The sequence below is a fragment of the Mytilus californianus genome, unplaced genomic scaffold (assembly GCF_021869535.1).
Source record: "Mytilus californianus isolate M0D057914Y unplaced genomic scaffold, xbMytCali1.0.p SCAF_11, whole genome shotgun sequence".
Taxonomy (NCBI): Eukaryota; Metazoa; Mollusca; class Bivalvia; order Mytilida; family Mytilidae; genus Mytilus; species Mytilus californianus.
In genome coordinates this window covers 16,382,813-16,452,963 of record NW_026262593.1, presented here as the reverse complement: position 1 = coordinate 16,452,963, position 70,151 = coordinate 16,382,813, and the positions used below count along the sequence as shown (strand labels likewise).

The 70,151-nt window shown below is 31.6% G+C and overlaps 1 protein-coding gene across 1 annotated transcript; it reads left to right on the top strand.

Annotated features, from left to right (window-relative positions):
- The first annotated feature begins 9,889 nt into the window (after window positions 1-9,889).
- LOC127719667 (neuroglobin-1-like) lies at window positions 9,890-58,497 on the top strand. Its single transcript, XM_052225899.1, has 3 exons — window positions 9,890-10,288; window positions 49,277-49,502; window positions 55,125-58,497. Exons 1-3 carry the CDS (start codon window positions 10,110-10,112, stop codon window positions 55,272-55,274), a joined length of 555 nt encoding a protein of 184 aa, XP_052081859.1. The 5' UTR covers window positions 9,890-10,109; the 3' UTR covers window positions 55,275-58,497.
- Window positions 58,498-70,151: the final 11,654 nt, after the last annotated feature.

Sequence of the window (70,151 nt, the reverse complement as noted above, 5' to 3'; positions counted from 1 at the left end):
TAGCAGACGTTGAAGAACAGAAGACTAAAAATATATCTAATAGGGAATACAAGAAGAACAAATAACTACTCTCAGACGATAAAAGCAATTATACATGTATGCTAACATATTTTAAGCAATGTTTAATTTCTATGAATGATTTTTAAGGAGATGTGAAGTATACATAATTAATTTAGCCAGCAACCCAATTAAGCAACAAACAAAACGTGACAATTTACTTCTAAAGTTCAATCTACGGTCTTCTTCAATGGACATGTCATTACAACATTTTAAAGTTTTTCATCCTCCCAAGTCTAACAATGATATATAGAATAGTTGTGATTATGTGAGCCAAAATTTGTTCCTGTGAAAAAAGTTCCAGTGGAACAAATATCACAGGAAATATATCCTGGGAGAACTTTTTTCACAGATAATTTCTATATGATTTGTTCCATCTCTATAAAATAAGTTCCACAATTTACCTGGTGAAATAAGTTCTGGGTTTGTGAAATTTGTTCCTTACCTAGTGAAATAAGTTCCGGGTTTGTGAAATATGTTCCACTAGTTATACAAGTTATCTTTAATACTGAGCATTGTTATCAGTGAGTTTAAAGTTATAATTCAAGTACATTATAAAAACATGTATTAAATTGATAATGTAATAAATAAAAGGTGTAAACATCCAATATGGATTCTGTGGAATATAGCAAAATGTTTAATTACATTATCCATAAAAAAAATACCCAAATGACAATAATTTAATGAGTCAGAAAAGCGAAGAATAAGAAAAATCCATCAGAAAATTTTTATAGATCAATCATTTATTAATGAATATTGCAATTCAACATATGTTACTTCATTTCAGAATTTGTAGAAAAATGAAATAGTGTGTTTTAAATATTTATCACAGTTGTTAATCATAGTTGTGCATTTGTTTTTTAATCATATATTTTTATCTACGTACAATATACATGATATATATGCTGACGTAATTTGAATTTCTAAAAGATTTACCTTATTTTGAATGTTTTTGTGTTGTTTAAAGACTTCAATGTTGAGTATTAAATTTGTCAGGTACAACTATAAATTGTTTTGCTTGATATAAAGTTAATGCATCATGTTAATCTATAACACCCGGAACTTATTTAACATTTAGTTAACAAATTAGATCCGGAACAAATTTTACAGTGCTGGAACATATTTCCTTATAATATATATTCCGGGTATAAATTTTCTGTGATATAAATTGCGGTGGAACATATTTCCTATGAATTAAGTTCCGGCGGAACAAATGTCACGCCGGAACAATTTGTTTGTTACAAAAAATAATTCAGATATTACTTGAAGCTATGAGCAGGGTCAGGAACAAACTTCTAATGTTTGTTTTGGGGTTTATTGACTATTTATACTAAACATGCTATATGAGAAAAAGAGAAATAAAAGAAAATTATAAATTTAAAAGACGAAAATACTGTTGGCATTTTAAAAGATTATTCTTAATTGTATGTTTTCTACAAGAATTGTAAAACAAGTATAAACATACATATACTATGATCATAAAATAAAAAGACATTTATATGTCAACATACGAACGGTCTCCATACAAAAGATAATGTCAATCCAGTATGCCAAGCTTTTAAGGGTAAGTATGATAAGGGCCTTATTCGTCATCCAATATAAAATGGTATAGTAAATAACTATGAAGATATTTACAAGTAAAACAATAACAAAAGATACATTATCAAGCTGTATGCTTAATAAAGTGTTTGGTCAAATTTGTTGATTCTCTTATGTTGATGGCCTCATAGTGAACTTGAAATAGCTTTGCAGAACTTATCACCTTCTTTATAACCAACGACGTCCATTATAATTTGAAAAAGAATGGCGGCGAAACTACTATGTTTTGAATTTCAGGCGCTTACAATAGGTCTTATATAACAAATTACCCGTCTCACATTTCATCAAAAAATATAATCAAGAAGTCCAATAAAACCAAATAATCTGAAAAAAGAAACATTTAATTGTAAGAATACTCATTATTCAAATATAGAAAAAGAGGCGTGGGGCATTCCACATTGCAGTCCAACTACAAATGTACAATGAATAGACAAAATCTTCATCGACAACAAAAATAACTATACATATATGTGAAGCTTTACATTTTAAGGACCATTTTTGAAAAGATGTGAGATACCATAGGAAATATATTAATTGTGTTCTTATATGTTTAAATTTTACTATGTTTCACTCTACACTTTTCGATGCCTATTATGAACGAAAAACTTTCAGGTGGAAGCGGCCATACTTTTCTAACACAAATAAATAAGCAAACAACCAACGAAAAAGTCAACGAAGAACTCCAATATCTGTTTGAAAAAAAATAATCGATAAAAAGACATTACCCCTCCATTTCCAGTGTTAATACTTTCCCAAAAAGAAATTGGTAAATCTAAAAAATTGTATAAGCCTTTTATAATTTTTGTAATCCACTACAATTTACATACAGTTCTGAACGAATTAAACTACAGAGAGATAACATTATCCACTTTTATCAGCTATGAGACGGCTAGCTTTTTAGAAAAGCTATTACTTGTTACTAATAAGCCTTCAAATAGATAAAGTGAATGGAAAGCTCTCCATTCACTTTATCTATTTGAAGGCTTATTAGTAACAAGTACCTTGTAATCTAGCATCGTGTTTCAAACATTTTAACTTTCTTCAATAGGTTATCATACGATAAAAACTATCATAATATATCCCAAAGTTGTCTGGTTTTAAAAAAGATATTCAATTTTTTCAATTCCTGAAATACAATCGCTATTGGTAATCGTTTTATTGCTGCTCCTTCTGAAATTCAACATTAGCAAAAGCTTCATTCTCTAAATGTTGTATATAGCTTTTTTCAACTGAATCCATGATTATGAAATAGATTTGTTTATGATACAAGTGGGATCATTTTTTGGTTTGATCATTTTGTATGAAATACACGGGATAAAAAAAATAGTAATTATAATTCAAATTGGATGACTAATTGATTGTTGTTTGCTTAAATAAAAATAAGAAGATGTGGTATGAATGCCAATGGGACAACTTTCCATCCAAGTCACAATGTGTAAAAAGTAAACAATTATAGGTCAAAGTACGGCCTTCAACACGGTGCCTTTGCTCACACCGAAGTCCAATTGCAATTTGTTATGAATATTCAGGAGAGAAACTATAAACAATACAGTAGGCACGTATTGCATGGTATGTCGACTGGAATGAATGGTTTGGAATTTGGACTGCCATAACAAAAAATAAAAAAGGAGCATTAATACATGTTTTCCCTTCATAACATATTTCCGGGATAAGAGCACAGACATATGATAAAAAATTACAGGCTAAATTTTTGAGACTGATATGGAAAACGGTCAAATTAAAAAAAGAATAGCACTGTTTAGTCGCTATTTCTGTTTACTGTGTATTGCAAACACAGCTTGGGGTAAATGATTATATATTCTGTCTGCTCGAATGTCCGTTTAGAACGTACAAATATTCAAAAATGTATGATGTAAGCACTTTGCAAAGAATGTGATTAAAAGAAAAGGGGACACAACTTAGGCATCGCAGCTACTACCCTGATTTTCTGCTATAATAGAAAGTAACGGATATATGGGATATCTATCAAAGACATAAATCAGCATGTGCACAGCCAAAAAAAATGCAAAGGAATAGGATTTTTTTTTTCATCATCTCAAAGTCACAGTGAGGCCTTGAACACAGAGCAAAAAAAAAAGGAGCATATACATATTTTATCTTTTTACATATTTCCGGGATAGGGGTACCGAAATATTAAGTAAAATTGTAAGCGAAATTTTTCAGATACATTTTGATAAAGGTACAATCTAAAAAAAAAACATAAAACATTGTTAATCTTTATTTAGATAAAGGTATACACATCGTCGCATTATATATGACTTGAAAGTGAAATGTTTTGTTTATTGGAATCATATTGGCCACACGACTTTAAAACGGAAAAGCATTTAAAATAAAAAATGTGAGCAGTTTGCACAGAATATACGAAATAGATATATATGAATACATATATACAAACATGTTATTTTGAAGAGAAAGGGAAGACTTCTGAAAGCATCGCAGTTACTGACCGCTTTTCCCTGCATCACATGTTTTCCCTTCATAACATATTTCCGGGATAAGAGTACCGACATATGATATAAAAATTTCAGGCTAAATTTTTTAGACTGATTAGGAAAACGGTCAAATTAAAAAAGAAATAGCATTGTTTAGTCGCTATTTCTGTTTACTGTGTATTGCAAAACAGTTTGGGATAAATAATAATATATTCAGTCCGTTTAGAACGTTCAAATATACACAATTTATGATGTGAGCACTTTGCACAGAATATGATGATGAAAAGAAAAGGGGACACAACTGATTTCCTGCTATAAAAGAAAAGAAAAGTTATGGAGTATCCATATCCATCCATGACACAACACCAGAAAGTGCACAGGAATAGCGCTTTTATTGTTTTTCTTCATTTCAAAGTCAGTGAGGTTTCAACAGGTAGCAAAAAAAAAAAAAAAAAATGATTCCTCTACCTTGAACAGGTGTCGCTGCTAATAAATAATATTTGAAATCAAACAAAGGAAAAATGAGGTCCTGTTGGCAAATATTGATGCCGATACCAATGTGACAGAGTGGTGAAATATAAGTCGTCATAATCATTTACTTTTGAACTCATTCATATGAGTAGCGAGTTCAAAATCATCTTGGAAACTTCAATGGGTTTATGTTTTAAATTTGTAACACTAGAAATAGTGTAGGTGCAAACGGACACAATTCGTCACAAAATATGTACATACCTAAGCGCAAAAATTCCTAAACATTAAAAATTTGAGTCCCTCAATCCCTAGGCACATAAATTTTCAAAAAGCTTAATGCGTATAGATATAAGTGTTAAGATGATTTTGACGTTTCAGAAAGTGGGACAAGAATGTGCTTAGGATTGTGTTTAGGATATAAACGCTATTTGTGTAGTGTAGATAGAGGTATAATAAAAAAGATTATAGTATTGTTTAATTGATATTTCTATTTACTATATTATGTTTTTTTAGTGTTGGAAACAAAGTTATGGGTATTTAGGAGTCAGTCTGTCCTCTCGACTTCCCTTTTAGAACGTTAAAGAATATTACAAAAAAGTATTGTGTTATTTTATCAAAAAGCGGAGACAACCGAAATCATTGTAACTAATACTTACATAACTCCATTGCATATTTACGGGATAAGAGTACAGACATAAAAAGTACAATTGCAGGTAAATTTTTGCAAACTTATTCGCATGCAAATCTAATATAGAAATATTCATTGTTTTATCGTTATTTCTATTAATTGTGACGTTTTTGTTTTACGTCTTGCAAGCAATTTTTAGGGTATATAGGAATCATTCTTTCCACACGACTGTCCGTTTATAAGTTTAAGTATTTAAAAAGGTATGATATGAGTAGTTGTACAGAATATAAGAAACAATATTGTGTCATATTTGGGCAGAAAGGGGAGAAAACGGAAAGCATCGCAGCTTTCCCTGCAACACAAACTTTCTCTTTACATCATATTTCCGGGATAAGAGTACCAACATAAAAAGTCAAATTGCAGACTTCTTCGGAAGGAGGTATGATATGAACAATAATAACATGGTCTTATCGTTTCTTTTTCCGTTAACAGTGTCATAATTTTACATGTCTTACAAACAAGTTTGGAGGTATATATGCATTATTCTGTCCACACTGCTCAAGGCGCAGTTCAAAGCGCAATTACTTTATTAATATGATGCCAATAGTTTCGCAAGTTTACAAGAAACTTGGTTTCATTCCGGAAAGAAAGGAGAAAAAACCAACAGCATCAAAGCAACTATCCACTTTCACTGAATCATACATGTACTTTTCTTTAATAAAATATTGACGGGTTAAGAGTACTGACATTAAAAATAAAATTGAAGACTAAAACCAGACTAATTCAGATGAAAGTATCATCTAAATATTTATAAGATAGTCTTATCTATATAATACATAATATTGTTTTCTATTTCGTACGTGTTTTAAACGAAGTTTAGGGTCAACAGAAATTATCATTTCCATATAATTGTGAGTTGAATACGTAAAATGATTTGTGAGAAGTGTTAACAGAAAAATTAGAATTTTTTTTTTTTATATCAGCCTTAATTTTTCAGACTTATTTATATACATGTAGCTGTAATATGATAAAGTGTTATTATAAATACGTTTTATCTTATCTCTGTATATATATAATGAGCCGTTTCTTAGGGAACCGAGGGTTTGGCAGTAGCGGAGTTATCTTATTTTTTGTAGTTTTTTTGCAAAACAGCTGTTGGTCGTATGTTTTTCCGTCAAATGAGAACTCACTTTTTATTTCCGAGATAAGAGTATTGACATACAGTAAAATAGTAGATTATATTCAGAAGCTTCTATATACATTGTAGTCTGTCTCATATATTCGAGAGAAAATATGTTGCTGCATTTATCGGATAAGAGTTTATTCATTAAACTTAAATTACAAGATACCTAATAGCCTGAATCGCTCACCTGTCAAAAATATATCTTGCATTGATTATTTTATAGTTCCAACCTATCATAGTTTTCGAGATAAAAGGCAAACCTCGCGAATAAGTCAAAAGTCGTCATTTTAGGGGGGGTACTCTTGAAAGGAGTCATTCAAAGAAGCCATCTGATTATTTTGGTGGAAATGGGAAATAAGTAAAAATTGATATTCTGAGCATTTTTTGCGCGAATGATTTATTATTTCTCTATCTATTATGGTTTTCTAGATATTAGACAATTAATTCATGTAATTCCTATGTTCAGGTAACATGGTTTTTAGACATGGTAGCCATGGTGGTTGAATTTTAAGAAGATAAAAAACACGAACAAAAAAATATAATACTATCGCGCTCATCCATATATATTAAAGATATCCTGAAATTTAAATACTGAAGGACCTTTAGAAATAAATCAATTTTTACCGATTATTTGTAAAGGTCATGAAATATTTAAGGATATTCTGAATTCGAATTATGAAGGTCCTGAAATACTTTAGGATAAAAAACAAGAGATGTGGTATGATTGCCAATGAGACAACCATCCTCCAAAGTTCAAATTAAGTGGTTGTATTTGCGGATTGGCTATTCATTTCCATCTATCATAACGTTATGCACGCTTACATTTGTTGCGCGAAAATTTTTTATTCACTTTTGTGCACAACTGTTTCCTGCACTTTGTGTTTATTTACAGAATATTCATTTAAATCCTTTCTTATGCAAGGTTATTTATTTTCGGCTCTTACCAGGCTAGGATGTTATTTTTCAAAATCTTCCTGCAAACCCCAACCCGGAAAATCAAATGATTGTCTCCTTAATGATACAAAAATAAAATTACCTTCGACTTTAAAGCTACAAGTCTATTGAGGAAATAAGATTGCATTTGGATTTGTGTTCATTTATATCCATTTATTTTTAGTTGATTAAATATTGGATATGCCTTTCTGTGTTAAGACAATTAGTCAATAATAAAACATTACATTTTCTGGATAAGAGTAAACGCGTTTCCGTTTAAGAGTAATAAGTTGCAGTTGTCTCCCTTACCATGAAATTCAACTTTTTAATGTATTCTCCCTTTACAAATAAGAATAATTTCAATATTTGTGCATTATTCAAAAATTATCGAAATACTTTATACCGATAAATGCTTATTAGTTTACTGTAAATCTATTTAAAAAAAAAAACTTTACAAATTTTGCTTTGTTGAAAAAATATTACAGAATATGTTTGTTCCCTGGTTAAGGGTAATGGGATAAATGTAAATTTCCTGGTTAAGGGTAATTCCCGGATAAGTGTATGACATATGTTTGACCCTAGTATCTTTAAATCTTACTATAAAAGAGGGTCACGTGTTTCTTTTTCTTTTCTCTTTTCTCTTTCTTTCCTTTTTTGCTGATAAGAAATTGGGATTTGTTTGCAGGTTTATGGTATTCTGTTGAAATATTTGTGTACGACGGTATGATGTATGGTATTTAAAAAAATTGTATGCTGACTTCATAATATATTTTCTAATGTGGTTTGGTTGTTATATCTCACGGACGTATATTCACCACCCACATCTAGTCATTCAATCAGTAAATCGCCCGCTGTTACTTCATTTGTTATATCGTTACTATTCCACGGTTGTGAAATGTGACGTTTGTATTTTGGTATGTTTCCTTCCTGTTTTCGGGTTTTATAAAAGAGTCTGATGCATTAGAATTAATTTAATCAATATTAAATTTATCTATTATTTCATTTTATATTCATATAGTCGTTACGACTTTAATTTATTCATTTGGTTTGAATATTTAAGCTTTATTTTAGACTGATTTTGCATAAAGTGTGCATTGTGCGCTGCGTATGCCTAGCTGTACTTTTAAAAGGACTTTAACGTCATATCTTTGTCATACCAAAACTGTTGGAAATAAAAATGCTCAATAATAATATTGTTTCTGTTGAAAATTGAAACGAATTCATATCTGGTTAACATTACAAACTTAGTGCAAATTAGATATATTATTCAACACAACAGTTACAATACACCGTATATCTCACATGATCCTCAACGTTTGGCAACAAATATTGCATGCAAGCAATAAATGACTATGACATGTCTTCGATGATTATTTTCTTTTATTTGATGTAAGCACAACTTTATGATAACGACCTTAAACTTTAACATGTTAAAGTACTCATTTCAAACTATCACAGTAAAAATATCGTAATTTTGTTTATAACAAGAAATGATTGTAATGATGCTGTTACGAAGTCTCCCAGACAAAGTCCCCATAAGTATAAAGCCATAAGGACTCTAAGGATATTATTCATCCAATTCAATAGAATTTCCATTTTTTTCTTAAATTGTATCAATTGAAAAAAATCTGTTCAAGGTCAAATATCAAGGTTTATAATTGACCATTGACCTTTGACCTTAAGTAGGCCATATTTTCGCATGGTCATTACCGATTACTGAAGATCCCATGTGTATATCACTAATTTTTCTCAAGTAATAATCATTTAGAAATGAAAAAAATAGAATCCCATAGGGTTCTATAGTAAACCCCTCCCTACTTGTGGTCCCTCAAAGTACCCCTTTATAGACCCCCAATGCACAAACAAAACCCTGATGGACCCACTAGACATGTTAGTCTAACATATTGTGGAACCCTATGTAAATTTGACAAGCGGTTTTGGACAACTGCTGCGGACAAGTTCAAATCTGAAAAAAACGACAGAAGAAGAAGAGGGAAGAAGAAGAAGAAGAAAAATAAAAATAATAATAATAATAACTGAGCAAGTTTCACAACAAAATGAACACGTGTGTTTAGTGTTAAATTGATGTTACAGCAACGTGATGGTTAACTACCTTGACCAAAATCTTTAACCACACACACGACGATTTATCTAATGCACGTACAGACGTAAGGGCGGACAGACGGACGGACGCAAAGACAAGAAAGCATATGGTTCATATGCTACATATACAGATTGAATCATACTAACTATATACTTTGACAAAGTTGTGTACTCAGATTTTCAAGAGTGAGCCGTTCTGCTCCACAGTTTCATCCGGTGACACCCAGGATGTCTATTCGATATGTGTACATAACTTCCTGAACGGATCATTAGAATTTTTATTATATTTCTTCCGTTTTGTATAACTGGAGCTTTTCAAGGTATTGATAAAACTATAATAAAATCAAACATTGATTCCATATCAAATGAAATTATGGCGTAGGTTGACGGTAAATATTTTCTTTATCCAATGCGTCTGTAACAGATTTACATCGTGACACCATGGATAATCTGGCAATGACCTATTGAGTGTAAATCAATATCCAAATTAACCTTTGCTTTAACTTGTTTACAGATCGGTATTGTGTTTGCGCATGCTCGAACAATGACGACGTGAATCAAAAGTATTTGAAAAACATTACCACGTGAATTGTTTATAAAAATCATCAATAAGTCTAGATAATACAGATAATATAGAAATGTAAAAAAAAAAATTCTTCGAAAAAAGGAATATTGATAAATCATGGGATGTTTTGAATCCAAAGGACACAAAATTTTTGACTTTAAGAAAAAGTCTTTCAAAAATGGAAATAATGGAAATTTACCACCTAGTTTAACAGAAAAAGATAGAGTTATTTTAGCGACATCGTGGCAACGATTAAAAACGGATGTGGAGAAAGTGGGAGTAGTTACATTCATGAAGTAAGTTTCCTTTCTTTGCATCTTATTAATTATTATGATAAGTAATAACACTTATTTTTATTTTTATTATCATTATTATTTTTATTATCATTGCTATTATTTCTATCATTATTATTAAGTATAGCTGAGACTATTATAACACATGTGTTATAGTAGTCTCAGAGTATAGCAATCATTAAATTGCCACAATAAAGTTCCCTCCCGATTGTAACAAGAGTTGAAAATACATGTAAAAGATCAAATGATAGTATTATTATATGATTATTATTATTATTATTATTATTATTATGAGTCATAAAAATCATTAAATTGCCACAATAAGTTTCCATGTACATATTTTATGATGGTATGATACTAAACCCCTAACGGGAGGGATTGTACTTGATTCTCATATGATGAAGACATAATCTTTCAATCAGTTTAATTGAGGTCTGGAGCTGGCATGTCAGTAACTGCTAGTAGTCCTTTGTTCATTTATGTATCATTGTCATTTTGCTTAGTATCTTTTGTTACCTATTCTGACATCGGATTCGGACTTCTTTTAAACTGAGTTTTACTGTGCGTATTGCTATGTGTTTCTTTATTCTACATTGGCTAAAGAGGTATAGGGGGAGGGTTTAGATCTCACAAAACATGTTTAACCCCGCCGCATTTTAGCGCCTGTCCCAAGTCAGGAGCCTCTGGCTTTTGTTAGTCTAGTTTGTTTTTTAATTTTAGTTCATTTATATGTTTTGGAGTTTAGTGTGACGTCCATTTTCACTGAACTAGCACAAAATTTTAGTTAGGGGCCAGCTGAGGACCACCTCCGGGTGCGGGATTTTCTCGCTGCATTGAAGACCCTTCGGCTGTTGTCTGCTCTTTGGTCGGGTTGTTGTCTCTTTGACATATTCCCCATTTTCATTCTCAATTTTATTACAAGAGCTGAACATAGTTGTAAAATATCAAAGTACTCATTATTATTCTTTAATTATAAGATATAGTTATTTTTAGATTGCTTCACTTAGATACCATGGACATATGCAAGAACGGGAATTAGTTGCCAAAAATATAATGAATTCCCAATGAAACAAACAAAAAATCTTGTTTTTGGTTAAGGTGTAAACTTTGGAGTATGTTCACGAAGGGTTGATATTGGCGTTACAATTTTGCTATTTGTTTTTTATAAGAACGAAATACTACACATTTCACATAGAAATAGTTGTGATATAACTATTAATACAAAATAACTTCTTTTTGGTACGTCACATTAAAAATGACGAAGTAATGACCCCCCGAAGTATGCATTATTTGTGTTGAAAAGTCAGTTTTTGTATCATTTTCAATGATTCTGAACCGTTTTTACCATAATGTACTATGGCCGCTAACCCTGATCAAGAAAGTTCTTGTGCCTGTGTATTGGATTTCATCATTGGCAACTATTTACTACAGAACATTTTGGATCCTAGGTTGCGGCCGAAGGTTTCCTCAAGCTTTTCTGTCCGAAAAATGCTTAAAATCATCGTATTGTGACAATATACCCAAAATGTTGTCTTTTGAAATGTTTTACATTTATCATTTCGGGGCCTTTTATAGCTGACTATGCGGTATAGGTTTTGCTCATTGTTGAAGGCCGTACGGTGACTTATAGTTGTTAATTTCTGTGTCATTTTGTCTCTTGTGGAGACTGAGCTGTCTCATTGGCAATCATACCACATTGTTATTTTTATATCTAATGAAGAGATTTGTTTAATCTAGTAGTGTAAGTTTTGTAAAATAGATCCATTTAAGAACGAAATTATGGCTATTTTGAAATTTTATAATGAGCTAAAAATTCAAGGCAATATTTGGCATAAAGTGAACCTTGTACTTTGATATGGGAAAAAAGAAATTTTGTGGCATACTTTTCCTGTTTCCTTTTATTTTTACTCGGAAAATTAGATTACAAACATGCTTACTTGACAATGGAAATATACAGAAATTCGAGAAAGTTAAACAAGTTATCATTTCGTGTAATGTACCTTTTTCACGTTTTGATATTCAAAAAGACATTAAAATCATTTTACAAATGATTTACAAGCATGAATTTGATATTTGTCTCACCAGAGACGGTTAAAAGCATCCTAATAATGGCTTATCAAATAGTCTTAAATGCATTTTATGTTAGAATCAGTAGGTGAAAATTGATTAGTATCAAAATTACGAACACGAGAGCGCTTTTATGTATTCATAGTTTTTCACATCAAGCTGTGATGAACCGTCTAGGAGCACTTAAACAATAAATTGAATGTTGTCACTCTACAAGAAAAAGAAATCTACAAGAAAATAAATGCATGACACTGTAGGCAATGAGCACGAAGTTATATTTTCATTTGTTTTTCATTAATAGTAATCTTTTTAATAAAAATGAAAACAGCACTTTATAAATTTCATGCGTCCGAAGCGCTTTTCTGGATTGACCTATCAGAAACTTCAATACCGAATATCTGAAAGTCACGGATGCATGAGAAACAGTTTTTGAAAAGAACTATATGACCAAACAGAACTTAACAAAAATAGACAAATTCATCTAAGGTCAACTTTGCTTGAGGGAGTGGAAACCTTAGTTTCTAAGGTAATAAGGTATACGCTCGATAATAAAGGCTAAGAAACAACAATATATCCAAAGCATTTTAGAGCAACATAAACATAAAGTGACTTAATATTTATATTAATTATGATTCTTTAATGTATCAATATGGTTATTTACTCACCGTCGTTATTCTTCAGGTGCGATAAATTAGTAAAAATAAGTACATGATATCAAACATTTTGAAAAAATGAGTTATCATAATAATAATATTGAACAGCTGACTGGAGACAGTTTAATTTAATGTAAGGCCTCTAAATCAATATTGGAGTTTATTACTTACAATATTAATAAATTTTTTTCTGAGTTAACTATTTGAAGCATTCTTAGAATATTTATATTTTTTATTTGAGTTAACTTTTTGAAGCATCCTTCAAGTCAGCTATGAGGTAGTTTTGAAAAATAATTCTGTGTTGTCATTATGTTTGTGTATGTGTTGCTTTGTTCGAATGTAATATAATTGTACCTTGTTTTATGGAGAGGGCTTACATAGGCTTTGCCTGTTGCCCAATCCAATTCAATTTATTTGAATAAAATCCTGTTTAAATCGGAAAGTGACTTAAAACAATACCGGTATAATGGTACATTATGAGACAAACAGTCGCATCGATTGATTGATTTATGTGTATAGATGTTGCAAGTTATTACTTTGTTGTGCTTACTCATTGACATGTACCTGTCCTTATATTCATGTCTAAAATGATAAAAGAAACCGTATATCTCAACAGTTTTTGTTTCTATGGAATTTGATTAATAAATCGTAACAAACTCCGATTCAAAATGAAAATGATACGGCACAAATGGAAATAGGTTATTAGCCTCATTTAACCTGACAAATTAAACCTTAACATAGGAACACAAAAATGAGGGAATCGGTTCATAAGGAATCTCAAAATAGTTTAAACTGAAAATTAGTTCTAAGGTTGATAAGTAAAGGTACATTTTTGTACATGCGCAGCTCTTGGTTGTAAGAGGTTGGACTTGAGCGATTTTACATAGATGTACATAATTTTTGCATTTGCCGATACAGATTCCAAAAACAAAAATCTTATATCCTTTCGGTAATAAAAATTATCTTATTTCGCAGTAAAGAAGGTGTCAAATCAAAGAAAAAGAGCCCTATCAAAAAAACATGAGCAAGTCTAAGGTACAAATTTCAGATCCGAGAAAAATTGATACATCTACAACGACTTAATAAAAAAAAAAACAACAACAAAAACACAAAACAAGACAAAACCAATTCAATTGCACGATTTTCAATCGCTTAATAGCTGATATCTTCTATAATAAGCCAATTATCTATCACATTGGAAAAATTATTTGTTCATTAGATCCTATTTATTTCTTGCGTGAATCGTGGAAGTAATATAGGCATACTGTGCTAGCTAGCAGCCAGATGTTATGTTAATAAACAAGAACTTTATTCAATTATCCGGTAGCTTTTATTTGCCCTTTGTAATAATCACCATTTAACCACCGGCTAACAAACAGAAAACTGGTAGAGATTGATCAACGTCCAGACTTATCACATTACTTGATGCTGGATAATCACCTGCCATCATCTGGGCTATTTGTTTTACTACTTTTTACTAGGATATTTCACCAAAGATGTACCTAATTATCTGCTGCCACCAGTTTAGAATGTAGCATTTAAGGGTTAAATCAAGTCGATATTATAGCTGTAGATGTTATATTACAGATATGTTGCTTTTTAATTATCTAAATGGCATTGTAGCGTATGTTTAATGTAACGAGATTTGATTTTTTGACTATACTTGCTGCCTTAATATAAAAATAAAGAGATATGGATATAAGAAGATGTGGTATGAGTGCCAATGAGACAACTCTCCATCCAAGTCAAAATTTATAAAAGTAAACCATTATAGGTCACATGATAGCCAATTAGACAACTATCCAGCAAATTTCAAATGAAGTGGATGTAAACAATTATGGGCAACCGGACAGCCTTAAACAATGAGAAAAAACATAAGTTTTCAAAGATGTAATATACATGCTGATTACAGGAATATTCTGAAAAGTATAGAAAATGACTACCGTCTCAAACCATTATAAATGACGAATTGCTTTCTTAAAGGTTTACCCCAGAGTTCCTATCTAAGCATACATATAAGCCACCAATTTGTAAACCCTAAAATTATAACAACACTGTATTAAGAACACTTGACCATCCCTCCTTAGAATGAAATGAAAGAAAGAGCGTGACCCGAACCCCCTCCTTTAAGGATGATAGTTACGAGCGACGTACATTATACAATTATGGCCCGTTGAAAAGGTGAATATCCAAAATTGTCAACACGAGAAGGTTATTTCACTGGGGGCGCAGCCCGAAGTGAAATAACTTTTTAGGGTTGACAATTTTAGATATTCACCTTTTCAACGGGCCATAATTGTATATTATTATACCTTACATATATTTCAAACAATTCTATTGGGTAAAACGTTATCACGTGACATGGAATAATTCAGTTAATTTTCATACAATTGCAAGGAAGAACGAATAACCCTAAAAATTTACACCAGCGTTGAATAACCCTATTATTCACCGGCGAATAACCTTTTTAGTTTGTTGATTTGCTCCTTTAAGGATGATAGTTACGAGCGACGTACATTATACAATTATGGCCCGTTGAAAAGGTGAATATCCAAAATTGTCAACACAACAACTAAGCATGTACCTACATATAAAAATACAAATATGAAACAAATATGAAAAATACAAATACAAATTCTGTAACTAAGCATGTACCTACATATAAAAATACAAATATGAAAACATCGGCTATTGAACTATTTCATATTATGTTGAGCAGTCTACTATTTTGAATTTGTGTGAAATTGTCTTGAGACCCGCCTCACGATTTGAGATGGGTCAACGTTGAATGATGAAAAAATATCTATATTGTTTAAGTATTTCCCTTTCATGATGTCAGGTTTGGAAGGTCTGAACTTCCTTTAATGGGGTACAAGCTATGTTTGAGACTACTTCAAACTCCTCTGCCGGCTTAGAAAATTGTATTTACAACGGTTGGTTGCGAACAAAACTTTACGACAAAAGAAATGATTTCATCTTCCCATTTGTCAATTTTCCATTTTATGCAGCATAATTCCATTCCTATTGTGATTTCTTTGATATAAGATTAATGCTTAAAAGGAAGATTTGGAACCAAGGGTTTGCCAAGTGGTAAAGTTGAAGCCATACACTGAAAGTTTTACGGACGCGACTACGAGTTGGTTGACCGTTATTGACTGTCCGTGTTTCAGATGACCACAGAATTGTTCCAATTGTCGTAACAACAACCCTGTCTCTTTTTCTCGATTGTGGCATCAACGATTGAGACTTCTCATCGAATTTGAAGTAACCATGAGCAACATGGCGGGTGCCAAATCTGTATGGCTTAATACTTTCGGAGAACTTAAAATCACACCCTGTTTTAGTGGGGTTCGTGTTGCTCTTTCGTTAATTGTGTCTGTATTGTTTTGTTGATTTGTTCGTATTTGTACACAGATAACATTATCATTACAGTTTGGGACTTTTGTAAATTTCCCTGTAATTCATAAGAAATATTGTTATCATAAAGACCTGTGGAATTTATAGATTGGCATTATACTAGATTGTCATATAAATGAACGATAATTACAGAGGATTGAAAACATATATCACCAACATGTGTGTAGTTATGTTATAAATGATTATGTAATCCGGTTACCAGCTGTCATTGCATGGATATCTAGGTTCATAGTATGCAGTAAAATCTCAAATAACTCTCGCAAGAATACTAGTTAAATCAAAATTACTGCACAGTATTGTCAATTACACATACTGACAAACAATTCTACTAAGCATAAAAGCTTTTTAAAAAAAAACGATCCCAGAAGAATCGCGTATCCAGGGTGTCATTGTGTTGCAATTGAAAAAAAAATATCAGCGTCCTATTGCTCTCTCAGAAATTGTCAAATCAAAACAACGGTACAGAATGGTCAGTTAAACATAATGACAAACAATTTTGCCCAATATGAAAGCTTTCTGTCTTTCGATCCAAGGAGTTACGTCCACATGTGTAACTCTGTTAAAATAGTAAAATAAAAATGTCTAAAGTCCCTTAAACACCCGTATGAATTTTCAAATAAAACTTAAGATACAAATGCTATGAGAATATGGTGAGAAATAATGTAGCCAGTATGATTGCATTTTAGAGACGGATGGATTGTTGCTTGCTTAACGTCCAGTGGCCAATATTTCATGCATGTTCAGGACGAAGAAATAGACGGATAGAAGGACAGAGGAGAACAATTGCTTTGTTCATCGTGGCACTCTCGGCGCTCGCGGCGGAGATAATTATAATAAAACAAACTATATTATAGCAAATATTGATAAAGGTCACCGTAGATACTTTTTTAATAGAACAAATGCTTGGATAAATTCCCACGACAAGCTTCCAGTGTAAGCAGGAAATAAAATGTGGGCAGTTTGAACTCAGACAATATGTAATTGTAAAACTCCATTGACATAATTGAAATACTTATCAACATTGAAAGAACTTTTGTGGGAAACTGCAAATTGATATTTTTCGATGAATAATACGTGTTATGCGTTAAAGTTGTATATGTGTGAAAATTTTTTTTTATATGTGAAGCGATTAATATACATGTGCGAAAGCTTTATAAGTGTGAAAAATTTAATATGTGTGAACAGATTTATATACATGCGTAGAAGTTTTATATGTGTGAAACGGATTTTAGTTGATGTGTTATCTTTAATAATCGTAAAGATCGTGCGACGATTTCAAATAGCGATATTGTTTCTCAAATTCTCTAGCATATGTGATAATAGACTCTTTATATGAATCATGGTATTCAAATTAATAAACATCAGGGGCGGATCCAGCCATTTATAAAAGGGGGGGGGGGGGTTTCCTAACCCAGGATAAAAGGGGGTTCCAACTATATGTCCCCATTCAAATGCATTGATCGTCAAAAAAAGGGGGGTCAAACCCCCGGAACCCCCCTCTGGATCCGCCACTGAACATAGAATATATGAATTAAGTTTTAAATCAAGAACATTTGGTATAAAAATAAAAACAGTGCGTGTAGTCTTGATATCAAACTTTAGGACCCTTACACAATTGTCTTTAACAACGAGAACATTAGACAGATTTCTTTAAGTTTAAAACTGAGTAAGAATCAATGCTCCAGTTTTAGTGATTGTTTTGTTTAGACTTCTTCGACGACATACTCTTTGGCCGTACAAGACAATGTTTAAAAAAAAATTAATTGTATTTCATAATATCTGTAAAGCCGATAGTACGACAATATTAATGGTGCATGCTTTTTAATCATATTAGCAAATCGATATTTTGACATTTCTAAACGTCTGATAAGTTTTTCGTGTTGTTTAGTCGCCAAATAACTTACCTGATTACTATTCCTATAGCCTTATCATGTTCATCGGCATTAGGTCTTAAAAGGATTCAATGTTCTAAAACACAATTTTCTCAAATATGAATATAAATCATACAATAATTTTAAAAGTATGCCGAATCATAGCAAAGTCAAGTGGATGTTATACTATAGCTAAATTGGATGTGTCAATATCACCAGGCAGACAAAACGCGGTGTCATATGATAAGTACTTTTATCAGTTATAGAAAATATAGATTTACATTTGAAGGACGCCTTTTCTTGGTTTATATAACAGGAAAATATAAATCAGCATGAAAGAAAAATTTCCCCGAATGTTCTGGGATATTTGTTCAGTGAAAAATAAGTAACCCGATTAACTGTTTACAAGTAGCATTCATTGGAAAATGCAGCTCTAAGAAAGGTGACTTAGAGGCGATGAAAAATTATCTATTTCTGTGACTTAATAGAATAAAAAAAAAATAATTATCATCTCAATAAATTGTAAGATTTCATCAAACTTTTTATCTGGATTTATTTCAATTTCAATGTCTATAATGGAAAATACTTAATATGAATAAATGACATGAGATATGTCTATGAGGCGGCAACGTAACAACAAGAACAGCTTGATCTACAAACAGAAACCTTCAAGGTAACAAAGTCTTCAGCAATAGACAAGGATGATAAGGTATCAATCGGTCGGTAATAAAAGAAAAGCGAAAGATACCGAAGGGACATTTAAACTCATAAGTCGAAAATAAACTGACAACCCCATGGGTAAAAAAGAAAAAGACAAACAGAAAAACAACAGTACACAAAACAACATAGAAAACCAAAGACTGAGCAACACGAACACCACCAAAAACTGGGGGTGATCTCAGGTTTCCCTGAAGGGTAAGCAGATCCTGCTCCATATGTGGCACCCATTGTGTTGTCCATGTAAAGTACAAACCCGATGTTAAGTTACATGTCAGTTGTAATTAAATTGAGAAGAAAATACTAATTAACAGATCTCACATTTAAATCAAATTGAAAAAAAAAAAAAACAACCCAAAAATAAAAAGAAAACATAAATTTATCTTTTAAACAACGAAAATATAATTAAAGACAGCAATAGACGAGGTAAAAGGACTTCGACAAAGAAGCAGATTTTATTGTTCCTGTTCGATATGTTGAAAGGAGTCATCTACATTTTGGCGGTTTTTGTCCTATAGGGAATATAGTGTGTCTTTCTATGTAGTGATGTTACACTATTGTTTCAGACAAGGGTGAAGGTTTGGTACCATTAAAACGTTTAAACCCGCTGCAATTGTTTGCACCTATCCTAAGTCAGGAATCTGATGTTCAGTAGTTGTCGTTTGTTGATGTGGTTCATAAGTGTTTCTCGTTTCTAGTTTTTTATATAGATTAGACCGTTGGTTTTCCCGTTTGAATGGTTTTACACTAGTAATTTTTGGGGCCCTTTATAGCTTGCTGTTCGGTGTGAGCCAAGGCTCCGTGTTGAAGGCCGTACTTTGACCTTTAATGGTTTACTTTTATAAATTTTGACTTGGATGGAGAGTTGTCTCATTGGCACTCATACCACATCTTCTTATATCTATATAAGGTATTGATGGCAAACCTTGTTAAAGACCCTATTCTTTGGAAAAGTGGTATACAAATAAATGTGGCATGCTTGCCAATGATCGAGCCAACTATTCACTAGTGACAAATAAAATGTGGCATGCTTGCCAATGATCGAGCCAACTATTCACTAGTGACAAATAAAATGTGGCATGCTTGCCAATGATCGAGCCAACTATTCACTAGTTACAAATAAAATGTGGCATGCTTGCCAATGATCGAGCCAACTATTCACTAGTTACAAATAAAATGTGGCATGCTTGCCAATGATCGAGCCAACTATTCACTAGTTACAAATAAAATGTGGCATGCTTGCCAATGATCGAGCCAACTATTCACTAGTTACAAATAAAATGTGGCATGCTTGCCAATGATCGAGCCAACTATTCATTAGTTACAAGAGGATGTAAACAACAATAGGTCACTATACAGTCTTCGACAATAATCAAAACTCATACCTTACAGCAAGCTCTACGCCCGTACGTTACAAAATATGAAACAATTAAAGAAATAACATTAACGAGACACAAATATGTCAGACAGCAACATTTGGATGACAGAAGAAAAGTAGACAAGACCTATAGTACTTGCAACTTTAAATTGAATACCATTATATATAATTTATGCAGATACTTGTAATATTAAATAACACCAGTACCAAAGCGCTAATTACTTAGAATGGAATCCTTCGGGACTATTGTTTAATAGGAGCGGTGCTGAATTTTTAGTAGAAAAACACTTGTACAGTATAATGGTCGTTGCTCTTTCAATAAACTTCATGATCGTTTATTTATTGCTATAATTTGAAAATGTGCATGACTTCTCAATTATGCTTAAATGTTTGCAGATTTCAAACAGTTGTATCTTGAATCAAGCAAATCCAATTAACTTGTATATATCAGCTGTCTATTCTGACATCTTAATTCTGATATAACTTGCTACAGCGCTAACATCATCAATAATAATCAAACCTCTATGATCGTGTCACTCAGATGATTTATTATTGATCTGTTTGTATGACAGTTAATATATCTATTTGGCAGAATAAGGAACTTATCTTTATGCGATAATAAACCCAGAATATCATATTAGGCTAAATTCAGATGTTCTCACCCTGATGAATCTATATAATTAAAAGCTATTATACACGAGGAAATGACTTTGAATATCATCAGAACAATGTTTAACTGGTAGAGATGCTACCAACCATATATAATTATAAGTTTCATAACGAGAGAAAATTGGATATTGCTTGATATCAACTCGAGTTATTTCATTTCAATATGATAATAAACGTGCTTTCGGCGGTTTTATTGTTTTTTTTTAAATTAAATACCAAGAGTTGATATCTAGCGATATCCAATTCTCACGATTTGTTTAACATATTTATCTTATGGTCAAAACTCTCATTGTGTTAAATAAAAAAATGCTGCGAATCATTGATCTAGTCCTTTTCAAATACCAAGTATGACGTTATATATCATGTTCTGGCATCAAATTTTAAACATCAGACATGTTAAAACTTTGTGTACGCTTCCGAATGTGATAACATTCGACAAAAAGAAGAATTTTAGGTGAAAAGTGTGAGTGTTTTGTTTATTATTAAAGAAATCACATACGTCCGTTGCAATGGACGAAATGTACATCGTCTTAACCATTGAAACTCATCAATGACATAACGAATAGCCAATGTAAATGTCGTAATACCGTTTCATGATGCTGGATAAGCCAATCAAATTAACATATTTTTCGTATCACACTACGTGCAGTGTGATACGAGAAATATCTCTTCATGCAATAAATAGATAACAGGCCACAACCATACGAAAATTTATGTATGTACATAATTATATTGAAGGCCACACGGTGACTATGATTGCTTTCATTCACGTCATTTGATGTCTGGTGAATAGTTGTCTCCTTGACAACCATACCACATGTCCTTAATGTTATGCTGTAAATTCAGAAATTATTGCGATGTTTTTATTATTGCGAAAAATGCGACAGTGTTATATTCGCAATAATTTAAACTCGCATTTTGAAATTTTTTATTTGAATTAAGCAGGATTTTTCTCAATATCGCAAAAATTTAAATCGCAATTTAGTCTAAAATGACAAAATCGCAATAATAAATGCACGCAATAATTTCTGAATTTACAGTATATGTACACATAATTAGCTAATTATCAGAGGTGCAGCACCAAAATTACTGAAAACAATGTTGTACTTTCTTTTCTTTTTCAGCTTTTATCATAAATATTTTAGAATTTATGCAATCTTCAATGTATCCCCAGAAATCAGAAATCATAATGGCTGCCGTTATTATTTTTTTAACCAGCTTACTTCACTCTCTCCGCTACTTTCTAGTAACATCTGGTCTATGGAACTTTTGTTAAACTAGAAGTACATTCGTAAATAAAGGAAAGAGTAGTTGAGGTAAAAACCCAACAACGCAATAAACTAACAAAGAGTGTGTTATTGAGAAAAATACGTTGGGATCGTGCAGTGTTGAATGTTTATAAATGAGCAGATTAAGATTTCTTATTTTCAAGAACATTACATTCACGGCCGACACTCGGCTAACCGAGAGATTGGTCGGTTAATCTATATTGAGTATGCGGCTATATGGGCGGTTGGTCTGTTAATCGGGTCGGTTATACGTCTGTTAAGAGTAAAACGCACAACTTAAATGTTCAACTCTGTTAAATATACAGATTTTTGGCATATTATAAGAACCAAATAAAAAAAAGAAAAGTGTCTGACAAAATGATATCTATCATAGAACATTTTCCACATGTAAAAACATTTCATAGTCTGCGCAAACTTCAGTAAAACTAAAAGGCGTCGCGCAAGTATGTGGTATTTATGCTTATACGCATAGCAATTGTTTTAATAAAAGGCAAAAAAACAATTTTAGATATCATTTAAAGGACACAAAATAGTACTTTGGTTCTAAAAAAAAAATTGACATTAGTAAATATTTCATAATTGTAATATAACGTGAGTAATACCACGTTTTAGTGACTATTTGGGGAATAAAGTTTGTTAATGGGTTGGACAATTAGAATTGTGTCAGTTAAGAGTTATTTAGCCACGACAATAGTTTTGCTACCTTTATAACTTCCCATTAAAAAGTTAAGAATGAGATGTACTTGAGTAAATAAAAATGACAATACGGTTCAACAGTATCCTTGTAGTAAGGGCATTTTTATTTTGACTTTCTTTGCATTTTATTGAAAGGTGTGTCACTGCAATATAGCGTGATATGGATTGGCCGCTGGAATATGCATGAATTTATTATTAACGTTTTCAATTAGCCTTGATTTTTGTGTCTGTTCAAAGAAGCACGTTCAAAAATCCGACTGAAAGTGTCTGTCTTATACAACATCGGGTACATATAACGTGTTGTCGTTCTCATATGGACATGATATTTGCCACTGGACGTTAAACTCTAATTCGTCAGCATCATCCAGTTGGTTCTTTTGTTCTATTACTTAATCATATGTTGTTTACAAAACATTCTAAAGAAGTAAATGGAAAGAAGCGAATGCAGCTACATTTGATTATCTTATGTTTTAATTCATTTTATTCCGTTTAGTTCCTTTCTATATATACATAAGTGCAGAGGAGAACTGCAGTTGTGTGCTTGTAAAATTCTAGCATTTGTCACCAATTTGAGTACATCGCAATCCGTTACTGTTTCAACCACCCCCTCCCCCTGAAATTTTGTTTTGTTTGCACTTTACAATATCTACTGAGCTATCAGATTCAGCGGTTGACAGGAGGCCAATGTTTATCGGACTCCAGTCTCAAATAACATATAAAGTGATATACAGTAAAAAAAATGCAAAGCATCTATATAGACATCTTCGCTAGCCAAGGATCTTAACCCTTGGCTAGCAAAGATATAGATTTCGTTGTCTATACTATTAATTTAAAAATAAGGAGATGTGGAATAAATGCCAAAATTGTTTTAACAATCATCTTGGAGGGTATAAATAGTAAAAAGGGGTGTTTCATGTCTGTATTCTTAAACAATTGTTATTTTTCTCTCTTTTTTAGCAATGCATCACTCTCTACTGTCCTTATCTATTATTCTATATTCTGCGTCTCCATCCAGATTCTCGTGTATACCATGAGGGTTCGGATTGGGGGTGTTGTTTATTTCTGTATTCTTTAAATTGTTATGTCACTTTTCTCTACATTTTATTTATTTTTCTTATTATTCTTTCTCTATTCTTTAAATTTTAGTATCCCAATATATTTTACTTACTGATGTTTAGTTACATTACGACGTTTATCTCTGATATAAAAAAGCAGATGTGGTATGATTGCCAATGAGACAACTCTCCACAAGAGACAAAAATGACACAGAAATTAACAACTATAGGTCACCGTACGGCCTTCAACAATGAGCAAAGCCCATACCGCATAGTCAGCTATAAAAGGCCCCGAAATGACAATGTAAAACAATTCAAACGAGAAAACTAACGGACTTATTTATATATATAAAAAAAAAATGAACGAAAAACAAATATGTAACACATAAACAAACGACAACCACTGATTTACAGGCTCCTGACTTGGGACAGGCTCAAACATACATAATGTGGCGGGGTTAAACATGTTAGCGCGATCCCAACCCTCCCCTAACCTGGGACGGTGGTATAACAGTACAACATAAGAACGAACTATAAAAATGATGTATATACTGGTTACCAATGTAGATGACAAATTGGTGTCATTCATAACAACGAAACAGAATTCACATGATATATGCGACCATTCTTGAATAAAATTAATATTACTTTAATATTACACTTTTTGAAACCATTTTTATCAATTTCCAATTTCCATTGTCTAAATTTATGTTTCATTGTTCATGTGTTGTTTCTGTATATTTTAGCCACTCGTCTTGAGCCTACCCATTTGACCCGATAACTCCCCATAATGCAATCAAATTATATTTTCATTGCCATTCATAACTCTTAACAGACCAAATAACAGACCGGGTTTTATATATCCGACCCATTAACAGACCAGGTTTTTAATAAAAATTGATTAATATCACCAAAATACAGATTTTCGTGTAGATTTTTCACATAATGATATTAATATGGTTAACAAACATAATGCCTGTCTTTTTTCGATGTTCAAAATATTGCATGCAAGTAAATTCAGCCAAGTTGTCATTTTGTGTACATTTTGTGTGTGTGAAATGTGTATAAATTTATTGATGAGTAACCCGCCTTTTCATTTTATTGATTGTTTATCGAAGCTAGAAAAAAAATAATTAGACCACTGGATTCAGTACATTGAATTGTTTTGTCAGACATGAATAATTTTTATGATAAAATATATTTAAAAAGTTATACAATGAAACATACTGAACTTGCAAGTATTTTCTCGATAACACCTGATTAACAGACTTTAGCCAACCCAATTAACAGACCAACCGCCGATATAGCCGCATACTCAATATAGATTAACCGACCAATCTCTCGGTTAGCCGAGTGACGGCCGTGACATTGTAATCATGATAATACAGTTTTACAGCAGTTGATATATTTCCCACATTGATCCATGCAGCTATTACTACCATTAGTAATGACTTTTTATATCAGACGGTGATTTTGATTCTCACGCCAATTAAAATATATAAAAACAAAATAGGAAGTCGTGTATATTGTTTTGCACATGTAAATAACAACTGAAAACATTCTGAAAATAAACCGAACATATCTTAATTGACCGCTTACATATCTGAACAGTTCTATTTTTACCACAGCGAATTCGACTATAAGACAGAATCTGACTATAGCTTTTACTTATTAATGAAGCATGTTTTTAATATTTGTTCAGATGAAAGTGCTGTTTCAGGTAATCTGATTGCAAAGTGATTCAATATCAAATTTATTCAACATCATTTACATATATTGTTCCTGAATAAATAAATTCATTTTAGATACCAGGATTGAAATCTTGTACGCCAGATGCGCGTTTCGTCTACAAAAGACTCATCAGTGACGCTCGAATAAAAAAAAAGTTAAAAAGGCCAAATAAAGTTGAAGAGCATTCAAACATTTAACACTTTTACGCAATTTGTGGTTAATTTTGTGCAATGACTGAAAAAGGTCAAAACTTAAGTTTCGGAACCTTTCCAATTTCGAACTAGGACGTATAAATTAGTTGTTGTAGACAAACGTTTTACCAACTTATGAAGTCTTCTCCTGTAATAATGAGATATTATCACAACATTAAATTGAGCATGCACATGCACAAATTATAAACTCAAACATGAGTATAAGTACACACTTGACTAATTGTAAGAAAAGCTTTATTTATGGGTTTTGGAAAGTGAAAGAGGTCAAAAAGGTAAAGGTGGGGTTAAAACTTGACAGGTTGAAAGCAGGAAGTAAACATGAGGTATTTTACATCCTGCATCCAACCTCCTTACCTAAACTGGTTCTCTGTCCTTTATCTGTTTGGCTCTGACAGATATCCGTATGTTGCAAGGGAACCAGCCTTTTGAACTTCTATCACTGGTCACGAAAATCCATGCTGAAGAGATGCGTCATATTGGATGTGAGGGATACATATATATACGCAGTAACGTTCGGTGAAAATAAGGACGTTGATTCTTGTATGGTGAAGGCCACGCTCATTTCACGTTAAAGAATCATTGAAATAACTCTTTTAGAGGGATCCGTCAGTAGTTTGTTGCAAGGGAACGTTGCTGTCCTAATCTAACATACCTTCAGTTTTTCAATAGGAATCGAAATCCCCGCTCTTCACCCAATTTGTAGAACCCATTGGATTTGTTGTAAATGTGTACCGTCCTGAACAATAATGACACTTTTGCCACCAGCCGTTACATTTGCTGATTTTGGTACCTTTATTAATCATTATGTATGTAAAAAAATTACAGAAAATAAATATATTATTTCATCTCAAAATTATGCAATTGTGAGGGGAATGTATCTCAAATATTTCCGACATTTTCTGTTTTAAGACAATTCGTATGCTGTGAATTCAAGCGGTAATAAACAACAATGACAGCAAGACACTAACAATCATCCATTAACGCATTACATAAAACCAGACGATTCATTGTAAAGAACAAAATGGTATCAATCCAAAAATAAGTTTACAATCAGTAGAGATTAATTATATAATAAATTTGTAGAATATTTGTGGTTCCATTCATGACGCTATTTTAACTAACTTAATCTGTAACGTAGAAACTATTTGTTTATCTTTTATTACGTAATTTGAATAGCATTATAATCTCAAACTTTCCTGACATTTATTCAGTTTCTTTTGCATTAATTTTCTTAAATATAAAAATGTTGTCTTTTAAATTTGAAAAAGGAATTCCAGGTGAAAATTTTGTTATTTTTTACAAAAAGGTTTTTTGAAACTACCTTAGGATAAGTTGCCAATAGACAGTTTTGTTGTAGATTTTCTTCTTATGGTGTTTCTTTTGATCTTATATCGTCATATAAATTCATGAATCATTTGTTATGTACCCGTTTGATTCTAGGAGTTGCCGGTGAACAATTGAAAATCACTTTGATCATAGCTAGTTTGTTATGTTTTTACTAGATACTTTGAAATATTAATCATAATAAACCATAAAAGAATAAATTCAATATGACTTAATGGTCCATAACTCGTATTTGATTTCAACGAAATCAACAAGCAGTTTCCGCGAATTTAAACATCATATATTTAAAAGCTTTTATCTGACTTAATCGCGCTAAAAATGTTTGTATGCGTATTTTGTTTCATTTCAAAGTGTTGTAATTATCTGTCGTTATCAATATCTATAACAGGTAGAGAATGCATCAATTTTAGTTAATAACTCTTTCTGAGAAACTACTTTACATTCATATGTTGGTGTATGAATGGCACATTCAGTTACTTATATGTTATAAATATGTTTGTTCCTATGAAAATAGTAAATTGATGCAAACCAATAATTACAAAATTATGCCGATAGAGTCCTTGGGTTCAAAGAATTTGTTTTCATCTAAGCATCGTTTCCGAGCCAATTATGTTTAAAGAAAGTATCTCCAAAATACATATCACGCTGACTCGAACTGTAGCTTTAAGTTTACTTCAGTTCAACTGTGGCTTATTGTTGACGGTCTTTCCATACTGAGCGAATGAATTAGTAAGTGCCTCAATTGGCATTATTTAGGTGACACATCGTATTGTCAATTTCCCGCTCACAACGTGCTCGGGTATTGTATATTATTGTGCTGACACTGTGTTGGCAAAACCTTCTGTCAGGGTCCATTTTGTACAATTTTTCCTATTCTTTTAAAGCCTTTTATATGTTGATGCTAGTCATATATTTATGAACAACATCTGATCTACTAACGTTTTACTTTTCGTCTTTAGTATGGATGATAGACGTTGTTCCAGTAACATATATCGTGACAATGTTAATTCTTTCTTCATATGCAGTTCAACGAGTTATAAATGAATACAAACTGTCAAAAATTTATTCTAGTTACGTGAACCTTGCCTTAAACAGTTTCCAATATTGTCTTTTACCAAAAACTTATATTATTATTCCCGTATTAAGTTTTATTCATCCTTTTGAAAAATGATATCAAACCTGAATTCAATATGGTTGATGGATGTAAATTATTGATTTTGTCGATTTACCGATTAAATCCCAATACTTAAGTTAAAACTTAAATTCTAGTTATTTCGAAACAGTACGATACATTGGCCTACAGTTCACTACACGAAACTTTAGGAAGGAAGAAAATACCTGTTTACATTTAAGTATTTAACCTAATTTTTAATAATGTTTTTTTTAGAAAGTGGAATAATGGAAATAACGACTCATACTAATTACGTTATTGTGTTTTGTCATTTACTAGTTTATATATAATACAAATGAACTTACGATATCAAAGTAATAAGCAAACTGAGAATGTATCAAAGTGTTATAAAAAATAAGATGTGGTATGAATACCAATGAGACAACTCTCCACAAGAGACCAAATGACACAGAAATTAACAACTATAGGTCACCGTACGGCCTTCAACAATGAGCAAAACCCATACCGCACAATCAGCTATAAAAGGCCCCGAAATGATAATGTAAAACAATTCAAACGAGAAAACTAACGGCCTAATTTATGTACAAAAAATGAACGAATAACAAATATGTAACACATAAACAAACGACAACCACTGAATTACAGGCTCTTGACTTGGGAAAGGCACATACATACAGAATGTGGCGGGGTTAAACATGTTAGTGGGATCCCAACCCTTCCCCTAACCTGGGACAGTGGTGTAACAGTACAACATAAGAACAAACTATAAAAATCAGTTGGAAGAGGCTTAACTCATCAGATGGATAAAAATAAAAATACTACAAATACATGTGGACGTGGCCGGGTACTTGTACATCCAAACAACAAAAAGACACTAAGTACAGATCTGAGAGTACTCGCAGTTACTGACAGCTAGTTCAAAGCCACTAACAACTAATAAAAAAAATCATGTATCTAAGACTAAATAACTCAGTTTAAAATCACTACAGTTTATTCCCTTTTTTGCTGGGTTCACGATGCTTAATTGATGGTTTACTGTGTAATGATTTATAAACTTTTGTTTGTCTTCTTTCATTTTACAATGACGTTATCTGTCTTTTTTCGACTAATTTATTTTCTGTGTAGTTAATTATAAACTGTTGTTTGTTTTTGTCTTTTTATACGAAAAAAAAATATAAAAAAATTGCGGCCGTATAATGGTACGGTAATGTCGTCGTCGTTGTCGTCCGAAGATATTTGGTTTCCAGACAATAACTTGAATATAAGTGTGTTTCCAGACAATAACTTGAATATAAGTGTATGGATCTCTATTAAATTGTAGCACAAGGTTTCATACCACAAAAGGAAGATTGGGATTGATTTTGGGGGTTGTGGGATTAGGGGTCAAAAAGGGTTAAAACACATTGTATAAATTGCTTATTTCTTGGCCAACTTAAATGGAATTCTTTTTAATATGCTGAATATAACCTTGTTTATAGTTTTTTTTTTATTTTGCTCCCCGTTTTTAAGTTGGTCCAAAGCGGGGTCCAAAATTAAACTTCGTTTGATTAAAAAAAAAAAAAAAATATAAGTTTTTTTTTAATCGTGTATTCAGATTTTTAATTTTTTTGCCCCGATTTCAAATTGGTCCACAATGAGGTCAAAAAGGGTTCAACATCAAACTTTGTTTTATTTCAACAAAAGCAAAATTCTTGGTGTTCTTTGTAATGCTGATTCTGACCGTATATTCAGATTTTCGATTTTGGGTCAAACTTTAAAGTTGGTCCAAATCGGTGTCCAAAAGGTCAAAAATAAAACTAAATTTGATTTCAACAAAAAATGAAATTTTAGTGTACTTGGAAATGCTGAATCTAGCCGTGTATTTAGAATTTGGATAGTGGACCTTAATAGGTAAAAGTCTAATTTCAAATTTTTCAGTTCTTTGGCCACATTCATTCTGTGTCAGAAACCTATTCTGTGTCAAATATTTAATTCGGAGAATCAAGTTTGAGTGTAGAATCCATACTTGCCCCCACTGTTCAGGGTTCGACCTCTGTGGTCGTATCAAGCTGCGCTCCGCAGAGCATTTTATTTTTTATGCAAGGTTTTTTTTCTGTCTCTTTTACCAGCCTATTAGTTTTGACTGATATTTTCTCCCTCTTTTTAAACGTTTATCGTAGATACCTGTATCTTGTCTTAGGGAGGAATAAATCGTACTTCGTAAAATATCACTCTGATTCAAACAAAAATGTTGCAACATTCCAGCAGCGTCTGCATATAGAGTATATATCTCCCAGTTGATACGATATTCCAGGGCTAGTATGTCCTATCATGATTTTCTTTATAGAGGTTTGCTTCTCACAAGGAAGCTATTAAACCAAGAGTTCCAAGTGGTGAATTTGAAATCGTCCCTTTGTAAATTTTACGGACGCCATTACGAGTTGGTTGACCGTTATGGAACATCCGTTTCACAGACACCTGATATGTATAAATTGTCGTAACTACAATCCCGTCCCCTTTTCCCCGAATGTGACCTACCGAATTAGACTTATCACCGGATTTGTACTAACATGAGCAACACGACGGGTACCCTATGTAGAGCAGGATCTGCTTACCCTTCCGGAGCACCTGAGATTACCCCCCGTTTTTGGTGGGGTTCGTGTTGCTTAGTCGTCAGTCTTTGGTTTTCTATGTTGCGTTTGATGTACTGTTGTTTGTTTGTTTGTCTTTTTTTTCTTTTTAGCCGTGGCGTTGTCAGTTTATTTTTGACTTTATTTTTGCTTTTTTCATTTTTGTAACAGTCGAAATTTCATAAATAAATTAAACGATTGATGAACAAGAGCGAAAATGGTCAGCTATTAAACTGACTTAGAGACTAAATAAACTATGAATAAAATGGAGTGACATTGACAACAAACATACACATATCATAACACTATCTCAGTGATGATCGAGGCCAAAATATTTGAAAATCCAAAACCTAATGCAAACGGCAAAGAGCTAACAAAACAAAAAACCGTAAACCCTTTTCATGATATAATGTTCTAATTATGTTTAGATTACTCACAAGAATCAATTAAAAGTATGTTCTTGTGAACACATTGTAATTTAATTATCTTGTTGATAACTCTGCAGAATGAATGCAACAATTCCAATTTTGAGAATTTAAAAAGTGACGAATGTATCAACTGTACTTTTACTAGAGGTTAAGCATATACATCCGTTGAAAAACACGACTAACAAGTTACGTTTCATTAAAATATTTGGTTAAACTCTTAAATTACATTCCTCGTTCTAACGTATTGATAGAAATAGCAGCAAACGAACATTATACGGTACCAATTTTTCTGCACCAGATGCGCATTTCGATAATCAATGTCTCTTCAGTGATGCTCGGGGCCCAAATATTTGAAAATCCAAAGCTTATTAAAAAGATGAAGAACTATTAACCAAAAAGGAAAAAAAGTATAGCCAAAGCCGGGCAAGGAATCAGAGTTTTGCATGAGGGAGATATTACTGAATTTAAAATAATTTCCAAAATTTTGTAACATCAAATTTTAATAACACAAAAATCCGTATTTTTATGTCTGTACCGAAGTACTGGCTACTGGGCTGGTGATACCCTCGGGGACTCACAGTGCACCAGCAGAGGCATCGGCCCACTGGTATAAATAACATTAACGGTACCAATTGTTCTGCACCAGATGCGCATAGAAAACATGATAAATTATGAGCGACAAAAGGACGAGTTTGACGAATTTTGAATAGATATTGCATACGTAACAATCCTCCATATCATGATACCAGCCATGAATTTGCAATGAGATGGTTACAATTTTACCAGTTACGTTTAGAACTATTGTTTGAGTAGCTTACTTGTACGGAGCAAATAAACCCTGAGTAAAAACATAACTTCTGGAATTGAATATCAACTTCGATATATATACTTCATATGCAGGTGCCGAATGGAGAAATTGCCTTCCTAAAAAAATGATAATAGGAAATATTAAGTTATCTCTATCATCCGTAACCTACCCTTGTTATCTTTATCTATAGGTTAACGTCAAGAATCTGTATAAGGTATAAAATCACTAATTCATATTCCCATTGCTTTCTATGTTAAATTCTGCAATTTCAAGCATAAATGGCTACTTTGTCTTAAGTTCAAATAAAGTGGCAGTTATTTCATGTCAAAACTGTACCTTATGCTGACTTGTGCTGAACAAATCAACATACCTTTAATTGCGTATTAGAGCGTACTGGTTCCCGAAAGTTTGATAGTACAAAAACAGGAACTTCTGATCTGAACAACAGGCCAAATGAGCCCTCCTATTAAAATTTCCGATACTTCTTTATTATTCAAATAAAACTTTCAACAAGGGTTCTACAGTGATCCCAAGTCCCCAAGCTTTCATTTGATACTAAAACTACCCAAATATTCTCACTATTGACAAAGATACAGCTATGCGTAGGAACTATTTTGTTTAAAATATGTACTACTTTCTTGTTTGTTCTTCCCGACCGGGCCTGAATTAGTGGTTCTATACCATAAACATTACAATTGGATAGAAGTGATAAACATATCTACCAAACTTTGTATATACAGACATTTTCTTTTAGATTAAATCTTTCAAGTTAAGTCCATTGGATTTCCCTTACCAACACATCAACATTGGAAGCACATTATCTGTACAGATTTAAATTTACGTGTTTTTTCAGCTTTCCATTATTAAAAAAAAAAAAACAAAAAAAAAAAAAAAAAAAATACCTGAAGAAAATCCGCCTCACGTGAATGTCGGATCATTTCGAAGAAAAGTTTATCATTGTTGGTTCTTATTTGATTTCTGATTGTCTATTAAAAAGCCATGGCAACTAAATCTAGTAAATATGCTGTCCATAAAATACCAACAAATCTTGATGTCAGTTTCAGAGAAATTTATAAAAGAAAAAATGATATTCTTTATCAGATAGCCTGATCTCATTTTGAATATTTAAATAAGCCTATTTATCTTTAACTCATTTAAAGAACTGCATTTTTTTCATTAAATCATGAAAGTTGAATGACATTGACTTTGAACAGTTGGCTGTATTTATTGTTTGCATTTTAACATTTGCCAAGAAAGAGAACATAACACAGTGCATAAAAAGTTATTAATGCAGCATTTATAGTTTCTTGAGTTACTCTCATTACATCTTCAGAGATTATCATTAATTTTACCATAACACAAATCAATCTTTCAGATATTTAAACACAAATGATCGCTTGAAATGGCTTAACCACCAGAAATACAGACAACTACAAATAGTTTTACTATTGCCAAAATATATATAAAATTGTTCTAAAATGAAATCAAGTGAATTAAACTGTATTTTCACATTTCGATGCGTATTTAAGATAGACGTTCGTAAGATTCGCTTATATCTAAATGCATGGAACTTTAGCAATAGACTAAACACTGGGATTTGTTTAACCCAAAGGAGCCTAAGCAATAGTAAAAGTCGTATAATTGCACAATTTCATGTTGTTTATGTTGATCCTGATAATACTTATAATGAAATCAAGTTCATTCGTATGTCAATGATATTTGGTTAGTAAAACGGGAATAAAAATAATATACATAACAATATTTACTGATCAGATTGATTTCCAATCTACTGATATTAATTCCCATAACTGAAGTCCAATCAACATGAATATTTGAAAGAAAACACCTTAAAGAAAAAAAAGATATTAACAATAAATAGACCGGATACCCGGAAATGTGATTTTTCGCAGATAGCGCAAAGTAGTATGATGTACAAACTATATGTGTTTCACCTGCAATGAAGTTTCCTATTCTGTCGATAATTGTATATTAATTTTGAATGATAATCTTTATATGATGCTGCATTTAATCATTTGAATTTAAATATCCAAACTTCATAAGTAGAAGACATACATATCTAGCTCAAGTTTTACATGATTGTCCATTTGATATCTTAAACATTCAACACATTTCGTATATGGTTTCATAAAGCAGCTTCAAACATGAATCTTATGCTACATGTATGGTATAGAATGTTATACCGAAGCAAATTTTAAATTTTCTTATTATATGTTGTCATAGTTTTACTTTCATTAATCATCGACATGGAATCGTCAATACTTGCATGCTTTAAACCATTTATTATGGTTTAAGATATTTCGTTAAAATTAACTCATTCTTCTCAGACTAAGCTGGATGTCCCTGCAAGTAAAGTTTACCTTAGATAGCTGTATTTATTTTTTGTTTCGTCAACTGTTAAGTCTTTTTGCACAGATGACCATTGTTTATGAGAGCACGTATGTCTGGTTTCAAACGTTCCATATAGGGGTTAAGCCAGAAAACTTGATGGCTAAACTGCAGACACCAGTATTGTTTACCGATGTTTAAATCTCGTGAATCTATGTAGAATATACAAATCCAGATAACAAAACCCAAGGGAATCGAATGAATTGTAAAGAGGTAAACATGACAGATTCTGTCATCTTACAAATGTAACATGCATAAATACTGATTATTACAGACAAATATGGTTATTAATACAATCAGTGTTCGTTTAAATGCAGACGCTAGGAATAGTCAATGAAATAACAACATTACGCTACAAATAATCAAAGACATCTAGGGATCAACATACTGAGCATTGGACATGTGTCTATACAATATGCGAATAAACTCATGATAGATACAAGGATTTAAATATTTACACCCGAGACGCGCGTTTCGTCTACATAAAGACTTATCAGCGACGTTCGAATCAAAAAAGTTATTAAGACCAAAGAAAGTACGAAGTTGAAGAGTATTGAGGACCCAACATTTCGAAAGGTTTGTCAACTACAGCTTAGGTTATCTATTTCTAGGGGTAAAAAAAAAAACAAAAAAACTTTTCAGCTAAATTGAAAAACAAGCAGAATGCATAATCATATGACCAAAGAGAACCTCTGACGATGGTCCTGATTAGTATACACACTAATTTCCTAGAGTGTTATTAATTCCGTTACTGTGGATTCATTATTATTCGTGGTATACCAATTTTCGTGGATTTCGTAGACTTGCATACAAACTTTGACAAAACCACGAAATCAAATATCCACGAAAATGCAAGTTTTCCTTAATCAATGAAAATTGGAACCCACGAAAATTAATGAATCCACATTATCTCTCTAAACCTATTGTAAAAAAGTAAAATAACAAAAATACCGAACTCCAAGGGAAATTCAAATTGGAAAGTCAAAAGCTCAAACACATCAAACGAATGGAAAACAACTTGTTACAGGCATTTCCTCATGTAGAAAATGGGGAATTAAACCTGGTGTGTGATTTTGAATCAAACTGGAAATTAACATGATATTTGTCACGCGTTTATTACAACATCTCTAGAGTGATTTGTTTGGTTTCCTTGGTTCTTTCTTTAGGTTGTTATAACGCAGATTTACACAAATTGTATTATCTAATTTTATTTGAAATAGAACACATGAACTTGTTATGAAAAATTGCTATCTTTTATGTAAGTTGCAAAAATATCCCTTTTCAATCCAGAATCGAGACCATACATTTTTGTAGAATGTTTTGAATTATCAATTTATTCAATTTGTACATTTATTTAAAGTAAAAGCACTTGAAATTTGCTTGCAAAATGCGAATGATAACATTTTAAATTTTTTTCTGGATTGTTTTGCTTTTTGCAATGACTTTTAAAATATTTTTATCAAAAATATGTAACAAACACGAAAAATCTACATTTATTTAATGTTTGAGCTTTTGATTTTGCCATTTGATAAGGGACTTTCCGTTTTGAATTTTCCTCGGAGTTCCATATTTTTGTGATTTTACTTTTTTGTATCATAAACTTGATAATTACAAAGGTATGCGTATATTGTCTGTCTGTCAAAATACGTGATTATCTACCAAAGCAGCAAACACATTTATCAAAACTTGGTGATTTCGATTTCGTTATCGATATCGTTAATAACGTTAACACAACATCCTTTTATTCTATTTATTTATCTGTTATAAATGATCTATCAAATGTTATGTAATATGATAAATGATAAGATTGTGTTAAAAGACATATTTTTTTTTAAACCGTAGCACCTAGTAACATTGTATTCTCACTTGAGGTACTTACGGAAATTGAAAACCTGTTTGGTATCGAAATTGAAAATTATATGAATCTAAATATTTGTTTTAAAATAAAATGAATATTATAGAAAAAAGCATATTATAGAGATATGCCTAAATTTATAAACACCAAAACAAAGTTAAGCTTAATGTAAAAGTGAGTGTTTAAAGAAATTTCTTTATTTTCATTTTAGAAAATCTTTGGTTGAGATAACAGACATAGAATAGCATCAGCGCCGATGTAGTAGCTCATATGAATTAATCCGTACGTTTGTACCAAACTTCTGAAAAATTGCATTTAAAAATGTATAAAAATAATTCCAATGCCCTCAAAAACCCTACACATGGTCGTCGAGTATAAAAGTACTTTACATGTGTTACTTATGCATAAAATCAATGGCTTCTTGAAAATTTCATAATGCTACTTGAAAATTGTATTTACTTGCCTATGTAAAGTAAAACCACAACAACTTAGCATAACCGTCTGTTAGCGACATACCTCCCCCCATAAACAGCAAAAAAGTCAGTCGCAAAAAAAATCGATTCGACTTGATGCTGCCAACAGTAAAATAGATATAAGTACCTTTTATCGTATTCAATTTGTTATTGCGTGTGCCTCTTTTTTGCTGAAAATGATCTCAAATTGTAGACGTAATTGAGTTATCTCTATTAAAAAACCAATGAAATTTGACATATTACAATTACGTGTCTTTAAACGTATATCATTATGGTTAGGGTCAAATGTGAAAATTGACTGGAATACATAAAATTTATTAAATGTATGATCGATAAGTTTGAAAAATAAAGAATCTGTCACATATAAATGGCTGTATTTATAAAATTATTATAATTCTCATTCATTTCATTTTTATCATTTTCCCTGCGGTATTGCCTTAGACATGTTGTCATGTCAAAGTACGCAATTTTGTTGTGAACAAATAAAATAAGTTGTGATTTCGTCACTGAGATCGAAAACAAATAACCCCACTTCGCTAAACATGAATAAATTTCAGTTGTACAAGTAGTGATGAGTTGATAGTGCTATTTCTGTGTTATTGCAACTCTCTATAGGTTTCAAACTTCTACAAAATATTAATAAAATTATATAAAAACAAAGTTAATTTAAATTTATAACAGGATAAGTGCATGGCATTCTGTAGGAAGAAAATCCACATGACACCTCCTATAATGTTTCACTTCAGATTAATTCAATCTATGCGATGTTCTCATTTAACATTGCATGGTGAGATTTTCTAATATAATAGTAATTTCATTCGCTAGATAATTTGTTTTTCGTTGACCAATTTCTTCGAAAACTATTTTGGTTTTAACCTAAATTTCCAAGAATAATTCAATCATATTTTTCCAATCCCGATTAGACATTCTAGATTGCTATTTTTCTTCACAGTTTAAATTATACCATGGAGTAGTTTTCGAAAATTCATTTATTATTAAAAAAATCTAACAAACAACTGTGATGCAAACTGTTAAATTCACACTTGGAGTGTAATAATGTTATGGTTGATCGAGTACAGTCAACGTATTCAGACTTCAAGAGTAATACTATATAGGTTCTGTAGAGGTGATGACATATTCAACTCATGATGCCTATTAAGATCATTAATATCTGTAAACTACCAAAGATAACGGTACACAAGTGGGCTTCCTTAAAAATAATAAAATCAATACGTAACCTGTTTGGTTGTAGATCTTAAATATCAGAGGATAGCATCGACAGATCATACGTTACTTTTATTTGCTATAAGAGAACACAGCTGAAAGACCAGTTGACATTGCGTTAGAGAATTGAAGTAACTGTATTTTTTTTCTCGATATGATAAACCGATATTTGTAGTAAAACGTGTACAGCTAAACATAAATTTATGTGGATGACCACTCTTCTTCGCATACCAAAACAGCAGGGGAAATGAGTCCCCAAAAACCCATTCAATTCGACTAAATGCCGCAATTGTTAAAATAGGTATCAATACAAATTACATAAAACATTGAATTACATTTGTTATTACTTCTGCTGACGTTTGGCCTATAATGATGTTGAATTTAGCACAGTTAAGTTGGACATATAACAATTATATGTCTTCAAACTTCCTTTATTTAAATTTGGATCGATTGTGAAAGAGAGGCGAAAGATACCGAAGGGACATTCAAACTCATAAGTCGAAAATAAACTGACAACGCCATGGCAAAAAACGAAAAAGACCAAAAGACAGACAACAGTATGCAAAACACAATAACGAAAAACTAAAGACTGAACAACACGAACCCAAACAAAAAACTGGGGGTACTCTCAAATGCTCCGGAAGGGTAAGAAGATTCTGCTGCATATGTGGCACCCGTCGTGTAGCTCATGTAAGTACAAACCCGGTGATAAATCTAATTTGGTAAGTCACATTAAGTCACATTTGGGGAAAATTGACATGAATACATAATGAGAGAGGGAAAAGATACCAAAGGGATAATAAAAATTATAACTGTATTTTGTAATATGTCACATTACTTGTTTTTACTCTAGAAGGTTTTCAGTTCATCAATATGGATTTAGAAATAATCATAGGACAGCAGATAGTAGTTTTATTCTTAAAACTTTAATAATAAAATATTTGACAAAAAAGAAGAGTAAAATTTACTCTTGCTTTGTTGATTTGCGTCGTGCATTTGACACCGTTTGGCATGCTGGTCTCTTATACAAATTAAAGAAGGATGATGTTGGAAAGAAAATATTTGAAGTAATTTAAGATATATATAAGTGTTGTGAATCTTCAGTTAAAATCGATAATAAACAATCTGAATTTTTTGAAATAAATAAAGGGGTCAAACAAGGGGACAGTTTGAGCCCCACATTGTTTAATTGTTTTATTAATGATCTCCATTCAATTTTTGATGGGACATGTGATCCTGTGTCCTTAGATAAAACATCAATAAGTAGTCTTAGTTTTGCTGATGATCTTTTAATATTATCAGAATCACAAAACGTTTTACAATCTGCTTTGAATAAACTGGAAAAATATTGCTACAAATGGCAACTGACTGTAAATACAAATAAAACAAAAATTATGATTTTTCATTCTAGAAATTCTTTTGAGTCAAAATTTTTTTATAAACAAAATCAGTTAACTGAAGTTAAAGAGTATAATTTTATTTGGAACATTATTGATAATAAAGGAAAATTTAAAAGATCTACACATGAACTATCCAAGAAAGCGCTTAATGCGTTATTTTCATTAAAAAAAAATATATGTCTAATTTTCATCATGTCCTTGTTGATTTATCATGTAAATTATTTGATTCACTAATTAAACCCATAATTTTATATAATAGCGAGATCTGGTTTATGGAAGATTATTACTCAATTTTTAGAGCCATAAATAGAGCCACTTTGCATGGAACTAACTGTGATATTTTATCATTGACAGATAGATTCAGCTTTGAGAAAGTGCATCATAAATTTTGTAAAACAGTTCTTGGATTTAAAAAAACCTCATGTAATATAACTGCAAAGTCTGAGTTAGGACGATTTCCGCTTGACTCTTTTATTAAAACTCAAGTTTTATTATATTTTTGTAGAATAAACTGCCATGAAATAAACCCTCTTGTTAAAGAATCTTTTGCAGTAAATAAGTCTATGTCTGAAGATGGAATATATACTTGGTATACTTTTGCCAAGCATATTTTTAAAGAATTTAATATTGATGAAGAAGAATATGTTGATTTTGATAAACCTTTTAAACTTATAAAAAATTCACTCAAAAAAACTTTTAAACATATTGTGAAGGAAAAGTATAATAACATCACTCTTGAAAAACTTTCAGATATTGATAACAGTTCAAAACTTTATCTTTATAGCAAACTTAAAAATGAAATTAAATTGGAGGACTACTTGCACAATCTAAACAATTTTAATAGTCGTCAACATTTAACAAAATTACGTGTAAGTGATCATAATTTGGAAATTGAGATAGGACGTTATAAAAAAATTCAAAGAGAACACAGACTGTGCAAAGAAGTAAAACTTGATCCATTTTTTAAATGTTTCACTTCGCAGTAAAACCCTCTATATCATGTAGATATGCTATCTTCTGAATAAAAACACTTTTGTAATTTTTTCCAAGGTAATTGCATTTGCAAGATTATTTGTTCTTTGTTGACCAATTTCTTTGAGATCTTTTTTGCTTTTAACCTAGATTTCAAAGAAATTCAATATTAAAAACATATTTTTCCGATCAAGATTAGACATTTTAGATTGCTATTTTTCTTTACAGATTAATTCATATCACGGACTGATTTTTAGAAAATCCATTTATTGTTACAGAAATCTAACTAATAACAATGATGCAAATTGTCATATTCACACTTGGAGTACAATATTTTCATATTTTGACTTCGAGAGCATTGCTAAGTGATGACAATCAGATTTTTTTTCTCAAGCTTTTTTTAGTATATTAGTTTAAACGATATGATAACATTGCATCAGCTGTTGCTTCCAATCAAATTCCTTAAACTATTTCAAATTACAGAAAAAAGACTATAATGGAGTGTGTGTCCGAGCGAGAATTTCTCTATGTTTATTACTTTGGAAATATTTACTGAAACTCATAGCCGCATTTTTGCCGCAAGTCAGGAGCCTCTGGCCATTGTTAGTCTTGTGTGATGCCTATTACGATAAGTGTTATTTGTAAACTATCAATACTAATGAACACAAGTCGGCTTTTCAAAAAATTAAATCAATACGCGAACCTGGTTCCTTGTTAAATCTTAAAGATACAGGTGTTACCCCGATTTTCTATAAGTGAAGAATGCTTATATAAATTATAAGATAAAATAGAATAGGAAATGGAACGGAAACGGGGAATGTGTCTAAGAGCAGAAAACCAGTTTAGATTGCATTAGAAAATTGAACTTACTGGTTTTTTTTCTCGATATGATGAACCGATGTGTTTGCCTCTTTGTAGTATAATGTACTCAACTAAACATAACTTTATGTGAGCGACTTTTTTTCCTCGCCCAACACAAACACCAGTCGAAAAAATGCCGCAAGTAGTAAAATAGGTATAAATACCGTTTAATAGATACAACATTGTAATGGATTTGTTATTATTCTGCTGACGTTTGGCATATAATGTTATTCATTTATAGATTTAAATGACTAATATTTATTAAAGCACAGTTAAATTATAAAATTACAAGTATATGCCTTATTTTGTAAAAATATTTCCTTTCTCTATTTGAACTGTAGACGTATACCTAACAACAAAATTATTTTTATTTACCTGTATTTAAAGTAATTGCAAATGGTTGATATTTTTGTTCAAGTATATTGTTTTTCTTAAATTGTGTTACATTTCACAGCGGTATAACATGTTACTTTAATTATTCTTCCCTTAGTTTATTTATTTTGTATTTGCATTGTATCATAGATCAAATTTGTTTGTTCAGTGTATGTTCACTGGTGTTAATATGTCTTTTGATTGAGTTAAGCCATTTCAATTGATATTTTATAGTGTGTTTTTCTGTGTTGTGATGTTACACTTTTGTTTCAGATAAGGGTGAAGGTTTGGTACCATTAAAACGTTTAAACCCGCTGCAATTGTTTGCACCTGTCCTAAGTCAGGAATCTGATGTTCAGTAGTTGTCGTTTGTTGATGTGTTTCGTAAATGTTTCTCGTTTCTCGTTTTTTTATATAGATTAGACCGTTGTTTTTCCCGTTTGAATGGTTTTACACTAGTAATTTTTGGGGCCCTTTATAGCTTGCTGTTCGGTGTGAGCCAAGGCTCCGTGTTGAAGACCGTACTTTGACCTATAATGGTTTACTTTTATAAATTTTGGCTTGGATGGAGAGTTGTCTCATTGGCACTCATTACCTCATCTTCTTATATCTACTTCAAGCTGCTTTACATAAATTAGGGTCGATTGTGAAAAATTGACATGAATGAAATAAAAATTATGTCTCTATTTTGGAATCTGTAACATTACCTTGTTTGTTATCTTAAAAGATGACAATTCTAGAAGGGTTTTATAAGTTACTCTATGATAATGAGTTAACCTAGTCGTCATGTATAATATCTGTTATTTTTGTGAACAAATCAACGTATTGCGTTAACGCTAATAATGAAAAAACGTGAACATTAACATCTACAAAGAATCTGAAGTGATTTGTTGATAATGTATTTCTCTGTTAGTGTTTACACAGTTCTTTATTGTTCGTGGAATATTTGTGTAGTTCTATTTTTCTGCAGGGTTCAATATTGGATAATGTTAACTTTGAATTTTCGAAAAACTAAGGATTTTCTTATCCCAGGAATAGATTACCTTAGCCGTATTTGGCACAACTTTTAGGAATTTTGGGTCCTCAATGCTCTTCAACTTTGTACATGTTTGGCTTTATAACTATTTTGATCTGAGCGTCACTGATGAGTCTTATGTAGACGAAACGCGCGTCTGGCGTATTAAATTATAATCCTGGTACCTTTGATAACTAATTAAAGAACTCAATAAGATTAAAACCAATTTTAGTTTAAATATAAAAACAATTATGAATTATCTAGGTTTATAGACGACGTAAACTTTTATTTTATTGATGTAAAACTGTTACATTTTTACAATGTTTCACTTCGCAGTAATTTCCTATTGATGCGATCTTCGGATGAATATACTTTTGAAGATTTTTTTCCAAAGTAATTTCATTTGCAAGATTATTTGTTCTTCGTTGACCAATGTCTTTTAAACACACTTTGCCTTCAGCATAGATTTCAAAGAATAATCAAAAGTTCTTTTTCCGATCAAGATTAGACATTGTAGATTGCTATTTTTCTTTACAGCTTAATTCATTTCACGGACTGATTTCAGAAAATCCTTTTATTGTTACAAAAATCTTACTTACACCAGTGATGCAAACTGACTGTCATTATAACACTTGGAGAGTAATAATGTTATGGTTTTTGTAGTACTGTTGACATATTCAGACTTCGAGAGTAATAATGTAAAGGTTCGCTAGAGTTGATATCACATTATATTCATGATGCCAATTACGACAATTGCTATATGTATGCTACCAATAATTTGCTTTAAGAGAAGAAGCTATATGAAAATAAAAGACTTGTTGGCATTACATTAGAAAAGAGAACTTTTTTCACGCTCGTCCAATGTCAGCCATTGTTAGTCTTGTGTGTGTTTTTTTTTTTAATTTTGGTTATTAGTATGTTTCGGAGTTTAGTGTGGTGTCCATTTTGCTGAACTAGTATCCATTTTTGTTTAGGGACCAGTTGAAGTCTGACTGCGGGTGCTGGATTTTCTCGCTGTGTTAAAAATCCATTTGTTGCCTTTGGCTGCTCTTTGGTCAGGTTGTTGTCTCTTTGATATATTCCGGTTAACATATTCAGACTTTGAGAGTAATAGTATATAGGTTTTATAGAAGTGATGACATATTCAACTCATGAATCTAATGACGATGATTGCTATATGTACGCTACCAATAATACACAAATAAAATGTAAAAGTACAGCAGTTAGCTTGATGAACAAAAAACATACATTACGTGAACCTGTTGCTTGTTTGATTTAATCGATAAGGGAATAGTATCAGATGCATTTGTTACCCTCATTTGCTATAAGATAAAGAAGCTAATATAAAATAAAAGATAAGTTGACATTGCATTAAAACATAGAACTGTAATTTTTCTCGATATGATAAACCGATATTTCATGCCTTTTGTAGTAAAACGTGTACAACTAAACATCACTTTATGTGAGACTCCTTTTCGGGGCCCCACCAAAACTCCAAAAAACAGTGGATTCGAATAATGCCGCAATTATTAAATACCGTTTATATACACTATTGACATTAATCTGTTATCACTTCTGCTTCCGCTTGACATATAATGATCTTCAATTGTAGGCAAAAATGACTAAGATCTATTTAAGCACAATTACTAGAATTATATGTTTTTAAACTAATGTAATTTAGATCGTGGTCGATTGTGAAAATAGACACGATTACATAAAAATTATGACTGTATTTTTTAATCTGCAACATTACCCTGTGTGTTATCTTAAATGATGACAATTCTAGAAGGTTTTTATAATTTTTGATTATATGATATTGTCTTAGCCAAGTCGTCATGTGAATCATCTGGTATGTTTGTGAACAAATAAACATATTGCGTTAACGTTAATGATGAAAAATCTGATTATCAAAGTTCATCACACATGAACATCTACTTAGTCTGTAGTGATTTGTTGATGATGGACGTCTTTGTCAGTGTTCACACAGTTGTTTGGTGTTCGTGGTATATTTATGAAGTTCTATCTTTCTTTAGGGTTCAATATTTGATAATTTTAAAGAATTTAATAAGACTGAAAAAAAATATATTTATAAACAATATAGATTATAGGATTGTGAACGACTGAAAAATTTCATTGAATTTTCATTGAAGTAAAACATGGTGCCTTTAATATTATTGACTTCACAGAAATTCACTCTATGTGATGTTCTGATTACAAATAATTTTGGAGATTTTTCAAAGCAATTTCATTTGTAAGATAATTTGTTCTCCGTTGACCGATTTCGTTGAAACCTATTTTGATTTCAACTTAGATTGCAAAGAGATAATCAAAACATAGTTTTTCGACCAAGATTACACATTCTAGATTCTAGACGATAGTGATGCAAACTGTCATATTCACGCTTTGATTGTAATAATGTTATGGTTTATCTAGTACGGTTAACATATTCAGACTTCGAGAGTAATTATATAAAGGTTCTCTAGAAGTGATGATATGTTCAACTCATGACGCTAATTACGATTATCGCCATTTTTAAGATATCAATAATAGAGGTACACAAGTGGGCGTCTTTAAATAAAAGGAATACAATACGCGAATCGTGTTGGCCGTTTGATTTAAAAGATTAGAGAATAATATCAACAGGCTGATAATGGATGTCTTGATCACTGTCCACACAGTTTTTCTTTTTTGTTCGTTGCATAGTTGTGTAGTTCTATCTCTCTTTAGGGCTCAATATTGGATAATTATAAAGAATTTAATAAGGCTAAAACAGTTTTAATTTATATTTATAACAATTAAAAACACAACGGGTGCGCAACTATTAGAGCAGGATATGCTAACCCTACCGGATCACTCCCGGTTTTATTTGTGGCCTGTGTTGCTCAGTTTTTAGTGTTCTATGTTGTGGTTTGTTTTCTGTTGTTTGTCGTTTGGTCATGACATTGTCAGTTTGTTTGCCCTTTATGAGTTTAAATATCCCTTTGTAATTTTCGCTTCTTCTTTATAGAATTGTAGACAAACTAAACTTTTTATTTTATTGAAGTAAAACATTATGATTTTAAAGTGTTTCACTTCAGAATAAGTACTCTATGCAATATATTCTGATTTTTACAATACTTTTGGAGATTTTCTAATATTAAAGTGTTTTTATTTACAAGATAATTTGTTTTTCTTTGATTAATTTCTTTGAAACATTTATTCTTTTAATCTAGATTTCAAGGAATGATCAAGCCGATCCAGATTAGATTGCCATTTGATCTTTACGCTTTAATCATATCGCGGACTGATTTTAGAAAATACATGTATTCTTACAAACATCGAACAAACAACAATGATACAAACTGTCGCAAAATGAACGCATGTATAAACCCTGTAGTCTTAATAGGGGCAAGCTTTCTCTAATTTTGTTAGATCGCTCATAATGTTTGTCATTTGACGGTAATTGAACATCAAACAACAAACACAGTCAATAAATGCATTGAGTGTATTAACAACTAATAAAAATCTTCCAGAAGAATGAACATATTGTTTTAAACAAGCAAAATGCGTGAAGACTACCAATTTATTGATACTAATGGTATTACTCTGATAATGTCAGACTTAACAGAGCAGTAGTAATTGCTACAGAATAAATTTGTCAAAACAGTAAATGAACCATGAACATGGATTAAAAACTTCATTTGAATATTATAGTGATCTATGTCCACATTTGAAGATCAATGTATAATCTATATCCCGCTATAACTAATTTACAAGAATTGCAGGTTCTCCTAAGTTTTTTATCAGTGCTTAACGTTTGTCTGTCCACACACCAAATTGATTCATAATATAGCTTAATCATCTTTGTAGAGAAAGGAAAGTAAGAGAACAAAATATTGCTTTAATGTAGCAACATCCCACCAGAGCCTGCATATGAAGTATATATCTCCCAGTTGATACAATATTTAAAAGCTTACATTTCCTATCAAAATTTCATGTGAAAAGTAAAATAACAAAAATACCGAACACCAAGGAAAATTCAAAACGGAAAGTCCTTTATCAAATGGCAAAATCAAAAGCTCAAACACATCAAACCAAAGAAAAAACAACTGTCATATTTCTGACTTGAAACAGGTATATCCTTATGTAGAAAATGGTGGATTAAACCTGGTTTTATAGCTAGCTAAACCTCTCACTTTTAAGAAAGAGGGTTAATGATTACATGGAACCTTACTATTCGTGTCCTCACTAGTTGGTTGACCGTTATGGAACATCTGTTCCTCGAATGTGTCTTAGCAAATTGAACTTATCACAGGGTTTGTAATTGTACATGAGCAACACGACGGATATCACATGTGGAGCAGAATCTACTTACCTTTCCGGAGCACCTGAGATCACACCGGTTTTTGAAGAAGTTCACGGTGCTCAGTCTTTAGTTTTCTATGTTGTGTTTTGTATACTATTGTATATCGTTTGGTCGTTTTGCTTTTTTTGCGATGGCATTAATATGGTCAGTTCGTTTTCGACTCGTGTGTTTGATTATCCCTGTGGTATATTTCGCCTCATTGTTTGAATCTCCACTATTGGTAAGATATTTTTACCCTTCCTATTTAGAACAAATGTGTCTTGGTAATTTATCTACCCTTCAGCTGTGATTTCAACCCAATCTATGAGCTAATCATGCATTGAAGTATTGAGAAAATTACAAAAATCCCAAATGTATGATGTAACAAAATAATACTATTTAAAACGTGTATTTTGAAATTATCAATTTCCCCCACCTTGGTAGCAATATACCAACTTCACCTGCATATGGAATATACATTTCCCAACTCATTCGGTATTCAAGAGCTTGCAGCTGCTACCCAGTTTTTATAAAACGTCACCAGTGTCTGAGCAGAAAGTTGACAAACCAAGGTTCTGTCAAAGAACGTCTCGTCCTTTTCTAAAAAAGTTCAACGGAAGATACCAAGACCTTTTTGATAAATATTCCGTATCAACTTCACAAATACTACATGATGGTCTTGAAGTATAGATTCTAGGTACTGACGTTGCTTATCATATTAATTACGTGTTGAAGTGTTATTTTATTTGTCTTTGTAAATTATTAGCCTTTACTGTTTAGTCCATTTTGATAATATCCTTTTGGTGTGGCTCGGTACTTATACATCCCGCCAATGTGTTGTTGTGTGGTCATTTTTTTATATTCTTGTCTTTCATTTTTGTTTATGTGCTATGTCTATATGTTATTTTATTTTTCTTTGTTGACATATTTGTTTGTTTTTATAGTGATCTAGATTATAACACAATGTTGACTGCTGTAACCCTATTTTTGACATTTTTACCTATTATGTCTGTTTGTTTTGTTCACAAATTGTTGTCAATATAATGGAATTGTATGCGACTGTCATACAAGTGAGAGTTTTAGCTAGATATAAAACGAGGTTTAATCCACAATTTTCTACATAAGGAAATACCTGTACCAAGTCAGGAATATGACAGTTGATTTCTATTCGTTTGATGTGTTTGAGTTTTTGATTTTTCCATTTTCTAATGAACTTTCCGATTTGAATTTTCCTTGGAGTTCGGCATTTTTGTTTTTTTACTTTTTAAGGTTTTCCAGTCTCCGATTGTTTGATCTCCAGAAAGGGAGTGTATTTACTTCAAAATACAAGTTAACAAAGAGTCGCTCTGAAAGTTATAAATTTGATTCTTATAAGGAATTGGCGCTTAAAACGTTAATATAGTGTTGCCAACATGGAGAGAAATGTGAGCTACATCATTTGATTGTAAAATGTTGAAAAATTTTGTAAAAGAATACGTAATGTACGATATTGCTTGGCATACATTGTACTTACCGGATAAATATCAATAAGTCATTATTTCTTCAGTAAAATTTTTGAAGAGGAGTTGCTAATTAGTAAGTTTAGATTGAATAAACTATATATACTCTTGAACTTCATTTATGTGACAGACTAATTATTTGTGCTCTTTCAAAGGAGTCACTAAAGTCGACATCATTTCTACAGAAACAGGTGATATCTATGATATAATGTTGCTTCCCGCCAATTAAAGGTTCACTAATTGGAAAACTTAAGCATTGCCACAAATATAACAGTCTGAAGATGTGGTATAAATGCCAATGATACATCTTTTCACCAGAGACTTATCTGTACGGCTGAGAAATTTAACAACTTAAGGAAACTGTACGGCCGTCAACAATGGGCAAATCCCAAACCGTATAGTGAACTATAAACAACTTCGCTATTTAGAACGATAGTAATTGAGTATCATGCTAGATTTTGTATGTATAAATCATTTCATATATTATTAAAAGTTTGTTGATTCTCCTTAACAGATTATTTGATAGCCACCCAGAAGTACAAGATGCATTCCTTCCTTTTCAACAGCTCAGCAAGAAAGATATGGAACAAAGTGCAATATTACGATCACATGCTTTACGTGTGATGGGAACTGTCGATAAATGCATATCACGTTTAGACAAACCTGATAAATTTAAAGAATTAATGACCAATCTAGGCCAACGACACCTTAATTACAATGTAAACGAAGAATTTATAGAGGTAGGTTCATTAGTATATGGTTACGGTATGTAATCTAAGTAAAACCAGATTATGCAGATAAATAAATACAATTTCTTCGTTCAAACAGATGTATAAAAGCATATTGTGTAATTCGAAACAACATTTGGCAGTTGTTTATTGTAATGAGTAATAACGTCAAATATGAAACCTCTGCAGAAGTTTAAACAAGCAGGAACTGAAGGAATATCCAAATTTAAAACCCAATTTACGCCTCACTCAATAAAATATACATCTACTCGTCAGATGTCATGAAGCGATGTATAATTTTCGTAGCAAATGAACTTAACTCATTACAGAATAGAGTTTAGTTATAATGCTTAAATATGATAGGAAAAACACAGTATCATATATATTATATCAAGTCAAAACTATATTGAATTTGCAAACTCAACTTTTGTGTTAGACGTAATAATTAAACAAGAAGATTCAAAGAGTAGCCCCATTTTATTTGAGATAACTAAAGATTGAGCAACATGTAAAACCACAAAAAAACCGACAGAAAACTCAAAGCTACGAAGAGTCACCTATTCCTGCTCCATTAGTAACGCTCATGGTACCCTATCTTTTTTCTTAAAACTAGTATGGAGTGGATTGATAAATATCTCTCAACTTGCCAATGAATATATCCATACGTATAGACCATTTCATGTGCATTGACTTATTGTTATGCATAACCGAATACAAACGGTTGCAACATTGATTGTCAAACTGCCTTAGTAAACGCTATTATTTTCCAGAGCAGTTGTCTTGGGATGATCTTATACGTTTAGCATATTTCATTTTTTTTTCAGTTTGTTATATTAAAAATCCTGTTACAGGGTTTTCTAAAATTAGGAATTTAAGACAATTACAGATTTATCTGTGATTGATGTAAAGTATAGCCCGAATTATTTCTACCTCCACGAATATTCAATTCGGAATGTTTAAACTGTTTCTTTCAATATACACTACTTTATCATAATAATTAAAACAATAACGAAAACACCTGCTATCTGAAAAGAAGATTAAACTGCAGGTTTTGATGGAATCATGTACTTAAATTCGACGAAGCACCTGTCTTCAGATCATCAGACATTCATTGAAAAAAATGATATAATGTAACAGTGTCGATGTAATGCTTGATATAAATACTTTCGTTGTTTTTAACTATTAAAAGGAGATGATTAGTGTATGTCATAGAGAAAGACACGAATCCACTTATTTCGATATGAACTCAATAACATTTGAACTATAAACAACTGTCATCCAGATTGGAGGTTTCACTAGCTATAAAACCGGGTTTAACTCACCATTTTCTTCTTCGGAACATGCCCGTTTTAATTCAGTGATATGACTGATATAGTCGAGCGTTCGATTGTTTTGAAGGTTTTATGGACTTCACCCTTTTTTCTAATTTACTTTGGAGTTTGGTATTTTTGTCAAAAACTTTTTTTACCATACTATCGATAAATAGCCTAAAATATATCCCGATACGATATTCCTGATGATAAATCAAAACAACAAAGACAAATACTCATTAGAATGCCTTTCTTGTATCCCTAATATTTTCGATTGGAATATCGGTTTATGAGTTCAAATCCCTTGATATGATCAAACGCGACAAGATAAGCATAAAATGTGCGGTAAAACTATGATCATTTAATACAGTCATACATATTGTAAGTATTAGATTCAACTATGAGGGCGTCAGCAAGAATGTCTATATCTTATTTACACAGAGATGTTAAGGTAAATACAAAATGATAGGTTTCGATAATTTAAGAGGGTTTTTTCAGCAGTACTTTATGCTAAGAAAGACATGATCAACGCAGGATAGCCAATTGCATTTAATGACATATTGGCGTAAATAAAAAATGTATGAGTTAAAGAAATATCATATTTTGTCACCTAAATGTTTTGAATTATTTTAAACCTGCAGCTTGCACTTTGTGTGATATATGTATCTCAACTTAGAGCTTTTAAATGTTTCTTTTGACTTTTTGTTTTGATTTTCATCAAATCCATTCTAGAGAGTGCTTGGTTAATTTCAACAAAAATTCCAAAATATACATGAATCATGGTACAACAAAATGAGGAGTAATATCTCGTTCAAAATATGTAAGAGGCAAATAGCATGGGGAATTATTTATTTGCTTACACAGTAGTCCAAAGAAACGGCCTTGATTACAATACCGCTGAAATCATTAACAATCGAAATTATTTGTAAGAATGTTTTGGGAACTTTGTTCCGTCTTAAAATGACCTGTTGAAGATCGGAGAACGGTGTAAGTAGAAATATACGTTAGACTCAGATCGACGTCCGGTCTCTAATCGACGTCCGTTCTCAAATCGACGTCCAATTTAAAGTCACGTTCCCAAATCATTGTCATATATTTTTACTTCCTAATCGACGTCCGATGTGACGTTATGTATTTCCAAAACGACGTCCGATCGATTGGAGTGTCCTTTCATCGATGTCATATATGGATATCATTTGATTATTTATTCTGAGTTTGGTCTTTTTTTATATTATCTTTTTCGTTTAATCTTTGGTTAAAGATGCTTAAAGAAACTAACTATTTTCACATATCTTTATATACTTTACAAATCATAAAAACTTAGTTGACGTATATAAGAAGGAACAACAAAGTAGACAACATCCCGTCTAAAACAATCAACTAAATAAACATAAAAGAATAAACATCAGTAAATGACAATAAGACAACCACCGTCATCATATTACATGTACATGCATATTAGTATATTGGTGAAAAAAGTTAATCCACTCGATCTACGTTGTCCTATTCCTTTCATATTCATATAAATAATTGACATGTGAATATAAGACAATGAGACAGCAGCCCAAATATAAAGCTAAGCGAAAGACATCTAGGGGCAATATACAGTCTCAAACAATCGACAGTCAATTGTTGAACAGTATTATTATTTGGACAAGATCTGTTTTTAACAAGTTTTTGAGTTTAAGGTTCAGCCAATCATTTGTATTCGTAAAAATGCCTTTATCAAATCAGAAATATGACAGTTATTTTCTTAAATAAAGTTGTGACGTCATTACATCAAATATTGGACGTCGATTTGAGATTTTGTTTAATGTCTATATCATTTTGATTAATCTTATCTTTTGAAACAATAAAATACGGTTATCTAGTCTGTTTAATTTCCTTGGAGTAGCAAAGAAAGGTTGCTGTTTTGGCTAAACTTTCCTTAGTTGGATGATTATTATCATGAATAGATATATTCAAGAAAGATTTTGTTATTAAACACTTCCTACGTTCTTCGTAGGGTGGGTCACCCGTTTCTACTTGCAGTCCACTAGTGGCTACATTTTTATATGCACCTGTGCAAATTCGAAGTGCTTGACGATGCACGCTGTCCAGAGTTTTCTTTACGGAATGTAAGGCGGAGTTATATACTTCACATCCGTAGTCTATTTTAGATCTTATTAGTGCAATATATATGTTTCTAAGAGAATGACTATTTGCTCCCTACTGAGTACCAGTTAGAAGTTTCATACAAATTAAGACTTAACTGCATTTTGTCTCTATATATTTCATATGTTTAAATCAAGCCAATTTACTATAAATAATTATCTCTAAAAATTTCACTTCATTAACGACTTCTAATAAACTGTTACTCAACTTTAATAATAACTTCTCAGACTTTTTCTTTCTACTGAACACAATGGCTATAGTTTTAGAGGGGGAAATGAGAAATCCCCATTTATTACACCATGGTTTTATATTGTCAAGATGTTTCTGTATATTCCTTTAAATAAAACCAATATTGTGACCACACAACCATATTGCACTGTCGTCTGCAAATTGGGAAATAGAACAATTATTAATACATGTGAGGAGATCATTTACCATAATATTGAATAATGTCCGGCTGATACAAAACGACGTCCGATCGATTGGAGTCTCCTTTCATCGATGTCATATATGGATATCATTTGATTATTTTTCTGAGTTTGGTCTTTTTTTATATTATCTTTTTCGTTTAATCTTTAGGTAAAGATGCTTAAAGAAACTAATTATTTTCACATATCTTTATATACTTTACAAATCATAAAAACTTAGTTGACGTATATAAGAAGGAACAACAAAGTAGACAACATCCCGTCTAAAACAATGAACTAAATAAACATAAAAGAATAAACATCAGTATATGACAATAAAACAAACACCGACATTATATTACATGTACATGCATATTAATATATTGGTGAAAAAAGTTAATCCACTCGATCTACGTTGTCCTATTCCTTTCATATTCATATAACGTGAGGGTACCCAAATTGCACATATTTTGACAGTTTTTTCACCTACGTTTATTTATGATCTAGACAAAAGTTTCAATTCTGTGTTTATTTTGTAGATGTATCATTATTTACTATATAGTTCCACCAATTTAATTTTGAATCCATATTGAATCATAGAAAAATGGATTTGAACAGACTTCCAAACGATCCATGGTTCTGTAATGAGGAGTACACAAATTGCATCCATGCTTAAATTCACATCCTTAAAAGTCGAATAACAGATATTTTGTTTTATTTCTTTAAATATTTAGAACAATTTGACATTAGTCCATGCTTACTATTCATTTTTTATGAAATGAATGCTTGTAACATATTTTATTTGCTAATTTTTAAAAGGATACTTTTTGTGGACGTCGCATGGCGACGTTTCCGTACATTTTACTTTTTCCAGTGAACACTTCATCTGTTTATATATACTGTGAACTTTTGTGTGTATATTTAAATATATTTATATATGTTAAAAGACGTGCATAGTGTCAAATCATAAAAATACAAATTGTTTAATCTCTATGAAAACTTGTAAGATTTCCTCTGCTATAACATTAAATAGGAGCAATTTGGGTACTCGGTGCAATTTGGGTACCGTGACGTTAAATAATTTACATGTGAATATAAGACAATGAGACATCAGCCCAAATATAAAGATAAGCAAAAGACATCAAGGGGCAATATACAGTCTCAAACAATCGACAGTCAATTGTTGAAAGTATTATTATTTGGACACGATCTTTTTTAACAAGTTTTTGAGTTTAAGGTTCAGCCAACCATTTGTATTCGGGAAATGCCTTTATCAAATCAGGAATATGACAGTTGTTTTCTTTAAATAAAGTTGTGATGTCATTACGGCGAGACTGTAAAAAGGAGTTCGATTAGAGAAGCCAAATTTTGGACGTCGATTTGAGAACAACAAAAAAGACGTCGATTAGAAGGGCATAAAATTGACCGTCGATTTGGAATTTTATTTCATTGTGACGTCACATTTGGACGTCGATTAGAGACCGGTCGTCGTTCTGAGTCTTACCTATATACCCAGTTTAATCAATCATGAGAAAAGCTAGACTTATGTTTGATCGTTTTTTGTTTAGAAAAATTGCCCGTTTGATCTCTTCAAAGGAGAGAGTTTTTTGTTTATTTTACAAGTATTAGTATTGATAAGATTGTCTAGTATTATCAAGACACATTTTAGGTTTTTTGTTTGCTTTATTATATACATAAACTTGTGTGTTACCGCAGCAAGCATTATACACTATCATTAATTTTTGTTATGATGTTTTATCTAGATGGTAGGACAACAATTTGTGTACGCTATACAGCCGCATTTAGAGGACATATGGTCAGAAGAGGTACAAGTTGCCTGGTCACAGCTTTTTAAGTATATGACATATTATATGAGACAAGGTCTACGAGGTTCAACGACGATTCAGTATTAAGAAAGCATTGCTTGAAAGGTTTATTCATATATATGCATGAATAACAATTCCAGTATATGAAGAATTAGAATGAATTCGAAAAATAATAGAAAAAGCACAATTCACCGTTTCAGAATATAATGCATTCTGGGTAATATTTTCAAAATCGTACAACAAAACGCTATGATTAGCTAAAAACGTCCCAAATAATTAAACTTCAACCAATGACGTGACGTCGTTTTCATTTTTGGGTACGAACAATTAAATTACCCAGAATGCATTAGATTCTGAAACGGCGAATTGACACTAATGCTTGTTTTGAAATATAACATCTACTGATAAAAAAAAAATGGTTTCCCTGAATCAAAAGGTGGCGACCGTTATAATGTCTTATGAAAAAGTACATGTATATACTATTGACATTAAAGGGATGTCAGGGATGGTTGCTTATAATAGTAAACGCATTTGACAAAATGTGCATTTCATGAGACATCATATAAAGTCAAATGATCAAGAACCAATTCAATTAAGCATATACAGTGATACCTCATTAAATTTTCATGACGATATCAGTTTAAACATATATTGTATATTATTGAAATATGAGTTTCATGTCATTGCTGTAAAAATCATTTCACCATCATCAAGCAACGAAAGCGCAAGTGTCCTTATTTGTTAAACATCAAGTGAAACAAGATATGCACTGTATTAGTAGTGTTTTGCTCCTTTCCTTATTTTTAGTGTTGTTTATGTTACAATTCTATTAGTTTTTTTTTTTTAAATTGAACGGATTATATACATTTTCATTTTTATTTCTTGATATTTTTTTCCATAGTCAATTGGACTTAAAAAAAAACTTTTTTTAATCTAAAATTGTAACTGGTAGTATTTCAAAATAATAATAATAATAATATTCATATAAAAATAATGATAAATGTAATGATAAGAATCCAAATAGAAAGAAGAGTTAGAAGAAAAGAAGATAAAGAGAATAGGGTGATACCTCTTGGACTGTTGTTTCATGTAGACCTGATGACCATAAGCAAGGTAACTCGGTTCTGTCCTGAAAATATAATTATTCATTTGATGAAATTGGCAGTGATAAAACTGATAAAGATCATTGGAAATTAAGGAATCTTTATGCAAAGCCATGAATTGCTAAGTTTGGCTATACCTTTGTTCCTTTATATCAGAATATTAGGTTTATGGTTTGGCATACATCATTGCTGAAGAGACACTAATTTTCAAAATGCATATCTGCAGCAGTTACATGAGATCTTTGAAAAAAAAAGCGGAAGACAATCAAAATGCAAAAGTAGAGAAAGAACAGATAAAACCATCGCAAAAAATGAAAAACGACAAAAAGACAAACAACAGTATATAAAAACCTACAAAGAACGTTAAATAATTTCATACTAATCATCTAAAATATATGACTAATGTTCTTTTCAACCATTGATGGAGAAAAAACACGTAATTTTTTTCTGTTTTAATCAAACCATTTCTTCATTTCAAATCGTTTAAACATTTATCACATGTCTTACTCATTCTTAACATTACCATTAACTGTAACCAATTTTCAGTCTTCTGAATAACAATTGTTTCCAGAAAAATTACCCACGTCTAATACATTATCAAGATTAAGATAGGCATTTTTGTTTCAAATTCATAAACTTTTATTCATGCATTACTTTTTCTCCAGTTATTTGTGTTAAATGCAAAACAAAAAATGATTGCTCTCATTTGTAACAAAGGACATGGTATTTAATTTAAAATAAACAGTTTGATTAATAGGACAGTCAGATCTAGTGCATTTATAATGTACATGAGAGAAAACCTCCAGTGTTGTATGTTGATAATTGTTTATTGTTGATCGTCATAACAATCAAGTTATTATATGTGTATATTCGTTTTATGATGGTCCTAAAGAGGTGAAAAATAGTTTGATATACTTTTAAAATGAAAATAATGTAATTAAGATTATTTCTAGAATTTTAGTAATGTCTGAACATGGCCGTTTACTCATACACTGAAAAACATCTAAGAGTCGGCTAAGTTGAAAATTCTTTAACAATAACAACTATTGATTACACAATGACAGACAATTAGGACATCAAGCTTGCATAAATGTAACTTTTATACTCATTTATATTCATACATTCATGACATTATTTAACAAAACAATAAAAACAAAAAATAAACAAAAACAAAAACAACTGACATCTTTTTTCTGCCAATTTATTTGGCTTCAACAGCTAGAATGCTCTAACAATTTTCATTCTTGATTTTTCATAATTCCGATGTATAAAGCAAATTTATTTTGAGAACAATCATATTGTAAAACGGTAAAACTGTAAGCAAAATAAAATGATGTTAAACGCAATTTTTGTCGAAAAGACGACATTAAGAAACAAAATATGTATGTAAGAAAGTTTATGATTAATTGTGTATGTGGAATAGTGGTGGAATGAAAGATTTATAGAATAACTAATCGAAGAATTCAAATAGAGAAAAATATTCAACGAGTGACCGAACAACACATTAATTCACGAATGCGCGTAGCGCATGAGTTAATTATCAGTGTTGTTCGGTCACGAGTTGAATATTTTTCGATATTTGAATTCTTTGATTAGTTATTCTTTTTATTACATTGGCAAATGGCTTTTTTTAATGAAATTAATGTAGAAAATGTAAGGAACTATATCTTTTTTCTACGCATTCACAATTTGTTTTGATCCGACGTTATCGACGTCTTGACAACGCCTATTGTTGTATGACGTCAGAGAGTGAAATAACCACGTTTATTTCACATGTGAAATTATCGGTTTTTATTTGACTGGGAAATCAATGTAATTCAATGCTACCAATGTAATAATTGTATATAATATATGATCGAATTATTTGGGTTTTGTTTGTATTATGTTCTTTCTTCACAAACTGATATATAAATGTACTGCGGAAATATGGACATTGTATTGTATTTGTTAACGGATACTGAATAACCACTTGTTAGAATGCAACACTCTTCAAAATGTGTTAAATATAAAACATAGAGTGCAACTTTGCAAATATTGCGGCAAACGGTAGATTTTATGACAGTAGTGCGCAATCTCTTGGTTGTATCCTTTTACAATATTTTGTATATATAATTCATTTTTATAAACCGACATTCGAATTTGTATTTCATGTTATTATCTATTGTACGATTAATATTTGTAAAAAAAAATAAATATCTTTAATAACGTGTTTTTATTATATGGTCAATTTGCATATACAAGCCACTGTATCGTTTTTCCTCTAATAAATCAAACCATACCTCATTGTCAGCCAAAAATCCAGTAAACAAGCAAGTATCCTTCCGAAGCACAAGATAGATATTTTTTTTAAAGGGTGTCCCTGTTGCTGTTGCTTTAGTTTTAAAAGCGTGGTATTTTTTTTGTTTTTAAATGTCCGTGTTGCTTACATCGATAACAGTTTTATCTATCGTAGTCATGAGCAACAATTTGCAATTTAAAAAATTTCACATTCGGTCAAATATCGGGTTGAGAAAAGTTACATAACCCATTGATTACGAATTTGTTGATGTCTGAGGATATGATAAGAGTCTTTCAATAATCCGTTATTGTGTGATACTTAATCATTGGATATAAATTATACACTTCACAGTAAAACGACTGATGTCAAATGTCTAGCCGGATCTCCTATCACTTACACAACACCAGAGATAATCTCCTGTTGAAGGTTGGGCTCATGTGGCTTATTCATAATTTCCATGTTGTGTTTTGTATACTTTTGTTTGTCTTTTGGCCTTTTTTTCTATTTGTTTTGCCCCGGTGTATTTAGCTTGTCATTAACATATGAGTTTGATTATCTCTTCAGCATACTGATGGATTCAGTCGTTAATTAACTGGACTTAACACGAAAAAAAATGACGTAGACGACATTCTTTACATGGGTTTCCATCTGTGAGGTCGTTGATACAAATTAGAATAAAAAAACTGAATGGGTCAATAAAAACACTCGTTACATTGATTTTAAAGACAGGAATGTTGCCTGTCCTACCTCCTTTATAAATATGTTGTTGTCTCCTCAGATAAAGTCTCCAACAACATCTGTTTTATGTATAAATCTCATTACATAAACTGCTCGATAAAGGAATTAGGTGTAAACAATTCACTTGGAAACTCGACACAAAGCCCAAAGGCACTTACCAAGGAGGAAATCCTGATTAACATAGGTCTGTTCTATGCTCCCTTGGATTTTCAACCAAAGATGAAGAACTGGATCTTCTTTAACTGTATGGGGTACCTAAATTATACAAGCGATCTTCCAAACAACGTTATATTGCTAAATCGTCGAAGCAAACCACAAACTATCTTTCTAAATAATCAACTTCAATTCTATCAGCAATCAAAGTCGGGCTTCAAGTTTGTTGTGGAACTGCCACTCTAGAATAAGATGTGGATACTACAAAATTCCAAAGATCTGTTAGAGAATATACAATCTAAGTTTATTTCCTCTTGCAATAGTATTTAAACATTTGACTTTCTACCCTTTTTACAACGAAGACGTATTTTTCAACAAAAAATCGGCGTTCTCATAGGATCCAACAGTGCTCTTATACTTGCCGACTTGTTCTTTTACTCATATGAGGCCGATTTCATACAGGCGCTTCATCGGAACAATGAAAAGAAGCTAGCATTATCTTATAACTTTAAGTTTTGCTATAAAGTTGATATCCTCTCACTAACTTTTTAAACGTTTAGCGACGCAACAATCACATCGAATTGAAATAAAGGAAACATAGACTAGTTTAGTCCGCCTCATATCTTGGATTACATCTAGAAATTGACAAAGTGGGTCGGTTGGGAACAAAACTTTACAACAAAAGAGATGATTTCAGCTTTCCAATTGTTATCTTTTTATTTCTATGTAGCAACATTACAGCAGCACCTGCAAATGGAGATAATATGTTTCCCAGTAGATACGATATTCAAGAGATTCGCTTTTCTTTCATGATTTCCGCCATAGAGGGTTGATTCTCACAAGGAAGCTTTTAAACAAGTAATTCTAAGTGGTGTACAATCTGCGTACCCTTCCGGAGCACCTGATTGAGATCACTCCAAGTTTTCTATGTTGTGTTTTGTGTACTATTATTTTTCTGTTGGTCTTTTTCTTTTTAGCCATAGCGTTGTCAGTTTATTTTTGACTTATGAGTTTGAATTTCCCTCTGATATTTTTCGCCTCTCTTTTGAAATCGCTCATTCGACAATTTCACGGACGCTATCGGAGTTCGTTGACCGTTTTGGAATATCTGTTTTCACATGGGTGCCACATATGGTACAGGATCTGATTACACTTCCAGAGCAACTGAGATCACCACTGTGGAGTTCGTGTTACTCAGTATTTAGTTTTCTATGTTGTGTTTTGTATACTGTAGTTTGTCTTGAAGTGGTTTTTCGTGTTTTTGCTATGGAATTGTCACTTCGTTTTCAGATTTGATTATCCCTTTGGTCTCTTTCGCCTCTTTTTTATTATTTTCCATCTCTCTTTAAACTTCCACTTTAATTTCCTTATTCTGGCATTGAGAGGTTCAGCTACCTATAAAACCAGGTTTTATCCACCAGTTTCTACATAAGGAAATGCCTGTACCAAGTCAGGAATATGACAGTAGATTTCCATTCGTTTGATGTGTTTGCGTTTTTGATTTTGCCATTTGATAAATGACTTCCCGTTTTGAATTTTCCTAGGAGTTCAGTTTTTTTGTTATTTAACTTTTGACAAGACAATGTTATTCAAGTAAGCTGTTAATATGGTAAACCTATAATTATCACATTGTTGTTGTGTTAATTTTATGATTTACTGTAAACATTACATACATGTATGGGTGTTGCTACTCCAAGCTAAACTAAAGGATGATAAGTGTCCCACTCATGTTCACATCACATGTCTACATTTATCGATTGTCACACTGTCTGTATCACTCTGTTCAGCTCTAAAAAAAATTGCACATCATGGCTTTGTGATGTGAAAATCTTTGACCCGGCCTTGATAACTTTGACCTTGACATATCACCGATATGAATGAACTGACGATTTATAAAGTTGACCTGAAATTAACAAGTCATCTTCCGGTTTGTTGGTGAAACAAAGAAAACACTTGTTTCTATCATACAAAATCCGCAAATAGAACTCGATAAACTGATTAATTGTTTGACAGCACATCTATATTGTAAAATATCAGTTACTCACCACAATATGAAGCCTTTTTGAACCCGTTCGATGCACTGACTCGCAGCTGCTATTTAACAATAACAATCGGTACTTATCAATTAGTTTGCAAAATAAAATTAATTGTACCACGAGGGATCATTTCAAAAACCTGTTCTGTCAGCCTGGATTCATCAGTAAGTGTCACTAACACGTTTTGTATCCGTATCAATTTGCATGTTTTCAATCCGGAATAAATTTCAAACGGACCAATTTCTTGTTTTTTCTCTGAATTAATATTGCCCTATCATGTCAAAATTGGATTTCCATTCAATCAGTATCATTAGAGAAAAGCCAAATTTAAAAAAGAGTTATGAAAAACAATACACTAATCAAACAAAAACAATGCAGAACGTGTCAATGTGATATGAGAATTCACACTGTAAAAATGAAGAGGAAGGCAACGTCACCCTACCCTTCACAGTATTGTGACTCAGAGTCGATCAGTCTGATCCTATACTACTTAATGCAACGCTCCTAACTGAGAAGGTATAACATTAAATGGAATTGCGACCAACGTGATGGTTCGCGTTTAGTAAGGTAGCAATATACATCAAGAAACAAAACTTAAAATTAACACCCTTTTCTTTTGCTTTCAAACAAATTAAGCTCTCTATTTGTGTCATGTTTGTATAGGGGAACAGCATATATCATTGATTTGAATTTCAGTTGTTAAAATTGTGCAATATAATCTCTTTTTGGTACAACCATGGCATTAATCTGTATTTTTTTTAAACAAAATATTGCAAAAAAGGACATGATAATGTGACATGTGTTCCCAAACAAAACTTTTTATAAAGTACATATTTCAAAATTTGGTGACTATGTTGAACGCATCTATCCCACCGAACTTGAGATAACAGATACAACAGATACAATAAAGTTTGCCTCATATCTTGAATTACATCTAGAAATTGACAAAGATGGTCTATTGAAAACAAAAGTTTACGACAAAAGAGATGATTTCAGCTTCCCAATTGTGAACTTTCCATTTAACGTACCAACATTCCAGCAGCACCTGCATACGGAGCATATATCTCACAGTTGATACGATATTCCAGAGCTTGTATTTCCTACCAAGATTTCCTAAAAGAGTGTTCCTACTCACAAGGAAGTTATTAAACCAAGAGTTCCAAGCGGTAAAGTTGAAATCGTCCCCTTGTTAATTTTACGGACGCCATCACGAGTTGGTTGACCGTTATGGAATATCCGTTTCACAGATTACAAAGAATATGTTCCAATTGTCGTAGCTACAATCCCGTCCCATTTTTCCCGAATATGACCTACCGAATCAGACTTATCACTGAGTTTGTACTAACATGAACAACACGACGGATGCCACATGTGGAACAGGATCTGCTTACCTTTCCGGAGCACCTGAAATCACCCCCAGTTTTTGGTGGGGTTCGTGTTGCTCAGTCTTTGGTTTTTATGTTGTGTTTTATGTATTGTGTTTGTCTCTTTGTCTTTTTCTTTTTAAGTCATGGCGTTGACAGTTTATTTTCAACTTGTGAGTTTGAATGTCCCTTTTATATCCTTCGCCTCTCTTTTATAAAGTAGAATTTCAACTTTCGAGTAATCTTTTCTGAAACCATTGATATGTATCTATCAAGAAATAAAACTAAAAATTATGTGCATTTTACCTAATTTTTCCATACAATGCATCGAGAAGTTCATGCAAAAAAAACCGCATGAACATATTTCAATCTTTTTCTGAATGTATGGCCGGTACGGATGTGAAATCTGACTAAAAAAAGACCTTTATAACATGCATAATACAATCTTGATGTTCACATAAATCCGTTTTGAAGGCTATATTATTCTTCGACTATATAAAAAATTTCTTTCAATGCATAATATCTTTCTTATTTGAAAAATTCACCGGGGCAAAAAGGCAAAACTACACTCCTAACTGTGTATTGTTACCTTTAGAAACAATAATTGACGATTGGGGTTCACACAACTATTTTAACCAGACCTGATACGTGGCACCGTGTGCTATGCGCTCGTAATTGTACGCCATGATAACATCATTATATTTATACACGTTTTGAAGTTAACTTAAATTTTAGAGGGGTGTCGCAATAAATAATTTCATTCTTTTTCTGCTTTTTAAGTTCCGTTATTTATATACTTTCATTTATAACAGTCAATGTAAAAATTTGTTATTTTGAAACCGAAGAGCGAATTTTGTTATAAATTATATGTCAGTACCGAAGCACTGGCTATTGAGCTGGTGATAACCTCGAGGACAAACAGTGCAGCAGCAGTAAATGAAAATAATACTTTATGTTTTCCTTCCTTTTGAACCGTTTTTTCCGGATTTACTTTTATCAAGAACTCAAAAAATAATTTGAAAACAAAGGACGTGTTAATACCTAACCACTAAAAGAGCTATATGACCAAAAAATAGCTTAATTCTTCTAAGGTCAATCTGGACGTTCAGGAACTAACAATCAAGCATTGTTCGATTGTTTAAATTTTTATGTCTACAAACAAATTCATTGCATTACTTATGTATGCCTGTAAAATAAAATTACTTACATGAAAAGTGAGAATAAAGAAAAAGAATAAGGAGATCATAAATGTTATAAAAAAAAAAGGAATTGAAGCTATGAGAAATTGATTTTCTTTTACCTCTAACATTACTGGTGGATAATCTCGGGACTACGAAACATCTGTACAAATCGAAATTCAAATTTTCTGTAAATTCTTAGATTAAGAAGTTCAATATTTAAACAAGATGGTGTTGCATAAACTCAATACATTTATACTATAACAATTATTTTGTTTGATTTTCAACACAAGCTGCGTTCTTAGCCTTGTAGATAACCCTGTATCAGCGTTAACCCAGTTATTGCGTACACGGAAATCAATATTTACGTACGCATTCGGGTTTAACTTTAAACAGTTCTCCCGAACAATTAAATAAGAATCGTTATTGTTATAAATGTTCCACGAAGAAACATATTCCTTATGATCATATCATTTTCTTTCCTTTTTTAAAGATCTTAATTCAAGGCAAATATGTAAAATTCTTGCTAAAGGTCTTACAATAACCCGTAGTTGTTTAAATTCTACATGTTTGGTCTTCTGATAGAGGGTTTGATAATCATACCATGTCTAATTATTTATAAATTATAGAATGTTAGTTCAAGACTAAATGCAGTAAAGTTAAAAAAATCTTGCTGTGAAATTTCACATTCCGTAGAAAGTTGGCGAAAAGTGAAAAATACTAGTTGTTTTCTTATACCAGAATAAATACAAAACCAGAGAAGTGAAAAACACGCAACCGCTGAAAATAGTATAATGAGTTGACGACATGTTCTATGAAATGGCAGCAAATACGAATTGTATAACGAATTTTATTGATAGAAAACATATACCTATCAACAGATAAAGCATATTTAGTGCCATTGTCTTTTTAGAATGATAATTGTTTTTCTAACATTTCAGAGAAAAATGCAACTGTCGATTCGGAAGTAACATCCTTTATACAATACTCCTTTTGATTTTATAGACATGATACCATTATTGCTTGCATATAAGGCTTATATTTTTAATAATATATCATTTTGCAACATTAGGTTTTAATCATATCATATCAACTATATACTAGTACCAGGCATTCGTTTGACACAGTACTACCGTAAACGCTATAGATAAGATATATGCATTTAGAGAAAATCATTAAAAGCAAAACGAGTAAAATTAAAGCTATTACGGAGATATATAATAAATAGTTAATGTGCAATCATTTGTTCTTTAATATGTTGAAGGAAGAAACTAAATTGCAGGAAAAACTTATACAACTAACTACCGACTTCATAGATATTGTTATGGTTGGTATTCCGCATGTTTTCCTACCATTTCGACATATCCTTCCTTATCAGTGTATAATTATGTCATACTCAGACGTAGAATTACGTAAACTGGAATACATTTTTGCAGAAAAATAATATGAACTAGACATTTTGATGCAGCAAGATTGTAAAAGTAATAAACAAGTAATAGATAAATTCACAAACAGGCAAACATTAAGTGCACTAAAAAGGGCAATTCAGGATCATGCTACTGTTATGTCTTCTGAAAATCATTATAGGCAAAACGGGTATAATTAAAACTATTACGGAGATATATAATAAAACATTAATTTGCAATCTTTTGTTCTTTAATATATAGAAACTAATTGCAAGGAAAAACGTATACAATTAACAACCGACTTCATAGATATTGTTATAGTTGGTATTCCGCATGTTTTCCTACCATTACGACATATCCTTCCTTATCAGTGTATAATTACGACATATTCCGACATAGAATTACGTAAACGGGAATGCATCTTTGCCGAAAAATCATATTAACTAGATATTTGATGCAGAAACATTGTAAAAGTAATGCACAAAAAAAAGATAAATTCACAAACGGGCAAATATTAAGTTAATTAAAAGGGGCAATTCAGGATCTTTCCACTGTTATGTATTTTGAAACTTAAATTATTCTTCGCAACAAGATGATGATCCTGTTACATTAGGTGTAATCCTTTGAGCTGTTTTTACTTTGACTGAATGGATCAGATATTTTATTTTGTCAGTGCATGCTAACAGGAGATTTCATAAATAAGTAATTTGTTCATATAATCAGATAACAATAAAACAAAGACAGTTGTAGAAAAGAGTAAGGTCAATTTAAATAATTATATAGTAACAAATGGAATTTTGATTTAAATGCCAGTTTGTTCTTCCGAAAATTTGCCAAATTCGCGCTCGATATGTAATGGTTTTCATATGTTTAGTTTTGAACATTCCCGATGATGGTTTTTTAAGAAAGCTACGGATTTTTATTTTTTTATTTTTTTTTTTGTAGAATTGTAATATTCATTAACTACAAATTTTAAAGACTCCAAGGGGACTAAACTCTTAACCTCTAATACACAAATCAAGACGACCATTAATTACAAAAATAAGCAGATGCGGTATGATTGCCAATATTTAAAACAATTATAGAGTCTGACGGACGTAAGAAGTCCATGCTGTTAGATTTATATAAATCGAAATATCATGTTGTACTTCATTTAAAATAAAGGTTTAATGACATTTCATATGGCATTTTCCTATCACCAATATCGATACTAATATACAAGATTATTCATTCGTTTAATAATATTGAGTTTTAAAACTACAGAATGTTTCTACATTTGGATAGCATCTTGCTGTACAAAATGTCACCTTTTTCTGAAAAATAAAACAAGGGAATAATATAACCTTTGTATCGATAGTGCAGGCAATATACAGAAACTTCTGTAATTTTACATTTAACACAGCGTAAACAATTTGTTGTCGAGAAATATGTTATTATCTATGCATTATCAAGTTTAGAGCAAAACATAAAACTTCTCATAGAAAAAAAAATTGTTTAAATATGCACTATAGGTTAATACTGCAACGAAGCAGTTTTTTCTGCAATTAAGTCGTGTTGTTTATTTGCAATTTATCATGGCTACTACATCAGAATTTAAAATATTACAAAACAAATTTAAAAATGTGTATGATTTGTATCTCAGATCTAATTATGTGACATTTATATTTACTAGAGGTTTATAATACTCTTCTTATCATTTACTTCTTTGTGTGAATTTGAACAAGGAGCTTCCTATGATGTAAACTTAACAACTGTGAGGCACCCTAATGAGTCTTGTGTTGATTAAATGCTTTTCTGGTGCACTTAACACTAAGCCGAGGTATCTGTGATGAGTTTTTTTATGCAACCGTTCGGTCGCTGCCCTACTAATGCCAACCTTTTACACATTTTAAACAGACCGATTTCTGTTTTTTTTTTCCATTTTATAATTGTTGCCGTATCTTGTCAAAATCGGATTTCTATAAGTTTATTTTTAGGGCAAGCAAAATTGAAAATAGTAACCACATTCCGTTGTCTTTTCCTCGAATATGACATACTGAATTAGACTTATCACCGCTTTACAACTTACACGAACAACCCAATGGGTGACACATGTGGAGCAGGATCGACGTACTCTTGCAGGGCAGATGAGATCACCCCTGCATTTTGTGTGGTTCATGTTGCTCAGTTTTGACTTTTCTATGTTGTGTTTTATTTATAGTTTGTGTTTTAGTCTTTTTTTTTAGTTTTTTTGCCATATTATTGTCACTTCCTTTTTCGACTTTGATTACCCTTTGGTATCTTCCACCTCTCTGTTCGTTTCTACTTAAATTTCCATGTTCTGACTTGACAAAATCATGTTATTCAAGTAAGTTGTTATGTATACAATGGGTTAATTTAGTAAACCTATAATTATCGCACTGTTGTAGTGTTAATTTTATATTTCACTGTAAACATTATATACCTGTATGAGCGTTGCCACTCTAAGCTGGAATTAAATAATAATACATGTCCCACTCATGGTATCGTTTGTAATTAAAAATTGAGTGTATCACCAGGTATGGAACAGTTGGTTTATTTCAAAGGTCTCAAGAAATGAAAAATATGAAGAACTGTATTTTTATCTACATGTATGAGATACTTTCATACCAAATGTATAGAACTACCAAGCTCTACAACAAAAACGGCCATATCTTCAGTAGTCCAAAGCCGCGGTTTAAAGCCATTTCAAGACATATTTTTAATTTGAAAGAAAAACAAAAACAAAAAAATAAAACTTTTAATCTTACAAACTTATGATAATCATTTTTGAAAAAAAAACAACAAATGTTTACCTTTATGTTACAAGCTATTCTGTCAGCCTGGCTTTCATCAGTAAGTGTCACTTACTTGAATTATATCCGTATCAATTTGCATGTTTTCAATTTGAAATGAATTTCAAACAGACCGATTTCTTTTTTCCCTCACTTAATTTTTGTTGCCATGTCATGTCAAAATTGGATTTCCATTTACTAAATACTAAATGTATGAAAATGAACCCTGCTGTGTACAAGATCTACACACGCGGTCTTTTTTTTTTTGGCTCACAACTTAACTCTACCTGGACACAGTATTGTGACTCAGAACCGACCAGCCTGATCTTTTGCTCTGAAAGGCTACGTTGTTAGCGGAGAAAAAATAGTATAAAATGAGGATAACTACTACGGTTCGCGTTAAGTAAGATAGCAATACACAGTTTTAAAATAATACTTAAAATTGACACATTTTTAACATCTCTATTTCATTTGCTCTAAAAAAAATATGCTTACTATACAAAAACAAGGAGATGTAGTATGATTGCCAATGAGACTACTATCCACCAAAGTTCAAATGAAGTGAATGTAAGCAATTATAGGCAACCGTACGGCCTTCAACAATGAGAAAAACCCATACCGTACGGTCGGCTATAAAAGGCTCTGACATGAAATATATGAAACAATTCAATTGAGAAAACTAACGGTCTAATTTATAACAAAACAATTTACGAAAAACAAATATGGCAGACATGAACCAACGACAACCACCGAACTACATATATACAGGCTCCTGACTTGGGACAGGCACATAACAAATGTGGCGGGGTTAAACATGTTTGTGAGTGCTGTTTGTTTCATGTATGTGCATATGTATGGGAACAGCTTCTACCATAGATTCCAATAGTTAAAATGGTACAATGTAAATTTTTTGTGGTAAAACTTTGGCATTAAGCTGCATTTATTTGATACACAATATTGCAAAAACGGAGATGCAAATTTAAGTGTCCCTATGATTTTGATCTAAAGTAGAATTTAAATCCATTTCAGTGATACATTTTTTGAACCCATTAACAAATATTTATCAAGAGATCAAATAAAAATCAGACGCATTTCACCTAATTGTTTATTAAATTGCATCGATCAATTCAAACGAATAAAAAATGTTGGAAAACATTACATTAATTTCTGAACCTATGGCCGTTACGGAAGTGACAAATACGGACTGCCAACAAGAAAAATACCCACAAAACCTGCCTATAAATAAAAGCAACAGTAGTATACCCTGTTCAAAAGTCATAAATCGATTGAGAGAAAACAAATCCGGGTTACAAACTAAAACCGAGGGAAACACATCAACTACAAGAGGAAAATAACGGAACAACAGAAAAACTGAAGTGCAACAAAAACAAACACCAATGCGACATACATAGAAACGATCTTTTTGATAACAACTGCCATATTCCTGACTTGGTACAGGACATTTTAAGAAAAAATGGTGGGTGGAACCTAGTTTTTTGGCTAGCCAAACCTCCCGCTGAATGGCAATGTTAAAAATACCGTTAAAATGACAACATTACGTGACAGGAATACAGTACAAATAAATGCAAGAATACTTAGGACAGAGAAATACATAAATAAATAATATAATAGAACATTACGGCATGTAAACCGCAGAATAACAACGAGCACCTAAAATTAATTTACGACAGTACACAATTGTAGCATAATAGGATTATGAACTGTTCGTCACACGAATGTATCAACGCCACAAAAAGTGACATCACAGTTAAATTTCTAAAAAATGAATATGAATTCGGGATTAAGTTTGTACTGGTGTTATTTAATGTATTTTCTAACAATTACAAAAATATTAATATAGAATTGTGTTAGTAATGGTGTAATTAATTGTATTTTCTAACAAAATCGGTTTTTCT

Excerpts from the sequence above, each read along its gene's own strand:
- LOC127719667 (XM_052225899.1), top strand. The coding sequence starts at position 10,110 with ATGGGATGTTTTGAATCCAAAGGACACAAAATTTTTGACTTTAAGAAA. Across the intron at positions 10,289-49,276 it reads GGAGTAGTTACATTCATGAA|ATTATTTGATAGCCACCCAG; the intron begins GTAAGTTTCCTT and ends TCTCCTTAACAG. Across the intron at positions 49,503-55,124 it reads TAAACGAAGAATTTATAGAG|ATGGTAGGACAACAATTTGT; the intron begins GTAGGTTCATTA and ends TGTTTTATCTAG.